Consider the following 72,089-nt stretch of genomic DNA (forward strand, 5'->3'; position numbering starts at 1 on the left):
CTGGGTCCGGGGCAAGGGGTGGTTAGAGGCAACTCATTCTGGTTCTATGCGTGGATTTCTATCTGTTGTCTTCATTTGAACGATTAAAAAAATTTCACCAACCCGCTTTCACTCCATACCTGGTCTCCTCATCCCCCCACCCCCCAAACCTGATACAACAGATTTGGGTGTGGCCATGGGGAATAACATCAATCCTCTACTGAACACTCTTCTTTCAGACCTCCATGTTCAGACAAAGTCCCAAGAACAGGTGAGACCCTTTGTCACAGAGGGAACTTGGACCCAAGAACTTGGAGATCATGCGACCTAGGGCCGAGAGCTCAAAAAAAATGTATGCAATAAATTGGCCGGGAGGAACCATCTATGCAGGCCACAGACCAGTGGTCATATGACAAAGTTTACTCAGGAGACAATGGTTGTATAAGGACAGAAAGGAATGCATTATGTGAGGACCATGAGACAGGAAGAGGAAGTGAACTCTATGGTTACATGGGCTAGATGGGACAGAGTGTCTCATGCAATGGTCTGGATTTGTCCTTTGGGGATGCCGATCCCTCTGGGCATTCCAGATCAGTATACATCCTGCCCACTGCATTGGAAATCTCCTGACAGCTGGGCCTCCTGGAGCTTGGCCCCTATGAGAATGCTGCAGACCCTCAAGAATGTTGACCTTGAACAAGAACTAGGAATGTGACGCAAAAATCAAGAGTATGAGGCTGGAGCAATAGCACAGTGGGGAGGGCTTTTGCCTTGCATATGGCTGATTCGAGTTCAATTCCCAGCATCCCATATGGTCCCCTGAGCTCTGCCAGGAGTAATTCCTGAGTGCAGGGTCAGGAAGAACCCCTGTGCATCACCGGGTGTGACCCAAAAAGGAAGAAAAAAGAAAAGAACAGAAAAAGAAGCAAGAGTATGGGATGGAGAAGTTGAAGAAATGGACTTGGTTTGCCCAGAATCTCAACTATGATTTAGCCCCCACTCCCACCCACTGTCCTGTCCTCCCGTTGTTCATCGATTTCCTCGTGTGGGCCCAGTAACGTCTCCATCGTGAGACTTCTTGTTACTGTGTTTGGCATATTGAATAGCTTGCCAGGCTCTCCGAGAGGGGCAGAGGAATCGAACCCGGCTCGGCCGGGCTGGCTGTGTGCAAGGCAAACGCCCTAGCGCTGTGCTATCACTCCTACCCAACTCCTTTTTAATTGTTTTTGCCGTGCCAGGATAGTACTCACGTCTCTGTGCATGTCTTTTCTTAACCCAAATTTAAAATGCATCCCTCGAAGGCTCGGAGGTCACCTAGTTTGCTCTCCCAATCAGTTCTTCGTAAGCAGCAGCTTCTGCAAAGGACACCACTTTCCCTCTCTTGTGAGTTATCTGCCCTGATTAAAGGCAGTCAGATCCTGGGCTCCCATGGCACTGTTTGATGTCCTTAAAGGAGTGAAGAGAAGGAAATGGGCTTCAGCACCCCATTCCCTCAGAAGGTTCATCCAACAGGGATTTCAAACACATGCAGTTGCCACGCATTTTCTGGGAAACACCAAAGCCCAAGGAGTCCCTTGGGAAAGGGTACAAACACACAAGCGAAGTCCAGTATGGATGCAGAATGAATATATCACAGTAAAAATTGAGTTCGATTCTGGACTGTGGGTCTCCTGGGACATGGCAAAGCGAGCCCGGCAGCCTCTTATCAAGGGTAGAGCAAAGCTTTAAAAGCTGCAGAAAGGCGTCTTTGGCCTAACCCCGGGGTGCAATCTATGACAAGTCACTTAAAAGGGAGCGAGACCAAAGCTAAATTCGGAGCTACAGAAAGTCCAACCTGAGCCTGCAGCAGTAATTCGAAGGCGAGCAATTAGCCGAGGAAATGGAAGGTCTGCCTCTCCCGCACAGACTCACAGCCGTTCGAGCAGGGAGTCTGCTGGCTGGCTGTGAGCAAGAACCACGCCATCTATCTAACTGTGGGCTTCACGGGCCCCTGAAACGCTCACTCCTCCCACTGCTGCTCCCCCCACTCCTGCTCCAGCCCTAAATTCTCACCCAGAGGCAGGGCAACCTGGTCCTCCAAATCCCTTCTAGCATCATACCACTCAGAGGTAGAAGTAAAATGATTTTGATGACAATTCTAACCCCAACTTACTTTCAACAAGTCTTTTTTTTTTTTTTCCTTTTTGGGTCACAACCGGTGATGCTCAGGGGTTACTCCTGGTTCACGCACTCAGGAATCACTCCTGGCGGTGCCCAGGGGACCATATGGGATGCTGGGAATTGAACCCAGGTTGGCCACGTGCAAGGCAAATGCCCTCCCCGTTGTGCTATCGCTCCAGTCCTCAACAAGTCTTTCATCTGCCCCCTCCTTGATATCTTCTCCCATAACCTTCCACTTTTCTGTTGCACTAGCACGCACCACATAATGGCATCTGGGTCTATGAAGAAAGCACGCATGGCAGTGCCCCACCCTCCAATTGTCCTCACCCACGCACGCAGATGTGCAGTGTAAATTGGCAGTGGGGTGGGTGCTGGAGGCCGCCTCAACACTAGCCCCATGGACTTCCTCTTAAGAGCATTGCTTCCCCCAAAGCTTCGTTTAATCTGCATCTGTTTATTGGGGCCCCCAAATGGACACAAGCCACCGTCTTCTGCACTCCCATCATGATGAGATCACCTCAATGACGCATTTCTGGATTTGCAAAACAGACTTCCATCTAGACATGTGATGCCTCTTTAAACAAAATAACATGCTTCCTGAAAAATAGAACAGTCTTCCTCAAAGAAAGATGACTGTTTATTTCCCAGGGGAGGCATGAGCACACCACAGGGACCCCTCTAAGATTGCTCCCAGTGCTGTTCCTGGCAACCTAGGCGGTCCCCTCAAATACCTCCATGCCAGAATAACAGTTTATCAAAACATCACAACGTTCGGCTGAAATTTTCATCATGATGAGTCTTGATAATATAAGGGGGTGGGATTTTATGGAAAACTGTAGACTAAGGGAAGCTATGGCCCTTCTGTCCCACATTTCTCTATGCTCTAAAACTTACATGTCTTTTTTTTTTTTTTTTGGTGTGTATTTTGGGTGGGGGGCGTGGCGGGGGGTAGGTTGAAAGATAAAACCAATGTCTAAAGTGCTTCAGAAAGGAATGACCGTAGATGTATGGGAAGTGGCTGGAGTGTGGAGGCATTGCAGAAAACACAGTTCCCTGGGCTGTGCAGACACACTCCCGCTTCAGAACTGTCCCTTCGAGCCAAGGGTAGAGGTACCCAGAGCAAGGGACACTATAGGCACCCTTCTTGGAACTGTTTTGGAATCTGCAGCAGCACAGAATAAATGATTCCCCACAGGTTCTGTCATTAGACTTTACTCATGATACTGCACACTGAGAGCAGAAGACGACCCCCATGTAATAAGGTCCAGACAACCAACTCCTCGGGAGTTCGGGATGTCTGGGCTGCAAATAGGTTTAAATAATGCCAGGTAAAAATGAGACAGAAACCATACCAACACATACACAGCAAACGCTGACAACCAAGACCTGACATGGAAAGCTTTAATCACCACATGTAAAAACAATATAGTCATATATCAAAAATGGCACCAAATTCATTATCATCCCCTGTAACAATGTCTAGAAATGAAATGCTGCATGAATACAAAAACTTCCTGTTCAGAACCACAAGATTTATGAAATGGTTTCTTATAAACACATCTGTTGTTTTTTTTTAAACCCCTGAGGCTGCTATCACCAAAATGGAAAAGAAAAGTCACTATCAGCTAGATTTGATTCAGTCTGGAATAATTCAAATAATTTATTCACTAATCTGATGTGACTTCTCTTCACTCTCTCTGCCGATGATTCCCTGTGATGACACGTGGTTTTCCAGTGTAATTATGTCCCGATTATGAGTCCCAATTCCGTCTCTTGATCTAAACCCCAAATCAGAATTTTGACATCAATGAATGCTACACAATCACAGTTAAGACATGTTACGAAGATCTGCTTTCTCCTATAAAAGGGGAGTTGGCAGGACGTTGGCCAACAAGAATCATAAATACTGCTCTTCCTGATGACGTGTCCGGCAATGTGCTCCTGTGTATTATGGAAATTCAGAGTTTGCACCAGTTGTCTTCCACATCTCCACCCTGGGCTCTGAGTCACTTCGAGATAGGATCCACACGTGTCCAAGAGAAACGCAATCCTCAAAGGTCACAATGGTGATTCCACTGATGATGGTAGAAGCGATCATGTGAAATTGGAGAGCAAGAGTGATGCTGAAGTGAGGCCTGTCTTTCACCATGTCATGATGGTGGTGGTGGGAGTTGTGTAAATATTAGACAAAAAAAGATTTTTGGGATCTGAAATTCCACCATCTCCAACACTGTGGGGACAGTGCACTTTCTCTCGTAAGAAAACCTGATGGCTTTTCGTCCCATTATTCTTTCTTGACAATCTCCACATTTCTAAAACATTCTCCTTCTAAATTATTTGCAGCACTTGAGTCAGGAAATCTTCGTTGCTGCTTGGCTTGGTTTCAACTATTGTCCGTATACTTGCTTACGGGTTTCTTACTGTTGAATGTATAATTACATGTGGTCTGGACTATAATTTAAAAAAAAAAATCCAGGGGTCCATGTCAGTTAAAGAATCTTCATTCTTAATTTTTGTTATTTCTAGATGCCTTCCCAATTAAAAACGATTAAAATGGACAACCCAAGGCTGGGCACTTAACAGCTTTTCTTTAAAATATTATCCTCCTGACCTCTCACCAGAACTTGAGAGAATAAAGAGAGAATTCGGTATTAGACCCAATTAGAAAAAGAGTTTACTTTTTAAGATAAAAAGTTGGCTGGGAAAGACTCACTCCAAGTGCTTGGTTTGAATCAGTCAAAATCTCAGGAAATTAAGATTGTAAAATCTCTTGACATTCCTACAGTGAAATCGCTCATCTGATTTCCGCACTCCAGTATCTTTGCCAAAGTTAATGCCCAGTTTTTGCTCAACTCACTTTAGGGCACAAAGTTGTTCCAGTATTACTTAGTTCTCAGAACAGAATAGTAGCAAAAACAGATGAAACAGGTAAACAAATTTCATTCAACAGGGCTATAAATCACATCAATTTTCAAGCAGACTGACAATCCGGATTTCAAAGAACAAATCGGACTTACTTCAGACAAGTAGCCCATGCATTTTACAGTGATCCAAAATGGAGAGCAACCACCTAAGAAATGTGAATCCCATCAATCCTGTTTGGATAGTGGTGTGTGTGTGTGTGTGTGTGTGTGTGTGTGTGTGTGTGTGTGTGTCTGAGTGTGGGAGGGGTGGGGGGGCGGTGAGAGAATAGATACAATTTTTGAAGTCATCATTGTGGGAACTGCGAAACACAAGACAAATCCATGCTTACAAAAAATTAAAAAGAGAAATAAAAGAAAAATGTTGACTTTGAAATGCAGTAACTTGTGTGGCCATTCTCGGAGGCCCCGCGGGTGTGCCACAGGCAGATGACAAGCACCAAATCTGTCAGCTTAGACGAGGAGATGAGAGAGGGGCCAGGCCGGTGAGAGGTGGCTGCCCGCTCTGCTCGGGCGGCAGCTGTGCACAGGGTTTTCCACCATGATTTTCTCCTTGTGCTCATTAAGTAACACTGCAAACAATTTTCTTATTTCTGACTTCTCTCTGGGCACTTGGAAAGCTCCAAGGCTCTCAAATGCTCCCACTGAAACTCCCACAACATACTGTTTGACAGACGATAATAACAGAATGAAACTCTCTCTCTCTCTCTCTCTCTCTCTCTCTCTCTCACACACACACACACACACACACACACACACACACGAATTGCTACATTCCTTGAAGGGATACACCTATTTATCTTAGAACATATGTCTAATATCTGCTTGAACCTAAGACATTTATCCTGGCGACAGACACAGCAACTCCATGGATTTGGAAGGACCATGTTCATCAAGACTTAGCTGGCCCACTTTTAAGAGGTACCTCTGAACTTTGGTGTTAAACATAGCAATGATTTTTTTTAACAAATATGACCTGGAGTAATGGACAGAAACCAAACAACAACAGAAAGAAAAAAATCAACCTTAAAGTCACTATGTCTCTTTATATGGAGGCCACTTTTTCCACAGGTTTCAAAAGTGTCAGAGAAATAACATTTAGTGGCTAGATGACAGGAGAGCAAATCCTCTTGTTTAAAAAAAAAAAACCAGAAGAAGAAGAAGAAAATGTCCTTGACTGTTGGGCTTTGGAAGTGAAGTCAGTGGAAGTCTATTAAGTACTCAGGATAGATTTGGTTGGCATCAAACACCACAAAGATCCTGGGATTCCAAGTGTCGTCCACACAGCTGTCATATAAATTCACGTAGCTCCCATCTTTGGAAGGGGGTCGCATGTACTTGGAGTCGCCATTTATGTAATCTCCAATTAACACTCGGGCAAGAAACATGGACTTGTACGCTCTCAGTAGGCGCCGCTGTTGAAAGCTCACACCATGAATTTGGAATGTGTTTCCGTGCTTGATGTCATCTTTGCAGAAGCGACTGGAATAAGCAGCATCTCTGGCAAAATAGGTTCCTTAAAAAAAAAAAGCCAAGGTTACTCTGAAGAATATATCTAATACAACATAAAAGACTCATTGTTTGAGGAATCGGCAGATGGGATACTGTAACAGAAATGGATGTGGAATGTGGAATTTCTTCATCTGAAGATTTTTTTTAAAAATTTGCTTTTTGGGTTACTCTCTGGTGATTCTTAGGGGTTACTCCTGGTTCTGCACTCAGGAGTTATTCCTAGTGGTGCTCGGGTGATGATATGAGATGTTAGGGGTTGTACCCAGGTCAGCTGTGTGCAAGGCAAATGCCCACCCCACTGTACGATTGCTCTGGCACCTGTCCTGTAGAATTTTAGGAGAAAAACAGAATGCCCATCAGGGCTGAACAGCTGCGGTACTGTCTGTCAATAGGGACACATTTGTTGGTACAGACCAGTCCCTACTACCACCATGTTCCTCTGCTCCCACCAAAACCACCAGAACTCTCTCTTCACAAGAAATCTTACAGAGAAATCTACTATGGCAAGACCTGAGTCTTGACTGCTTGGCCCTCCCTCTCTCTTCCCTTCCTTCCCCTCCTTTCTCCACCTCCACCTTTTACTCAGCATCCACAGCCACAGTCTGGAGAGCACCCTGAAAAGAACTGGAACACTGCAGGACCCCAATGCCTCACATAGTCAAGGGGCTCTGGGTTCGGTCCCTGGCACTGCATGCTTCCCCCACAGCACTGTCAACAATCAAACAAATAACCAAACACCTCTACAGAGGTGATTTCTCAAACCCAAGAAACCACATTTCTGTGATATAGGGTCACAACTCAACAATATTTATGGCAATAAGAAAACCTTACAACCCAAAAGATTCTGGTAGAAAGTGCAATGCTATTCATATCTACTCATTCAAAAAGAACAATCTCCCTGGTTCCTTGCTTGACTGTGAAAATATTATCAAGTGGCTGACTATTCTGGAATACTAGGCCTAGCAGATTGACATTTTTAAGGAAAAACTTACTCTCATCTTTTTTTTTTTTTGCAAGTGAACTGAATACTCAATACTGATGGGATTTATGTAATACTTTCCAGTCTCCTTACAGTGAAATAATGGAGTGGATCTTTTCAGCAGTTATTTTAAAAATAAAGTAACTATTTATTTATTTATTTATTTTGCTTTTTGGGTCACACCCAGCGATGCACAGGGGTTACTCCTGGTTCATGCACTCAGGAATTACTCCTGGAGGTGCTCAGGAGACCATATATATGGGATGCTGGGAATAGAATCCGGGTCGGTCACATGCAAGGCAAACGCCTTACCCACTGTGCTATCACTCCAGCCCCCAAAATAAACAAACTTTTAAAAAAAGAAAAGCATGTCCTTATTCTACCTGGCAGCCAGTTGTCTTGCTGAAGGGAAGGTATAAAATAAATTTTTTTTTAAAAATGATTGTCCCCAACCTTTCTCTCTCCTCTTTTCTTAATTTGCTAGAGCAGTAGGAATGAACTGAAGAACCTGGATTTTTATAACATTCAAAAAAAAAAGATGAGGGATTTCCTCATTAATTCTTTCTGCTCATTAATAACCTTATAATATCATTTGCAAAAACTCAAAACTACCAAACAAAAAGCACTAGAACCTAGACCTGTTCATTTTCATGTCCCCCCTAGGGGGTGGGGACATATAATGCAATCTAGAATATAAGCTTATTTATGGAAAGGATTTTTACATAGAAATAAAGATTAAAAAAAAAAACCAGCTAAGAGGGATAGAATACCGCATCTGAATGTGTGGAACTTTGGAATGATTTTAATTTGACAGAGGTAAAAAATGTTCTTATTTTGGTCTAGGACATGCAGGAAGGGGCCTTTGTGGCTCAGACTTTCTGAGAAAGCACTGGAAACCTAGCACACCATTTTGAACTGAGGGACGACTGAACTGCTGAGAGAGAGAGCACAATCAATTATCTCTCAGGAGAGGTCTTATCTAACCGCGCTCCTAGAGCCGCCCCTGAGCCTTGAAACTCTGACAGCTACCTTTCCCAAAGAGGGCACCGTGAATGCCATTGATCCTCCAGTCGAAGTTATGAATGCAGATGGCTTCCACAAATTCACTGCTGGTCCCGTGAAAGAGCATCTGCTCGTTGATCTGAGGCACACCTCTTTTCTTCTTGAGCTGAGCCTTCTTCCTAGAAATGCATCACGGAGACATAAAACACACACAGAGGACGACCATGCCACGTGTGGCATTTACCCACTTTTTTTTTTTTCAAGGAGCAACATGCAACAGAAAGGAAGAAACAGAACAAACAGTTCCTGAACACAAATCCTAAGTGGACAAAGCCATTCTGCAAAAGAAATGATTTCCAGGCTCTGGAACCCTGTGAGATTCCTGACAATTGCTGGCTGACACTGAGACTGAAGGTGGAAAATGATACCCACAAACTACAGCTCTCCCAGACTAGGGACTGTCATTGTAAAGGTCATCAATTGTCTAAGCCAGCCAGGCATTACAGATGCCAAAAAATGGCACTGTCAGCAATTAGATGATAAAGAGTTCACAGAATCTTTACAAAGCAGGTTCCCTGAACAGAATATCTTCATCTTTTCATCCCCAGAGATCACTGACCGAGTGGAAATGAATTTTGAATTTCAGAGACGGAAGGAATATTAAGCCATCCTGCTCAATTCCCTCTCAATGCGCAAAACTCTTCTAATACATTAAAAAATATTCAATGTAGGGCTGACTGTAACAGTAAAAAATGAACTTAAAATCATTTAAAATTCTTTTGTAGGAAAATGAAGAAATAATTACATATCATTTTTGGTAGGTGAAAGTAATGAACTAGGTCTAGATGTATTAACAGAGGCAACTCCAAGAAAATAATGTTAAACAGAAAAACAACGCAAAGGGAGAGAAACAACTCAAAATAATATAGCGTATTGTACATATATGCACACCTACGTGGTAAAAATATGAAAACAGACAAAAGGCATCACAGCCATCTTGCGTACGAAGGAGAAAAGGACAAGAATAAGATCAATTCTTCACTTTTACCTGTAATGTTTTTTTGGGAAAAAATATATAAAGATGACAACATGTGACAAATACTAAATTATCCAAATCTGATTAGTCACATATGATTGCCTAATATTTCATTTTTGAAATATTTCACTAAAAGATGCCAGAGTGGAAAGGAGCCAGAGAAAGGAAGTATGGGGCTGGAGTGAGCACAGAGGATAAGGGGTCTGCCTTGATTGCATCCGAGTGGATCTGATCCACCACACATGGTCCCTCTGAGTTCCAGCAAGAGCGACCCCACAGCACAGAGCCAGGAGTAAGTCCCGTTCACAGGTAGGCGTGGTCCAAAGCAAAACAAGCCCCATTCTGAAGGGGGGGTGGGGGGAGACAAGTCAAGGGCTAGTGCCCGTGCTTCACACATGTCAGTGAGCCGGTCCAATTCCTGGCTCTTCACTACTGACAGCAAGCAACACACCCAAGTAACTCCCGAGGCGTGCCAAGTGTGGCCCCAAAGAATATTAATTTTAAAAAATGAAAGGGTTTGGGGCTGGAGCAATAGCACAGCGGGTAGGGCATTTGCCTTGCACGTGGCTGACTTGGGTTCGATTCCCAGCATCCCATATGGTCCCCCGAGCACTGCCAGGAGTGATTCCTGAGTACAGAGCCAGGAGTAACCCCTGAGCATCGGCTGGGTGTGACCCAAAAAGCAAAAAAAAAAAAAAAAAAAAAAAAAAGAAAGGGTTCAATGATGTAGCTTAGGTGGCCTGTCGCCCCTCCCCAGCGCCCTTCAACCCCCACTCCAGCCCCTGAGCATTGCCTGGGGGTCTGACAGTTGGCTATGACCCTGGTGGTCATCAGAACCCCCAGGGCCTAAAGCACTCCACCACCAGGCCAAGTGCTGATAGGAGTGGAAAAGATTCCCCCTGGATCTGATAGCCAGCTAATAAATGCCTGCTTGAATTCATTCTTCCTCTCAAGTGCTTTCTGTTTTGTGGACAAACACAAAGCCTATTTGTGATCAGCTGTGACTGTGAGAAAGAAAGGCCTCCAGCCTGACGCCAAACTCCCAGTATCCTAGCAGTCGGGCTACATCGTTCTCTTCTGAACACAACAGTTCACCACACTCTTATGCACGCCACCTCCGCATAGCCAAAAGTGACTATGAGCATCAATCTCAACTTCCTCTGCTTAAACACACGTGGTTCCTTCCACAGCAGCCTTCATGCAAAGCTTCCAGGCCTTTGTCTATTTTCAGCTGACCAGAGTCTACTGGACCCCTTCTAGGGTAAAAACCGTGAGAAGGAACAGAGACAGCCCAGAGAACATCAGACACACCGTATGTCCACGAGCAAACTCCTGGCTATGTTCTGTCACCCAGGCATCGGCATCACAGGCCGACTTTGTTTATGGATTTTCTGATCACAGCAGGTGACACTCAGGGGCAACTCCTAGCTCCGTGCTCAGGGGACCCCTCAGTGGAGCCAGTCTGGCGGAGACGAATCAAACTGGAGTCAGCTGCACGGAAGGTGAATCCCTTAATTCCTGTATTATCTCTCCAGCGCTCATTCTGCAAAGAAAGCTCCCAGTGCTAATAAACCATACTTCTCTTGGCTTGCTTTATTTCTTCAACTAATTTATAACCCTGAGGCACTAGATTTAGCTGGATAAAGTAATTTTAAATGTGTGCAGTCTTTCTCCAGAGTCAGCCTGACAGCCTGTATCCAGATGTAAATGCATACGCGCTGATCAATGGGTTCATGCCATCAGGATATTAGGGGGACGGATGCACATTAAACAAATATTCCTTTGGGAACAAGCCAGCATATTTCCACTAAGAACAAATTACGCTGACTTCATCACTTGGAACGTTATGTAATGTCTGATTTTTTTTTAATGACAAGGCTGACATTTACGGTTTCTCTAAGAAAAGTAAGAAAAACGCATTAACAACAGTTTTTGTTTTGACTCAATATTTCAATCTTTCAAGGTCTTTGATTCATTCAAACACAACCAAGTTTCTAGTTTTGCATCTTCTGCAAGTGTGATAAAGAAGAAGCTTTTTTGTTTGTTTGTTTGCATTTTCATCCAGGCTGGAGCAATAGCACAGCAGGTAGGGCGTTTGCCTTGCACACAGCCAACCTGGGTTCGATTCCTCTGCCCCTCTCGGAGAGCCTGGCAAGCTATTGAGAGTACCTCACCCACAGGGCAAAGCCTGGCAAGCTACCTGTGACGTACCTGATATGCCCAAAACAGTAGCAACAAGTCTCACAATTTGCTGTGATACGTTACTGGTGCCCACTCAAGCAAATCAATGAACAACAGGACAGTGCTACAGTGCATTTTCATCCATATTCCTGATTTAAAAATATACTGAAGGGCTCAAGAGAAAAAAAAAAGCATGCAGGCCATTGTTACTCTTGGCATAAGACTAGGTATTTACTTTTTCTCTGTCTACTCTGCACATGCGTCTCTGACGTGGCTTCACTGGAAGGACATTCTCTCCCACTTTGGTGGAATCAGGTGAGAAGAAACAAAAACAGCTCAGAGCACATCCAATGGCACCGAGTGTCCAGGAGCAAGTTACTGGCTATGTTCTGTCACCCAGGAATCATGCGGCCAGCTTTGATTATGGAGTTTTGGATCACACCCGGTGGCGCTCAGGGGCAACTCCTGGCTCAGTGCTCCAACTGTCAGAGGGGCACAATTCCTTTCAGCTAGCTGGACATCGGTCAATCCTTCTTTTTCTCCATGTTTCCTACACATCCTGCCAAAATCCTGGGTTTAACAACCCCCCTCTGGAGTCAGGAGAGTCCGCCATCCCTATTTTTTAGGCACAGGTTAGAATGAAATTTGGTTTGAAAATTCGCTCGAGCCTCTCTTAGATATCCTACATGCACTAGCAGTTCAACAGCCCAGAGAACAGGTCCTGAGAACCTGCTGGAAGGCTGGAGGTAAGGTAGCAAATCCACAGACTGCAGGCGGAGTAGGACGGGCCTGTCAAAGCTTCCCGTCCCCACTGCTTGGCCTAGCCTAGTGCTACCGAAGCTGTGCAAGAGGCCGACCCGTCCACTATGGTTCTGGTCGTCCGAAAACCAACGCTTGCCTTCCGGGGCCTCCTGCATTCCAGGTGAACCTGAAGGGCACGTCCTAAGAGTCTCTTCACAACACTGACCTCTCTTTTCCCAGCTTTGCATTCTTTTCTGCATTTATAGCAGCTCTAAAATCTCCTCTGCCGGAGAGGGCAGCTGGAATAGAGACGGGATCACTAAGAAAATGATGGCTGGAGGAATGGGTTGGGATGGGAGATGTGTGCTGAAAGTAGATAAAGGACCAAACGTGATGGCCTCTCAGTATCTGTATTGTAAACCATAATGCCCAAAAGGAGAGAGAGAGGGTATGGGGGAAATTGTCTGCCATCGAGGCAACAGGAGGGTGGGAAAGGGGGGTATACTGGGGAGATTGGTGGTGGGGAATGTGCACTGGTGGAGAGATGGGTGTTTCATCTTTGTGTGACCGTAACCCAAACATGAAAGCTTGTAACTATCTCACGGTGATTCAATAAAATTAAAATAGTACTTCAGCACTGCACTGTAGTACTGTCCTCCCATTGTTCATCGATTTAAAATAAAAAGTAGATAAATAAAATAAAATCTCCTCTCAGGGATGAGAGTGTTCAGGATGCTAAGTTGTGTGCACTGCATGTTCTGAGCTATAGCAGGAACATGATTGGGATGGAAATCAATTATGCTCTGGATGGAAAGAAATTTGCCAAGGTTTAGGACAGTGGTTCCTCATCCTGGAAGAATATTAAACCCCTCAGGGAACATTTTGGATACGACACCGTCCGGGAGGCAGAGCTCCAGGCTCCAGAGACTGGAGAAGGGTGGTAGACTGACAGGTCTCTGGCTGTCAAAGGGACCTCGGGGTTCTGAGGGAGTCCCCCGGTACACTCCCGAAGATGGAAACTTTCACTGCACTTCCTTGAGTCTTTATCCTTCCCATCCTTGGAATAATCCAACCACAATCCCCAGCTCTTACATGGGGACCGATAAAGTGAATCCTACAATATCCCTCTAGTTTCTACAATATATTCCATTTTTAGTTAATCTCTCCATGTGGATGGAAATCCAGACTCCCAAGTAAGCTTTTTATTCTCCTCCATTTTCAACTATCTTACCCCTCCCTGCCCCAACACACACACACACACACACACACACACACACACACACACACACACACACACTGTTCCCTAATACCTCATTCATAATACTAATACCTCTACTCCCCTATATCTGCCCATATAACCCTTGTATGTCTCCTTTGGAGATCTGTCCTCTGAATATATCCCTTCAGACCTTTTAGGAGTCATGCGAGCACCCCCTTCCTTTCTTCCTCTCGCCCTTCAACCATTCCTTCTTCTAGAGGTTCTTTCCTATTATAATTTAAGAAGGCTCAGGTTTCTCCTACTTTAAAAAGTTTAAAACCAAACCAAAACACCCTGCCCCTACTCCACACCACCCGGCTCACACCCCTCAGCCATTTCAATGCTGAGTTCCTTGGAAGGGTCATCAACATTTGTAGCAGAGACGCTACCATGCCAAAACCATCACTCTCCTCAAGGACACCTTAGTTTGGTTGCAAAACTCAAAAGACTTTTTTTCAGGATTTATCTTCCCGGCACTCTTTTTCATGTTACCCAAAGGATGACAGCTCTTTGTATGAGCCACTTTCCTCCTTCGACTTCTGTGAGATCACAGTTCAATGGGTACTTTCTGGTCTCCTCCTTGCATTTCCTCTCCCTCTGTCCAGCCCTTACAGCCCTCTTTCAACCTATATATACTCCCTGGTCACCCTATCAAATTTGAGAGCCCCCGTTGCTCCCCAGTTTCTAACCATGCCCAAATCAGCATCTTCAGTCCACACTAGTCTCCTGAACTTCCAGCCCATGAATCCAGGACCTCTCCCTTCTCGTCCTCCCTAAAGACACAGACTAGCACCTGCCCCTGCCTGTGAGTCCTCAGTCAAAGAGAACAAACATGCCAGAAATTTCAGAGTGATACTTTCCATCTCCCTTCTCCATCCCACCATCCGCCTTAAGTCAAGCACCAACCAGCATCATTCTGCATCCTTCAAACCTGCATCATTCTGCATCCTTCAAACCTGCATCATTCTGCATCCTTTAAATCTCAAAACTTACCTCTTTGAACACAATGGAAGTTGCTAGGGGTGGGGAAAGGGTGAAATCTAGTCAAAGGTACCAACTCTGGATGACAAAAGATATAGGTCCAAGAGGAGGAATATAGGACATGGAGAGAAGAGTTAATAGTTCTGTACTACATCACAGGAAAAGAGAATGCAATGCTGTATGATAATTTATGTGAACTAGACTTACGGTGGTGAGCATTTCATGGTAAGCACAAAAAAAATCATATTGGACATTTGAAGTTAATGTAGTGTTATTTGTCAATCATTTCCAACTAAAACGATGTATGTTTGAATATATACTTTGGTTCAGGCCAGCCAATGAGTCTTGCTTAGAATCATGAGCCTCTTAACCAAGTTTCTCAGTGCCTGTTTAATTTGGGCTGGGATATGGACGTGTCCAGCCTGCCCCACCCCTTACTATCCTTCTAGCCTCTTCTCTTGCCATTCCTTGTAACTTTCTATACTACTAAAATACGATCTTAATGCCTGTTACTCCCCTTCCTATCCAAATGTGGGCCCGTAGTTTTCTCAGTGCCTAAAATGATTTCTCCTCTCTTGCCTAGGTCGAGCTCAAAGAAAGCCTCTTTGGGGTAAGCTCCCTGAAACGCACAGCCCGCTGTGTCGGAGTAAACAGGTACCTCCCCTTGTTTCCACACTGCTCGATGTCCACTGTGACACTTTCTGGCGTGACCCATTGACTCCTTGTCTAAGCTGTGGTTCTATCCCAAGTTCCAAGAACAATGCCTGTCATCAAGTAGAGACTCAAGTGTGCGTGCATGCGGGGACACCATAAAGTCTGGTTAGCAGGCTCAGGGAGCCTGACAGACTCAGGCAGGTCTCGCCACTGTCAGAGTGAGTCACAGGTTAGATGCAACCAGAGTGACTCAGTTATTTCTGTCCTCTAGGGAGACATGGAAATGACAGGCTTCTTTACAGTGAAACTAAGCACTTTCTCCTGAGAGCAGGTGGCAAGCTCATTTATCCTCACAGATCTCTACAGGATGGTGTTACAAGAGCAAAGCCAGAGTCAAAGCAAACTGTTTCCAGAGAGATTCTATGTACCAGACGTTGGGGTGGAGTTGGGGGTCTGCTGGTATACTCAACTAGTATTTAACAAGCACTAAAATAAAGTAGGCTGGTCTGAACTCCTTTGTAGAGGCATGATTGGGACAAAAGACCCACGTTTTCATCTGAACATTTGGGAGAAATTACATTTCACAGAGAGAATAAAATCAAAGAGGAAACTTCCTCTGCAATGGAATCATCTGATCAAGAACAGAATGAAATCTTCTAAATTCATTTAAACCCAAATTATTGTCATGAATAAAAATTGGCCTGGTCCCCAGTCTCAAGACTGTAAAGAATACAAATCAAAAATCCTTTTGTTGACAAACGGGTATTAGGAGAACGAAACCTTCAATGAACTTAGTCCACACTATCCCGACTTTTAGAAGTACAACAGAATTCCATGAAATGAAACACCAAACAAAATCGGTCTAATTTCCAAATGCACAAGAATGAAATAAATTAAAGCTCTGGTATTTATCTTAAAATATTTCGGTAACAACAATTATGCAAAAAATAAAAATGGAGCTTATGTAGTAAACCTGATAAGTGTTAAATCAGAATGATTCAGAATGTCAATTAGTTTTAATTCAGAATGAAGAATGCATGTGTATTTATCAGACCATATTTCTTTAAAGGTAAAGGTAAAGGTAAAGGCTCTCCCGTTGATCGTTGATTTGCTCGAGCGGGCCCAGTAACGTCTCCATTGGAGACTTTGTTGTTACTGTGTCTGGCATATCGAATACTCTCGGTAGCTTGCCGGGCTCTCCGAGAGGGGCGGAGGAATCGAACTCGGATCGGCCATGTTGGCCGCTTGTAAGGCGAACGCCCTACCTCTGTGCTAAATTTTCCTAAATACTAAGTATCCTTATACTTATATAAAAAAAGAAACAAAATTTCATATACAAATTGAGTGAAAATATTTCACAAATCCTCTCTTCTTGGGGGGACAACCGGTGGTGTCTGAGGAACCATCTGGTACCAGGGATCAAACCTTGAGTTCCCACATGCAAAGCATATGCTTCAGTCCTTTGAGTCATCTCCCTGGATCTGCACTCAGGGATCACTCCTGGTGGGGTGTGGCATATGGGATGCCAGGGACTGAACTCAGGTCGGCCATATGAAAGGCAAGAAACCTACCTGCTATACTATGGCTCTGAGCCAAGAAACCCACGCTTTTTAAGTAACAATTGTTAGCAAAAGAACAGACTGTACAACAAGTTAATGTGGGCAATACATTAACTTTTTGGTAAGGGTCTGATTTTTTTGGTTGAGGTCAAGAGATCTAATGGCTCGTTTCCAAACAAACCTCGTTATGAGTTGAGATTTTAAATCTACAATATAAATTGTGGGCAAAACAGTTCATTTGAGGTTAAGTTTTAAAACAAGTGAATTATGAGAGACACAATTAGTGCGATCTTTTTTTTTGGGGGGGGGGGTGAAATAAATCAGTGATTCCAGAGAGTACTACTTGAATGGAAAAGCTTTGGCCAACAAAATTGGGCATTAGTTACAAAACAGAACAGGTTTTCCAGATTCCCTTGTGACAGAGATTTCCATCAAGATGAAAACTTGGAGTGTAAAAGTGTTGGAGTCTGTCCTCCAACATCACATTATGATGATGCTAGAAGGTCGGCCAGGCACTTCCTTAAAGAGCAGCTCTGTTTACTCTCTGGGATGCTCGAGCTGAGACCAGGCAAAAAATATGGCAAGGATACAGTACCACTTTAACCCGGCTGGGTCCGAGGCCCGGAGGAAGAGTTAACATAATTCAAACATTTGTGCTTGACTCTAAGACTATAAAAGTCTTGGCGGCCCAGGGAGGGTTCAGATTAGAAACTATCTCACCTGCAAAAGAACTCCCACAAGTCTAGGTTTTGAATTCTCTGAATTCTTTTAATTCTGTTGCGATCCATTGTTTTCCCAAAAAGACTAGCCACTTCATTATATTCATGTGTTTGATGGTGCAAAGGAATAAGCTGGAAAAAGAAGTTTGCATGGTTTTATTAGGGTCCTTTCCAACTGCCCTCCACAAAGCTGCTGGTCTCTCGTTTCCTCACCTGGTAGGGCACGTCAGTATTCACATTCTCCCAGTGGGGTGGCATGGGGATCGACTCATTTTCACAGATGTAACTGTCAACAGCAAAAGACAAGGCGTATCATTAGGAGTCACTGAGACTTACTGTTAATACCTTATTCTCTGCATCAATGCTTATCTACCACGTACTGATTGAAACAAGCCAGTGAAGGGAGCCCTTGGCTTCTTGCCTTTGAAATTCTGGCTAAAGGTCTTTTTAGTGCTAAACTTATAACTTTGATAGAAACATCCACCCTGACATAACACTGGAATTTTAAACATTTGCTTTGGCCTTGATTTTCCTGAACTGTCTGGAAAACAACTGGGCTTACATCAAACAAAAAATCCTGTGTACAATAAAAGAAACCACCACAGAATGATAGGTCCCCTACTGACTGGTGTTGGTACATCAGATATCCAACAAAGGGTGTGTGAAGATGTACCCCTGAGAGTCATAGTAATATAAGCAATGGTTCATTAATTTAAAATTTTTTGTTAAAATGTAATATTAAGGTTTTTTTTTTTCTCTTTTCTTTTTTTTTGCATCACACCCGGCAATGCACAGGGGTTACTCCTGGCTCATATACACAGGAATTACTCCTGGTGGTGCTCGGTGGACCATATAAGATGCTGGGAATTGAACTCAGGTCAGCCGCTTGCAAGGTAAATACCCTACCCACTGTGCTATCATTCCAGCCCCAATATTAGGTTTTTAAAAAAAGAATTTTTAAGAATATAATTAAACTGTTGATTTAAATAAATCTCTCCAACTAGGATTCTTTTAAAAGTCTTATTTAAATTAGCAGGTTTCTTTTTTCCTTTTTTTTTTTCTTTTTGGGTCACACCCGGCGATGCTCAGGGGTTACTCCTGGCTCTGCACTCAGGAACTACTCCTGGCGGTGCTCAGAGGACCATATGGGATGCTGGGATTCAAACCCGGGTCAGCCATGTGCAAGGCAAACGCCCTAGTCACTGTGCTATCGCTCCAGTCCCCTGGGTTCTTTTACTTTATAAACAAATTTATGCTTTCTATTAAATCCAATCCAAACCCCTTTTCCATATATTCAGTGTCTTTCAACAACTAAGTCAAACTGAAGTATCTGTCTCTGACTCGCTATCCTAAATGGTTCACATTAGTTCACTTACTATAGTCAGATGGTTAAATGTTTTAAAACTACCATGTTTATAAATCACTGGATGTGAACACAGAAAAAAAAATTCTTTAATGGCAAGAGGTTAGAACACTCTTTCTCTCTGGTGACTGGAGATTACTGTTAGAAAATAAATTTTAAGTCATTTATAGACTTATTTTTAAAAACTCATCTCAATTTTAAAATGATCACCCAATCGCTGTAATTCAAGATCTTAAAGGATAGGTCTAGAGAGCTAGTCCAGAGGTTAAGGCGCTTTCCAACAGATTCTGGCTGGATCTCTGGAACAGCTCGAAGTGATCCCTGATCACTACTGGGTGTGGCCCAACACCCCCACCCCCCAAATAAACAGCAATAACAACAACAAAACAACAACAAAAGGGGCCAGAGACACAGTACAGGGATTAAAGCTCTTGTACTGGACACAGCCTAACTCCAGTTCTGCCCCATACGTGTATGGGATACACCCCGAGTATGACCTGAGCACAGACCCAGGTATGACCCCTCCCCCAATTTAAGTGACTAAAATCTAAAAGTAGGGGCTGGAGTGATAGCACAGCGGGTAGGGTGTTTGCCTTGCATGCAGTTGACCTGGGTTCCCAGCATCCCATATTATCCCCCAAGCACCACCAGGAGTAATTCCTGAGTGCATGAGCTGGGAGTAACCCCTGGGCATCACCGGGTGTGACCCAAAAAGCAAAAAAAAAAAAAAAAAAACCAAAACAAAAAAAAAACCCTTAAAGTATAAATAAGTCAATAGTTCCCTCCCACTTCAGCCCTTGGTCCTGCCTCTTCCCCCAACTCTCATTACACACTGACTTCGGTTTCCTGAGTATTGTTGAACTTCTTCACACTTCCATAAACCAGACCCTGCTGCCCCCAAATGCATGAACGGTGTCTCTTACATGTCTCTTGCAGCTGGACTGTTCCCCCACACCCCACTCAATATGTTTCTAGAGAACTTTCCATATTAGCAGATACAGAGCGTGCTTACATTCAGTACCTACAGTATAATCTGGCACATAGTTGATAATAACTTCTGGTTGAATGAATGGGAGCATTCTAGTTTCTAGATGAAATCTATTTCAGCTGTAGATACTAGGTACCTACAGCTATTTAGCCTATCTTTAACTTCTTGCAGCTTTTCAGGCCCTCCCGTTGATCATCGATTTGCTCGAGCGGGCCCAGTAACGTCTCCATTGGAGACTTTGTTGTTACTGTGTCTGGCATATCGAATACTCTCGGTAGCTTGCCGGGCTCTCCGAGAGGGGTGGAGGAATCGAACTCGGGTCGGCCATGTTGGCTGCGTGCAAGGCAGACGCCCTACCCGCTGTGCTATCGCTCCAGCCCCCTGCAGCAAAAAAACCGAGTCTGTTTAACCGTCATTTTACACACAGGCTGATCTGAAATATAATTTTTCGACCAAAGACAATATGTTTGTGATTCCTAAGGAAAGTTCTCAAATGAAGACCCTCCTGAAGGTTGGGTTCACCGGCATTTCCACCAGAGGTATAAGGAATTCTCATCAAGAAAAAATGTATTAGCAAACTTGTGAATTTTTGTCAATCTGATAAAGGCCCTCCCGTTGATCGTCGATTTGCTCGAGCGGGCCCAGTAACGTCTCCATTGGAGACTTTGTTGTTACTGTGTCTGGCATATCCAATACTCTCGGTAGCTTGCCGGGCTCTCCGAGAGGGGCGGAGGAATCGAACTCGGGTCGGCCATGTTGGCCGCTTGTAAGGCGAACGCTGGAGCGATAGCACAGCGGGTAGGGCGTTCGCCTTACACGCGGCCAACATGGCCGACCCGAGTTTGATTCCTCCGCCCCTCTCGGAGAGCCCGGCAAGCTACCGAGAGTATTCGATATGCCAGACACAGTAACAACAAAGTCTCCAATGGAGACGTTACTGGGCCCGCTCGAGCAAATCGACGATCAACGGGAGGGCCTTTACCTTTGTCAATCTGATAGTTAAAAAAAAAAATAGTCCGGTATAAGCTGCATTCTCTGATTATAAGGGAAGTTGTATTAACCTTTCCAATTCTTTGTTCGTCATTCTAACAAGTTACTGGTTTTCTACTTAGAGATTCTTAGAAGAGCCTCCTGTACTACCTTTGATAATGAGCGCCAAGAGCTTTCCCAGTTTAAAAAATGTTCTTTTAAATTTTTATTAAAATACCGTTATTCACAGTTGAGTTTTAGACATACAATTTACAGCACCTATCCTACACCTGTGTCAGTATTCTGCCACTAAAAAATTAATCTTTTGGTAGCGCATAGCCTTAATTATAAACTTCTTGCCATTAGGAAACTACACTATTCACATTGGATATCTTCAGTTTTGTATATATCTGCAAGAATGACATTTCAACTCCCTTTCATTACTGGCCTATAAGCTACCTAACCGTTCTTCCTCTTTCATTATTTTGCTTATTATCCTTCATTTTGGTCCATTCTCTCCCCCTCTTGTCTTGGTTCTATGGTTTTTAAGAGTCCGTAAAGGAACAAAGCTTTCCTCTCCAAATTAACATACAGTAACAATAACATTTTCCATTATCATGTCTCATTTTTCTTCGAGATTATTAGAGGAAAAGTAGTTCCTTTATTACATCCTTTGGACCAAAGAATGAGGATACAAAGTTTACAAAGAACTTGTAATAATTCCCTGTATTCTCTAGTAGTATTTATATTTTAAAAGTATTTAAATAACTTGTAAATCATGATATTAAAATATACACTAACTGAAGAGATTAAGGCACTTGCCTGGCATGCAGCCAACCCTAGTTCATATCTCTGGTACCACATGAGGTCTACCTACTGCCAGGCATGATCCCTGAGCACAGAACCAGGAGCAAGCCCTGGCACTGCTGAGTATGCCTCCTCCTCATAAAATAACAAAATAAAATATAAGCCAAAAGTCTGAAGAAACAAACTGACAGACCTTAAAGCATTTTCTTCTTTAATCCTGTTCAAATTATCTTTGGAAGGAGCATATGGATACGTCCCATAATTCATGTGCCAATATTTAAAAAATTAATTTCATTTATGAACATGTTTCAAATGGAACAAAATTCAGTCCCTTGCTTGAGAGATTCTTCTGGAATATGGGAAACACATGCAAAGATCTTCACCTTAGAGTCCATTCCCATGAGTAACAGATGTGTAATTCCTCTCTTTTCACATGGTAGGTGATGGCAAGAAAGGAAAACTTACAACCCAGGGCACAGGGAGCTGGGCTTCTGTTCCACAGTACCCCCATCTTCCTAGGTCACCCTTCAAACAACAGATATGAAATGAATTCTAGGTATTATCTGTGGAGTTAAGTGAAGATCTCTATCTTCACTGGCCTTTAAAACTGGACAGTTCTGTGAGAATATCTCAAAGTCAAACTTGTACTCATAGGTTTAGTCAAAAGATTTAGAAAGAGACCAAAAAGGTATTTCACAATTACCATGCTAACAATTATAAAGAAATAGGGAAAAAAATTGCATGGCTAAATAAATGAAGATAACAAATAAGGAAACCCTAGCAGAAAGTAACATGGAAATTGCATCACCAAAGTTTAAAAAAATAATGGGAAGGGAAAAAAAAATCCCGAGGCAATTCACTAACCCACCCAAACCAGAATCTGGATCTGTCTCTGCCAGGTACCTGAAAGCACTGATGGAAAAGGGAGCTCTTTTTATCAGGCGCTGCTTGCCCGTGGTGAGGTTCACTTGCTTCATCTCTGTAGACAAAGACAAAGATATCAGAGAAGTCATTAGTCAGAGAAACACACTGTGCTATAAACTGTCATGAAGATTTGTAGCCGCAATATATGCGGATAAAGGATTGGGGCGCTTTCGGAGTTGCGAGTGAGCACAGTATATTAAGGGTACTTGACCAGAAAGCGATCTATTGAGTCACAGCTGTGCTATCTGGGGAGCACAGTCTCACTGTCCTGCAGATAGAGGCTCATCTCCACTGCGTGGGACGTGGAGTCCAGTCTCTTTTGAATTACACATGGGTTTGACTGGCAGGACATTAGACAAGTTTTAAACTTAGGGAAATGAAGAATACCAGGACCAGAAGGAATCACTGCCCTTCTGGCTGGAGTCTAGAGTGGGAAAAGAATGAATTCTCCCAACTCCAAAAATTTTGCAAATAATTATTTTTTTAAAAAGGTCTCCTGCCCCTGCGCCTGGCTGTCCTCGCCAGGGCCCCTTGGAGGGGGGCGGGTTGAGTTTCCCTCCCTGCCCCGAGCAAAGCTCCGGCAGCTGAAGATCTCCAGAATCAACCACCACCATGCTGAGACCACTCTCCGCACGCATGAAGGTACCGGCAGAGGAACAAAGGCATGCGGATCCCGGGGCTGAGATCTCCAAGCCTGCTCAGATCCGGGGCTGAGCATCCTCCACCCAGATCCTCCACCTTCCACTAGGCAGGAGTCACACCCACCAACTGGGCCCCTGATGCCGTGTAATCCCATCAACGATCAAGATCCAGAGACTATAAAACCCAGCTCCCGGAAGCGCGCGGCTGCATTCGCGGCCGCACAACATCTTATTATCTCATTCTTACTTTGGACAAACTGGCAGGCTACCGAATGTAACCTGTCCACATGGCAGAGTCTGGCAAACTCTCCGTGGCATACCCAATATGCCAAATACCAGTAACAATGATGGGTCTCATCCTCCTAAGCCTGAAAGAGCCTTGAATATGACACTTTTTAAAAAATCTCAGGGCTAGGATGAAGGAGACGTTACTGGGGCCTGCTCGAGGCAATCGACAACAGGATGGTCGTGATCGTTAAAAAGGTACATTACCGTTATAAAAATGAGTACAAGTCACAGAATTTCAAAATTTTACATATTTCTTGCCTTCTTTTGAAGTGGCATATCTAAATTGTTTTTAAAAGTAGAAAACCCATTTAAACTTAATATATATTTTAGCAATTATATAGTAATAAAAAGACTAATTAATACAAAAGGTATTTTTTTCTCATTCCTTCTTTGTGGTGGGCTGGAGCAATAGCACAGTGGGTAGGACGTTTGCCTTGCACGCAGCCAGCCCATGTTCCATTCCTCCGCCCCTCTTGGAGAGCCCGGCAAGCTACTAAGAGTATCTTGCCCACACAGCAAAAGCCTGGCAAGCTTTCCATGATGTATTCGATATGCCAAAAACAGTAACAACAAGTCTCACAATTTGTTGTGAGATGTTACTGGTGCCTGCTTGAGCAAATCGATGAACAATGGGAGGACAGTGCTACACTGCTACCTTCTTTGTGGTAATAGTTACCAGATCATTCCCACAAAGTCTTTTGTTTTGGGGGGGGGGATGGTGGGAGTGCTCCATCATCAGGGGCTATTTCTGGTTCTCTGCTCAGGAGTGACCCCTGACATTGCTTAGGGGATTACAGACAGTGCCAGGATCAAATCTAAATGGGCCACAAGCAAGGTAAGTGCCTTAAGTCCTGTACTATTTCCCTGGCCACCAAGTACTAGGCCCTAATGTGGGAGTCTAGTGAGCTTATCTTGTCGGACTGGCATTCATTCCAAAATAAAGGGGCCCATCGATCTAGGCAAATGTGACCCGTAAGAACATTCAGTCTCTGTTCTCAGAGACTGGCTCCCACTGGCTTCCCTGTGCAGGAAGAAGCAAGACCTTTCAGGACATGAAGGGAAACCCGTGGTACTGTCTTCTTAGCTCATCTCACAGGAGCTACTTTTCACCACTTCTACAGAGTTGGCTGGCAGCAGGTTGGTGCCATTTTTGCCAATGAAATATATGCAATGCATCCTCCACCCAGATCCTCCATATTCCAGTAGGCAGGGGTAACACACCCCAACTGGCCCCCTGGCGCCATGTAATCCCATAAATGGCCAAGACACAGAGACTATAAAATCCAGCTCCTGTAAGCGCGTGGCTGCATTTGTGGCTGCACGACATCTTATTATCTCATTCTTACTTTGGACAAACTGGCAGGCTACTGAATGTAACCTGCCCACATGGCAGAGTCTGGCAAACTCTCCGTGGCGTACCCAATATGCCAAACACATAGCACAGCGGGTAGGGCGTTCGCCTTACAAGCGGCCAACATGGCCGACCCGAGTTTGATTCCTCCGCCCCTCTCGGAGAGCCCGGCAAGCTACCGAGAGTATTCGATATGCCAGACACAGTAACAACAAAGTCTCCAATGGAGACGTTACTGGGCCCGCTCGAGCAAATCGACGATCAACGGGAGGGCCTTTACCTTTACCTTTACCTTTAGATACCAATTATTTGGACTTAGATTATTATTATGTTCTGCGATTCTTATCTTTTGATATTTTCTTCAGGGATGGAGTCTCCCCAGCAATTCTCAGAGGAATTGTAGGGACTACACCTAGTCATATCTGGCCAACTGGAACAGATGGTTCAATGCTGGGTTTGGATGGGTGATGCTGATGCCCTTCAAGTAACAATGATGGGTCTCATTCCCCTAACCCTAAAAGAGCCTTGAATATGGCACTTTTTAAAAAATCTCAGGGCTAGGATGAAGGAGACGTTACTGGGGCCTGCTTGAGGCAATCGATGAACAACAGGATACAATGCTAATACCTTCAATAATAGAAGACTGAGGGACTTAGATTATTATTATGTTCTGCGATTCTTATCTTTTGTTATTTTCTTCAGGGATGGAGTCTCCCCAGCAATTATCAGAGGAATTGTAGGGACCACACCCATCCATATCTGGCCAACTGGAACAGATGGTTCAATGCTGGGTTTGGCTGGGTGATGCTGATGCCCTTCAAGGTCATATCCAGTGGAACTGGGGAAGACCATACAGTGGCAGGAATGGAACTCAAGGCCTTGAGCATGAAAGGCCTGTGTTTGAGCTTTCAGAGCTATCTCTCCAACTCCCTGGCCCCCCAAAAAATCTTCTAAGGTCCGAGATAGTACAGGAATTAAGGTGCCTGCCCTGCATGTAGTCAACCCAGTTTGATGACCAGCACCACAAATGGTTTCTCAAGACCTACCAGGAGTGATCCTGGAGCACAGAGCCAGGAACATGCCCTGAGGATAGCAGGGTGTGATGCAAAAAAAAAACAAACAAAATAAGCAGAGAACAAACCAAAAATATTTTCCAATAAACTACACTGTCTGAAAGAAAATTCCCTACTAATTCAGACACATGTTACTTAATTGTCTACCAAACTTCATCCCCCACAGGAAGACTGATATGTATCATCTTGACCATCTGTGTACATGATGGTATTTGGTAGTGCTTCTTAAAGGGCAAATGAGTATAAGACTAAAATATGTCCCCAGTACTTTCTGCTTAGGGCACTTCAGAAAGCAAGCTGATTCGTCCCTTAAGAAACCATCTAGGAGACAGAGAAAGATTGCATTCATCTGGGGAACAAAAAGTAACAAAATAGGAGACTAACACCCAAGAATGGCCGACATTAGTACCTGGAATTTTACTCCATGGCTTGGAGGCCAGCCACACATGCTAGGGGAAAAGGGAGTTCAGATAGAGAAGGGAGCACCAAATAAAGGGTGTTGGGAGGATCCTCCCAGGATGGGAGAAGCATGCTGGAAGTAGACTATAGACCAAACATGATTGCCACTCATTGCCTCTTTTGCAAACCACAACACCCAATAGGAGAGAGAGAACAAAAGGGAATGCCCTGCCACAGAGGCAGGGGGGATGGGGGGTGGGAGGGATACTGGGATCCGTGGTGGTGGGAAATGGGCACTGGTGGAGGGATGGGTATTTGATCATTGTATAATTGAAACCCAAGCACAAAAACTTTGTAACTCTACAACTGTACCTCATGGTGTCTCACTAATAAAAATTAAAAAAAAAAAAAAAGAAACCTTCTAGAGGTTGGAGCGATAGCACAGCGAATAGGGCATTTGCCTTGCATGCGGCTGACCCAGGTTCAGTTCCCAGCATCACATATGGTCCCCCAAGCACTGCCAGGAGTAATTCCTGAGTGCATGAGCCAGGAGTAACCTCTGTACATCACAAGGTGAGACCCAAAAAGCAATAAATAAATAAATAAATAAAATAAACCATTTAGCTGCCAACATCAGCAAAAGAAGAAATGATGGTTAGTCATAAATGAGGATCTGACGGTTTTAGCTCCTGATGAGATTTTAAAAAAAGAAGAAGAAGAAGCCCCCACTTGGGCACAACAATAATCATTAAACATTTGAGCTCATGAGCCCCTTTCTGTGTAGAACCCTTAACCATTTCTGGGCCATGACTAACATAAGAGAATGGCCTAAGGTTCCCCCAACCCAACTCCAACACACTGACTTCTGCCCTAACGATGCAACTCACATGAACTGGGAAAAAAGAGCTAGAGGACTGAGTTGTGTAATAACTCAAAAGCACCACCCACCCAGTTTTTGTTTGTCTTAAAGCAGCAAACTGCTAAAGTGGACAGCCTGACCTAGGAATGACTGGCTCCAAAGGGTTTTCAAAGAATACCTGGAAACATGCCGAAATATCATAGATAAAATTCAAACAGGGAGTGGGGGTAGGGATTGCTGATTTCAAAATTAGTGGGCTAATCTGTGAAAACAAAAACAATGAAATCAGAAAACGGCAGAAGGAAAATACTTTTCTATCCAAGAATCGAACCATTAAATTTGACTCTGAGTCTTAAACTATCATTGCCTATGGCTTTATCTTTGTCTCTTAACTTATCTAGGCAATTATTAAAATAAAAAGATACCTACTTATCTCAAAAAAAACTGATGGGCTAATCGTAAAATTATAATAACTATCACATATTTCTGAGAAGAGAATTCCAGGAAGTCGAAATATATGGCAATTTCAATGTACATTAATATGGATTCTATAAACATGTAAATCTACTTTTGTATAAAATGTAATATTGCTCAAGAAGATCTTAAATTCTGAACTCTTATACAAGTATTTGTTGTGTTTTTAATAAAAAGGAATGCTTCACTGTTTGTAAAATTATCAACCATGGGCTAGACAACTACTACTACAGGGGTTAAGACCCTTGCCTTGCATGTGGCTGACCCCAGTTCGATCCCTGGAACTATTAAGATCCACCAAGCACTGTTAGGAGGGACCCCTGAGCACAGCTGGCCTTAGTCCCGAACTTCCCACCACCCAAAATATATATGTATCAAATAAATCTGATCTTCAATACTGGAGCTTTTTACCATATCAAAACTAAGTCACAGAACTATTACGGAGAATAAAACATACCTGCAAAGTCTATCTTGTAGCTGAATTTGGAAGTAGTAAAACAAATGGAACCACAAGGATTTGTTTTGAAGCTTTGTTCGATATCTTCGCTGCTAACTGAACACTGAATGTTGGTATCCGGCTTTAAGACAAACCAGAAAGATGCATTTACCAACTGTTCATGTTAATGGCTTACCTGGCCTGAGAGGTGATACTGGGTCATAAAGACAGAATGATGGGCACGAAAAACCGACTCATTGTCTGGTCTAGTTCCAGCACCTGGGGAACATCACCGCTAAGCCAGCAAGATAAAATGGCATAAGGGTTTCCTGCACCCCTCCAAAACAGAAAAAGAAAAAAAGAAAGAAAAAAATACCTCTCAATGCCATGTTATAATCCATTTTCCTGAATTATCACATTTAAAAAAAATCATTACAGTAATTACACATTCTAAGTGGCTCAAATTAAATCTTTTACAGATTCTCATAATTAAAAAAAACACAAGAAAAATAAGTAAATAAAAATAAAAACACACAAGAAAACCCACACCCTTTGGTGCATGAGTTCTAATCACCATTTGCTTTCATTACTTAGCTGTGTGTGTCCAGGACCAACGCTAGGCTGACTTTCCTAAGGTTCACTTTACATGTAAGACAGTGTTGACTGCATCAGAGTGGTTGTAAGGATGAAGGAGAGAGCAGGTAGCACACATAACATAGTGCCTGATACACAGACGGCATCTACCACGTGCTCTGCTCTGTCTCTCTGTCCACCCAGTCAGAGCACGGGAATTAACTCGGGACGAGATACACTTGCCCTCTGCACAGACAATCCACACAAAGGGCTCTGAGAAAGAGACTACTGAGAAAACAGGGGAGAAGGAAAGCCCAGGGTTAGCGGATCCCTCGCTTTCCTTTCCTCTGTGATCTTTCCAGGGACGCTGCGCTGCTCTGGAGAGGTTCTGCATTCACACACCTTCCATGCCATGGCAAGAGGAGGCCAAGCAAAGCTGCTAGAGCGAAGGGGAGGGGTACCTGGAACATGTGCCACTTCCCACACTCTGCCAGGTAGAACCAGCCCCATTGGGTATCCGACGTGTCCATCTCGTCCATGTCGTTATCTGTCCTTTTGGGTAAAAATTCTTCTGCTCTGTGAAACATCTCCTATGTCAAAAGAGTGGGAGAGGAAGACTTTTCTTAATAAACAGTATACTTAAAAAGACATTTTTTTAACTGAACTTTTTTTTTTTCTTAAAGAAGTATGAAGGGGGTGAAAGTGAAGGTGAAGAGAAAGTGCACGCAGGAGGTGGGGATGCAGGTGGATCTCCTAGAGAACTGCACCACTTGGGCTGTCACAGAGCGGGGCTCTTCCCAAACTGCCCTGTCCGGCTCTGCCACTGGGCTGTGTCCAGAGGGAAGAAGGTCTGTAGAAGATCCTCTTTTGGTTCTGGGAGCTTTTTAAATCTTTTAAAATATTTTTATTGATTGAGACTCTATGGTTTAACAATACTATTAATGATGGTTTCTCATGCACACAATTCCAACACCACACTCATCACCAGTGTACCCACCTCTCTCTCCCAAAGATCCCAACACCACTCCCTTCCCAATTCCCCCAACTCAGCTGTGTTGGTCAATTCTCCTATCATGTTGTAACTGGTACTTTGTTCCTATCTTGCATTATGTCTTTAAGTCCTTTAAGTCCTATGTATGAAAGAGATCATTCTGTATCTATTACCTTCTTTCTGACTTCACTCAGCATATAATGTTGCTGCAAACTGCATGGATTTTGTTCTTTTGCAGAGCTGCATAATGTTCTATTGTGTATATATGCCACAACTCCCAATCTATTCACCTGTAGTTGTGCGTTTGGGTTGTTCCCATATCTTGACTATTGTGCTAAGTGTGGTGCTGAAAACCAGAGTGCATATACCATTTCAAATTAATGTTTTTGCATTCGGAGGATAGATGTCAAGAAGTGGTATCACTGGGTTGGAGTTTTATTTTTTATTTTTTGCTTTTTGGGTCACAACCAGTGATGCACAGGGGTTACTCCTGGCTCATGCACTCAGGAATTACACCTGGAGGTGCTTGGGGGACCATATGGGATGTTGGGAATCAAACCTGGGTTGGCTGCATGCAAGGCAAACGCTCTACCCACTGTGCTATTGCTCTAGCCCCCTGGAGTTTTATTTTTTTTCAAAGAAATTTGTCCTTATTTGTGAAGTGTCTCAGTTTTTTAATCTGGGGGTGCCTTCATGTCTTCGAGCTACCTCAGAGCTGATGACTCGTAACTTCTTTCAATTTCATCTTTAACCAGTGTACTTGTTCCATGTCATTTTTCTTACCAACAGCCGTATTTCAGAGCCAGAGAGATAGCACAACATGATTTACATGTTGCCAACCCTGATTTGATCCCAGAGGTGTCACATATGGTTCCCTGAGTACCACCAGGAATGATCCCTAGCACAGAATGGGGAATAGCCCAAGTACTATCAAGTAGGGCAGTACAAGGATAAAAACCTAAAAAACACACAATACTGTCATTATTTAAATCATCTTTCCCAGTATTTATTTTAAGATGGCACTCTGGGGCTGGGGAGAGAGTTCAGTGTGTTAGGAACTTGCCTTGCATGCGGGTGATCTAGGTTTGCTCCCCGGTATTACACATGATATACCAAACACTGCCAGGAGTGATCCCTAAGCACAAGTCTTGGGCACCACTGGGTGTGGCCTTAGAGCACCAACACATCAAAATAAAAATGGCTGGAGTCAGAGAGATAGTACAGCAGGTAAGGTGCTTGCCTTGCATATGGCCAACCCAGGTTTGTCCCAAGCCATCCCATATAGTCTCCTGAACCCACTATGGGGGGATCCCTGAGTGCAAGTACAGAGCCAGGAGTAACCCCTGAGCACCACCAGGTGTGTCCCCAAAGCAAAACAAAGTAAAAGGCCACCTGTACCTATACCCTATGTTCATATCAGCCTTATTCACAACAGCTAAGACATGGCTCACAGGTAGATGGCTTGATAAAGAAAGAATGATATATTAGGTCATTTGAGTACTACGTACCTCTTTTTCTTGTGTGTGTGTGTGTGTGTGTGTGTGTGTGAGAGAGAGAGAGAGAGAGAGAGAGAGAGAGAGAGAGAGAGAGAGAGAGAGAGAATCTGGAAGGAACTTGAGGTGATTATGCTGAGTCAGTAAATAAATGAAACAAAATTCATAAATGGCTTCATTCAAATGGGAAATGAATACACACACGTGCGCGCACATGTACAAGTGAAATGATAGAATGCAATGAAACAACTCTTAGAGTGTGCAAAAAATAGTAGATAGTAGGGGAAAAGAGGAAAGAGGAGGAAGGTAAAAACAGTGAGCAGAAGGTGAACAGAGGTATCATTTGGTGAGGATACTGCTGGGAGTCTGATGGCAGATGGAGTTATTCTTACTCTCATGAAAAGGTATAAAGCTACGTTTATAAAGCTGTGGTTATACAAACTGCTGAACTCTTTGATCTCTGTCCAGGAATTTTCCATAAACATAAGGATTTCATGGTGTTGCAAACCACAGCTGACTAAGTAATACTATTTGACTTTAAAAATAGCATTCTGAGCTGAAGAGATGATTCAGTGGAACAAGGAGGCAAGGGTTTGATCCCAGACACCACCTATGGTTACCCAAGCACCATCACCAGGAGTGACCCCTGAGCACAGAGTCAAGAGTAAGCCCTATGCACCCTCAACTGTGGCCCCCCAAATATAAATAATACAGAATGAAATTAATATAAGCATCTGTAAGTATCTGTGCATGCCACATGAATCCATGTATGGCACCTCGGTATATCTCTATGTTCGTGCAAAACTCCTACACAGGGGCTGGAGCGATAGCACAGCGGAGAGGCATTTGCCTTGCACACAGCCGACCAAGGTTCGATTTCCAGTATACCATAGGGTCCCCAAGCACTGCCAGGAGTAATTCCTGAGTGCAGAGCAAAGAGGGACCCTGTGCATCACGGGGTGTGACCCAAAAAGAAAAAAAAAAGAAAGAAAGAAAACTCCTGGACAGAGATCTAAGAATTTAGCAGTTTTCAAATGAGTGTGAAAATATCAAGTCCCATGCGTCCATGGCTCTCATTCTGTGGTGTGCCCACACCACTCTAAGTGCTTGACAAACAGTAACTCCTTTAGGTCTCACACTGAGCCCATAAGAACAACTCTTACCCGAGACCTGTAAATGAGGGACTAGGGCTCAGAGGCATGCCAGAACGGGCAGCTGTACCCAGAGTCTGTGCCTGCGCCCCTTGCCAACACTATGCTACATCTGAGGAATTCTCCATCGATGGCTTCAGCATTTTTTAAATGTTACTTTTTGGGTCACACCCAATGATGCAAAGGAGTTACTCCTGGCTCTGCACTCAGGAATTACTGCTGGCAGTGTTCGGGGAACCACATGGGATGCTGGGAATCGAACCCGAACACGGGTTGGCCCGCATGCAAGGCAAACACCTTACCCGCTGTGCTATTGCTCCAGCCTCTGGCTTCAGCATTTCAACTGTATTGTAGTTAACTGCACATTAGCTTTGAGACAATTAAACAGTCTGGGGTAGAGAACAAATGTGGTAAGGGCCTTACTAGAGTTTAACTAAGGAAGATTAAGCTTTATCTGGGATGTTGCTTTCTGTTCCCATTCTTGAAGGATTTTTTGACGATTCATTTCAGTGGACACAACTACTCTTCGAAAATCCTCCTTGCCAAAATTCAAACTATTCAGGATGAGGCTGAAATATTTCTTAATCTCTACCATTCCTGATACTTTCTCACCTTCCTCCCTCTACACAGTTAATCAACTGTGTCTTCAGACTTGTGTGTGTATTTATTCATATTAACATGCATAAACATACATGGTTACTGGCAATTGGTTAAAAACTTGTCTTACAAAGAATGTGCACTATTTAGGTAATCTGGAAATACTCATTTTTTACAGTCATGATTTAAAATTTCCACATTGGCAGCCAGGGCCGTGGCTCTGTGGTAGAACACAGGAGCTGTCTGTGTGAGGCCCTGGATACTCTCTGCCTGGTGCCTAACGTGTGCATATGCACCAACACTGCTTTACTTGTTTGGTTGGTCCCAGGCCCACATCTAATGGTGCGCCGGGATTACTCCTGGCTTTGGGCTCAGGGATCACTTCTGGTGGTGCTGCTCGGGGAATCACGTGCAGTGAGGATTGAACTAGGGTTGAACGTATGCAAGGTACATGCCTTAACCCTTATTTTCTCTCTCTCTCTCTCTCTCCCTCTCTCTCTCTCTCCAGCCTCCCACAGGATACAAGGGTGTCTATCCTCCTTTACAAAATCAGACACACAGAATAAAACAGAGATCCAGAAACAATACATATATAGATGGCCTATACGTATGTAAACAACCAATTCCATAATGAGGAAACCAATTCCATATAGTGGGGGGTGGGAGGAGCGGGTCTTCAATAAATGGAGTTAGGAAGACTGATCAATCATGCAAAAGAATGAAACGGGGGCTGGAGAGATAGCACAGTGGGTAGGGCGTTTGCTTTGCACGCGGCCCACCTGGGTTCAATTCCCAGCATCTCATATGGTCCCCTGAGCACCGCCAGGAGTAACTCCTGAGTGTAGAGCTAGGAGTAACCCCTGGGCATCGCCAGGTGTGACCCAAAAAGCAAAAAAATAAATAAATAAATAAATAAATAAATGGTCACTACTTAACACCCTATACAAAATGAACTCAAAATAGATTAAAGTCTTGAAAACAAAACGAAACTCAGGTTATCTACTCCAGGACCTCGACATCAGAGAAGTATTTGGAAATTCAACTCTGTTGGCAAGAGAGACCAAAAGCGTGAGTAAATAAGTAGACTATATCAAGCAAAAAATCTTTTACACAGAAAAGAAACTCTACAAAAACAAACAAACAAACAAAAAAGACAGCCTGGCAATTAGGAGAAGATATCGACACACCATATATCTGAGAAAGTGTTTAATAATAAAAATATATCTCTACAACCAAAACCAAGTAGCCCTGTCAAAAAATGGACAGTGAGATGAGTAGGCATTTCCCTAAAGTCAGATGGATGACCTGGAGACACTTGATAAAAAGGTCCAACATCACTTGTTGGGGAAATAAAGGGCATGGAGCTGGATTAGAGACACATGCTCTGCATGTACAAGCTGGATCCCCAATATCACATGGGGTACCACCCCCAAGCACCACACCACAGTGATCTCTTAAGTATCGCAGAGCGTGGCCTGTCAATTAAAAAAAAAAAACACATCATAAGACACTTAATACCCATCTTCCAAGATTTCTGCACCATATCTGATGGGGTTCAAATATGGTTTGAACCATGGGAACACCTGCAAGGGCGATTAGAGGCTGCCCTAAAAGCCTCTATCTCTCTCGGAGAGCCTGGCAAGCTACTGAGAATATCCCGCTGGCACAGCAGAGCCTGGAAAGCTATCCGTGGCATATTCGATATGCCAAAATCAGTAACAATAAAAAAAATAGGAAAATGGAAATCAAAACTAAATGAGATATCATATCATACCCACGAGGATGGCCAATATCACAGAGACTAGAAACAACAAGTGTTGGCAAGAGTGTAGAGACAACGGAATCCTGGGTACACAACTGGTGGAAATGGAGATTTGGTGGCGCCACTGTGGCAAATAATATGGAGAGTGGTTTAAAAAAAAAAAGAAAAAAGAAGAAAATGGAAATGCTGGATGATACAATGCCACTCCTAGGCGTTTATCCAAAAGGTCAGAAAACACTTATTAAAGGTCCAATGTCCATTATTCACAATAGTCAAAACAGAATCAACCTAAAGACCCACCCTGCTCAAGGAGACTTGCCAAAGATGTGGTGTATTCAACAGAACACTACTTAGCCATTAAAAAGATGAAATTGTGATAAAAAAAAAAAGATGAAAAAAATGGTTGGGACTCGCAGTGATTATGCAAAGGGAAGTAAGGAAATGAAAGACAATTGCTCAGGCAAATGAATTGGTAAGAAGAAGCAATACTGACTCCGAGACCCAGTAAAAGGGATGGAGGTGATATGAGGGAAGTGTGGGAGAAGGAAGGGATGAGATGAGGGGTACCTTTTGGGCAGGAGGGTGGGGGAAATGGCATCTTTGGTGGTAGGAATGGAGACAACTCCACACACAGAGAGGAAAGAAGCAGAATCCCTGAAATTCCAGAATATTGTAAACGGAGAGAAAATGAAATTTTTGAGTTACATAAAATAAAATGCCCAATTCATCTCTAGAAGCTGTCCAACTGGGGAGGTTCCCAAGCCCTGCCTAAGTGAGTTTCCTCGTCCCCAAATGGAGATGAAAAGGTGATGGTTGGGAAGGAGGAGGCAATGCAGGGATGTGCCAAATACAGTACCTGAGATGAGTGCAGGGGCGCGTTATTTTTCACTCATGTTTGGAAACGCTCTCCAAGGGACGCTTTGTGATTATTTTCTGGATTTTTCCTTCATGTTTGAAAGTTGGCTGGCTGCTAGGAAATGAAAAACAGAATACCCTAGGATCAAGAGCTTCTGATTTGGAACCGTGGTTTTTACCTTACACAGTTCAACACACATTAAAGGCAAAGAATTCTAGTTCTACTTCCAATCAATGGTCCAGGGTAGTTGTGCAAAGAGAGAAAGCTTGTAAGCAGAGCTCCATCCTTCTGAAAATGGAGCTTGCAAGTACGAAATGCAAGTGAAGAGTTAAGGAAACACTTGGCCTAGGAGTACTTTCACTTGTGTTAGAAGAGGGAAGGGAAACAGAAATGTACTCTTTAGTGCAGAATGCGCTAAGACTGCCACACAGTTTCTGACATCACACTGCACCTGAGAGCAAGTCTACTTGTGGAAACAGGTTCACAGGAAATGTTCTAACAACTTCCTGTCACAGGTGAGCTTTGGGTTGAAGCCTAGGAAGACTCATCTTCTACGTGGCCCTAGTTTAGATAGGACAGTACCTAGACAGGTCTCCCCATCCAAGCAAACAATCCTAGAGAACTTCAAAAAGAAGGAAATTATTGGTCAACTTACACCTTTTCCACCCTCCACCACCCAATGTGTGAGTGAGACCATTATTCTTGAATTAAAGTTAGGGAACAACCAAAGCCAAGAAAATTCAATTACTCCACCTGGAATCAGAGTTAGCACGTCAAGGAAGATTTGGAAAATACCCCAAGTCCTCCAGCCTCTCCTCTATTGCTGAAGCCTAGTCTAACTATTTCGCTTAACAGACACTATGGCTCTCTTTCCAAAGATCCATTTCCTAAGGCTGAATCTTAAGAGCTTTCTACCAGGAGTTTCTCATCAAAAGAATGCCTACTCTGTACAAATAGGCTCCAAGAGTAAGTGAAGTTTCAATGAGTAACTTTAAAATAGGTAACTGTTAATAACGGCTCTAAGTTAGAATACAGTGACAGGTGATAAAAGGAATGCATGCAAGTTGGTCAGTCAGGGACTAGGTGCTTAAAAAACATTAGCTGAATGAACTAATTCAGCCACAACGGCACTCATTGTTTCTCTCTGAACCAGTAGATGATTCTTCTTGCATACCAGGCTGTGAAGGCAAAAATAAACAAACTGAAAACAAACAAAAAATCTAGTACAAAGCAGCAGTGCGCGTTGCAGTTTTCAAGTGCAGTGAGTATGGCTGGCTAAGCCTATCTATCAGGCTATCAATTCCAAAAAGATCTTTTGGTGGAACCTGGAAATAGTCTGGTTCATCGAATTCAAGAGGCTATATGAAAACAGAGTTTAAAGTCCAAATTCTGATCTATGGTAAGAAAATAATGTCACCTTCTAGATTAGTTGAAAGTTTTTTGACATGTTTATTACAATAAGCAGAATATGATGAACTGCAGGGGCTGGGGTGGGTAAAGGAAACCAGAGGAGAAGAGAGATGGTTCAGTGACTGGGCATGTGTGGTTAGCATGCAAAAGGCCTCCAGTTGAATGCCCAGCACCACAAAGTCCCCTAGCACTGCCAAGGGTCACTGAGCACTAAGCTGGGACTAGCCAATGTACCCCATTGGGTGTGGTCCCCAAACCAAAACAACAATGACCAGAATCCCTTGCAGATATCATCTATGGTAATGAAAATTTTCTTATCTCTTATGTGGAGAAAATCCCAAGTCTAGCATTAAAAGTGTCAAACCAGGAGAAAACCTGAATAAGGAACTCTGTGGTTCCTCTTTCCAAGATGACCACATTTCAATTAGCAGAAGAGTGTTATTTTTAAAATAAAAGTACACTTGAAACTTTGTTAACAGTCTTGTGAATCATGGTGCCTAAAGAAAACCTGAAAACAAGGCTGGAATTTGTTAGTTTGGGGGTCAGGCACTTGCCTTGCGTGCTACTGACCCTGTTTGATCCCTGGCACCCACCAAAGCAATGCAGCCTGTGTGTCTGGAAATTACCCTAAGGATACCACGCAACTACAGAAACACTTTTTTTTTTTTCAAATGGAGTAGATTTCAGTACAGGCGAGCACCTCCAGCATTTGCATCAGGATCTACAGCATGACCAACCCCAACCCCCACTAACTGGCTGGGTCACAGAAGTTCTACCTCTGGCATGTGCAGCCAAGAAGAGAGGGACTCCCCCTCTCTCCAAGCCCAGTCAGCCGTGAGAGAGACTCATCGGCTTCAACACCCACGGGCAGAAGCTCCATTCTGAACAGTAACACTGAAAGCAGTTCCTTTGCTTCCTCCCATCCACGGGATTCCTTCCAGGAGTAGGTCCAGAAGACCCAGGGCTGTCTCCACCATTCCCACCCACGCCTGCCCAACAAGCAGGATGTCATCTGGCAAAGATGTCCTGGAACTCCAGGATCAATACTACAGGGGTCTTCCCCCAAGGGGAAAGGCAGCCCACATGGATACAGAACCACACATTCTTGGGGAGGGGAACTGCTTTCTTTGGAAGAAGGAGCAGACAATCCTTATGCTACAGCGTGTTACAGAAACCATAGAAATCGTTCTGAAAGATAATGAAGGGAAGGCCCGAAGCTCTGAAACTAGTGAAATGGCTGAGCAGGAGGGAGGCGAATAGAGAGAACCAGAGAGAGCAAGAAAAGCTCTCCGGGATGCGAACCCACCTGGGAGGTATCTGACAAGGAACAATGAGGATGGGTGGTAGGGTAGACTTGAGACCAGGGTAGAAAGCTCCATGGCCCTAGGGGCCAAACACCAGGCCAGCATCCAGCGTGAGACGGTACGGGCATCCATGGTAGTCTAGAAGAATGCATGCAGGCCGAGATCGCATCAGCTTAGGGATTACCCGGGAGCAACCTCCCAAGTACTAATTAGTGCCTGGTGGAATGGACAAAAAAAAAAAAATGTGAGGACAGCTTCCAAGCCATGTGCAACCATAAAAGGTGGGTATCTACCAGCTCAGGCAACTTCCGCTCAACCACTGAGTAAATAGTTCCACTCCAAAGCGTAAATCATGCCTATACTTAGAGGGGCTAGCAGAGGAAAGAAATGGGGAGGGGGCAGGAATATCTGAACAAGGGCATTAGAGGTACACATGATTAGAAAGGGAGTGTGTACACTGAGTTCAATCAAGCCAATGCAGATCATCAAATGACTCAACAACAGTAATGCTCAAACAAATTCCATATTCAACAATGAGAGGGCGTGGGGGTCCAGAAATGTAGCTCATAGATTCAGGGCCTGCCTGGCTGACCCAAGACTTGAGTCTGATCCCTGGCACCCTCTGAGTGCAGGAGTGATGTGTCTGTGGTGCAAAATAGCCAAAAGTATGAACCCTCCCCCACCTCCCCGACCATAAGCACCATAATCAAGTGGTCTTGGTGGCCTTCAGGCACCATCAAATCTCTGGGTCCCTCACTCTACGACCCTTTTATAAAAAAAAATAGCAAATTTGAAAAATAAAGACACAAACTGTCACCCCAGAAAATACCCAAAATATATATTTTGTGTGATTGGGTCTACAAAGGGCTGGAACAATAGCGCAGCGGGTAGGGTGTTTGCCTTGCATGTAGCCAACATGGCCGACCCAAGTTCTATTCCTCCACCCCTCTTAGAGAGCCCAGCAAGCTACCTAGAGTATCTCGCCCACACGGCAAAGCCTGGCAAGCTCCCCATGACGTATTCAATATGCCAAACACAGTAATAACAAGTCTCAAAATGGAGACATTACTAGGCCCACTCGAGCAAATCGATGAACAATGGGAGGACAGGTCTACAAAACCCAAGTACACAAAATAAGGCAATAAAGGAATAAAACAATAAGGAGATGAGAAATAATAGCATAAGTAAATGATGACATTACAAATGAATGGACTAAACAATAAAATGAAAAGGAAGTCAAGTGAACTATACAGGCATGTGTTTTGGTTCTTGGGCCAAATTTGGCACTCGGGATATTCCTGTCTCTGTGCTCAAGGGCTACTCCTAGCCATACTGGGGGACCATATGTGGTGGCAGAGATTGAAGTATAACATCAGTATGCAAGGTAGGCAATCACATATGTAGTTTGAACAAGGGGAGGGGGGAGTAGAATGGGGCAGGGTGAAGAAAAGACAGACAATGGGAGAGGGAAGTGAACTCTGGGCAGGAACTGGTGATGGACTGAGTTATGCATGAAAGCCTATCACTAACAGTATTCTGTATCATGGTGCCTAAATAAAATTTTAAAACAAAATGTCAACAAAGCAAGAAAAAAATTAAGTGTGTTGAAATGAATAAAAATTAAAACCCACAGTGGGACTAGAGATGAAGCTCAGTGATAGAGTACATGTTTTACATGTGTGAGGCTGTGGGTTTGAGCCCCCACCACAGCAAAAACAAACTACAGGAAGGAGAAGAAAACAACTAAATTTACAGTAACACCAAAAGTAAGAGAATACTGAGGTGTAAGTTTAACAAAAGATGTGCAATATTTGCAAGACTGAAAATTTCAAAACACTATTGAAACTAAAAATTTTTTTAAATGAACTTTTAAAATCCCATGTTCGTGCACAGACTGAAAACTATCTGCGGGGGCGGGGAGGGGGGGTGTGTTAATCTGTGGCTGTGCCTAGGGCATCATATGTAGTGTGGGAGATGGAACCCATGTCAGCCACAAGCAAGGCAAGTGCCTTACCTGTTTTCCTGTATCTGTGACCCCTAGACTTAATTTTTTAAGATGGCAATACCTCCCAAATTGATCAAATTCAACAAAACCCCTACCAAAAATCCATGTTGGAGAACCCAGAATTGTCAAGCAATTCTGAGAAAAAAATAAAGTTGGAGAATTTACCTTCCCTGACGTCAAAACATAGTACAAAATCCAGTAAAGAAGAAAGGGTTGAACCACCATTGAGGATAAACATTTTATAGGTCAATGAAGTAAAACTCAGAGTGCAGAAATTAACCCAGGAATTTCATTTACAGTCCAGAAATTCTATTTACAGTCAACTGATTTCCAACAAATATGACAAGACAATTTAAAGAAGAAAGAACGGTCTTTTGAATAAATAGTATGGGGACAATGTAGAAGAATGCAGTTGAATCCCCTCCATTATAGTATACACAAAAATAAACAAAACTGGATTATAGTTCTAAATAGAAGAGCCCCAGCTATAAACGATATAAAAGTCTTAGAAGAAAACAAAGGCCTAACCCTTTGAGACCTTGGATGAAATAGCAGTTTCTTATATCTGACACTGAAAGTACAAGCAACAAAGGAGAAAACAGATGAAGTGCAATAAAATCAACTTCTGTGCTAAAGATCCTTTAAAAAAGTGACCAAGACAATCTACAAAACCGGAGAGGACAACTCCAAATCATATCCAGAGTACATAAAGATCTCCAAACACTCCATTTAACATAGGAAAATGGGCAAAAGATTTGAATAACTTCAAATCCGATTGAAACACTACTCCAGAGAAAATACGTAATGGCCAATAAGCACATGAGAAGATAGTATCATTAATCATCAGGGAATATAAATCAATGAGCTACCACTTTGTACTTACTTGGATGTTCATAATTTTTAAAAAAGACAGACAATAGTCACATTTTGGAAGATGTAGAGAAACTAGAGACTTATCAATTTTTAATACATTCAAATACTACTCTTCCTGGTTCTGTGCGCAACAATGACCCATGGCAGTGCTCAGGGGATCATATATCTTGCCAGGGGTTGGTAGGATCAAAACACCTTTACCCCTGTACTATCTCCCTAACTCCCAGAGGCCAAAATGACAGGATTCCACTAACATCTCCAGAACAGGCTAGTCTGGAGGGGCACAGACCATATGAATGACTGCTCAGGGATGGCAGGAGCAGGAGGGAGGCGAATGACTGCTACTGGAAAGGAGTTTCTGTTTGGATTTTCCGATAAAAAAATGTTTTAGAATTAACAGGCAGAGCCCAAGAGATGGGTCCATAGTAGAAGCACCCGTCTTACTAGCAGGTCAGGGGATCAGCTCTGGGTACCACCTACAGGCCCAGAGTCTGGCTCTGGTGTCTCTCCTGCCCTGGGTCCCCTGCACCAACAGGGTACTACAGCCAGGTGCACAAGTACCAGAAATAGGGCAGATAACCCTGGCAAGCACCACAACTTTGGTGCTTGCCACATCCTTTGGGATGCAACTCCCCACAGGCATAGGTTCAAGCATCACAAAGTGTGTGGCTGCACCGTGGACAAGTGTGTGGACAGCAGAACCAGGTGTCAACATCCAGTGAGCACCACACCACCAGGCGTGCAAGCACCACAGGTATGTGACCAACCCCAAGTACTGCCACAGCAGGGAAAGGCAGGCAATCCTGCCTCCAAATGAGAAAGGACAGCTGTGTGGGAAAGACGCTTCAGAAGCAAAGGATTCTCAAGAAAACAGTCCAAGATTCATGCCTGAACAGTGAACAAAAAGAAAACGTGTGTTTTTAAATTAAGAATAAATTACTTGAAAGAAACAAACATATATTGTGCACACACACAAAATCAGGATAGATAAAGTCGAACATCTAGTCCTTCTCGACCAGGAGTGTGCTTCCATTTGAAAGCACAGTCATGATTTTACTCAGCACCAAACAGCATGAAGATCTTACAATTTTTCACTTTCTAGACTTTGTATGAAATAACTCCTGTAACACTCCTGTAACACGTTACTGGTGCCCACTCGAGCAAATCAATTAACAGGAGGGTAGTGCTACAGTGCTAACAATAAGCATTATTTAAAACTTTATAAAAGAACCCAAGCACAAAAATTTGTAAGAACACAACCGTACCTCATGGTGTTTCACTAATAATAATTAAAAAAAAAGTAAAAAAAAACTTTATAAAAGAGGGGCTGGAGCAATAGCACAGCGGGTAGGGCCATTTGCCTTGCACGCAGGCAACCTGGGTTTGATTCCTAGCATTCCATATGGTTCCCCGAGCACCGTCAGGAGTAATTCCTGAGTGCAGAGCCAGAAGGAACCCTGAGTGCTGGGTGTGACCCAAAAAGCAAAAAAATAAATACATAAATAAAGAGTAAATCTTTAAAAAAAATTAAAAAAATAAAACTTTATAAAAGGTGAAATTGACAATCGATTGTATGTATTTAAGGCGTATAATGTGGGAAGTTCTGACAAGTAAATATCTATGATTATGCATGAAACTGCTAGAATCAAATTGATAGTGTATCACCCTCATATTCTGATGCTTCTCTCCTGCCTTCAGGAAAACACTATTCTTTCTTTCCCTACAAATTCATTGTCTTTGTAAACAATTTTTTTTTTTCAGCTTTTCTGGGCCACAGCAGCAGTGCTGAGGACTCATTCCTGATTCTATGCTTAGGGACCAATCCTGGTGGTACTGGAGGGACCACGTGTGCAGCTGGGGATTGAGTCAGGGTCAGCCTCATGTAAGACAAACACCTTAACCGGGTACTATACTATCTCTCCAGTCCTATCCTTTCTTAAACATAGGTTTTCATGGAGTCTTTCAGAAGGCATTCTCTGCTGTCTGGCTTCTTTCGATCAGCAGGACTAGCTGAAATCCATTCTACGTGTTAAGTTCATTTCTTTTGACAGCTCTGCATATTCTATTGTATCAAAATATCCAATCAATCACTTACAGACGGAAAACCTGGGTTGTTTTTCATTTTCGCTATTACAAAGAAGGTCACTCTAGGGGCTGGAGTGATAGCACAGCGGGTAGGGCTTTGCCTTGCATGCAGCCAACATGGCCGACACAGGTTCGATTCCCAGCATCCCATAAGGTCCCCCGAGCACCGCCAGGAGCAATTCCTGAGTGCATGAGCCAGTAGTAACCCCAGAGCATCGCTGGGTGTGACCCAAAAAGCAAAAAAAAAAAAACCAAAAAAAACAAAAAAAAAAAAACAAAGAAGGTCACTCTAGCTTTTATATACACATCTTTGTAGAAATGTATTTTACAAAAAATTTTTTCTCCAGTCTTGGTTTAATTTATCATCAATCCAACAACATGTTTTGCATATCAAACATTTTTTAATTTTGACAAAGTCCAGCTGATTAATTTATGGATTATGGTTCTGGAATTTTATCAAAGAAACCTTTGTCTAATCAACACTGAGAAGGTATTTCTCCCAATTTTTCTTCTTGGAGTTTCTAATACTGGTAAATGCATTTAGGTCTTTTTAAAAAAAATGATACATGTAATTTATTAAAATTCCAGTATGATTTATTGATAAAATTGCATTTTCTCTGCTGAATCCTATATTTATGTTTTAAGAATCAGCTGTCTATGTCTATAGTTCTATTTCTAGACTTTCTCTTCTGTTCTAATGATCACGGCCATGCCGCCAGGATTATGCTGCTTGGCTTGTCATTTCATACTTAATCACTAATCAGATAGTATCAGCTCTCCAAATCTGTTATTTTTCAGAATTGCATGGTTGTCTTGGTCTTTTCAATTTTGGGTTGAATTATATAGAAATTTATCTGGGGAGAAAGGGTATCTTTAATAATATTACATGTACTAACCAATGGATGAGGTATGTTTTGAGTTATGTAGGTCTTATTTTGGGCTGGCGTGATAGCGCAGCAGGTAAGGGCGTTTGCCTTGCAAGCGTCCAACATGGCCAACCTGAGTTCGATTCCTCCGCCCCTCTCGGAGAGCCTGGCAAGCTACTGAGAGTATCTTCGCCTGCGTGGCAAAGCCTGGCAAGCTACCCATGGTGTATTCAATATGCCAAACACAGTAACAATTGTCACAATGGAGATGTTTCTGGGCCCACTCGAGCAAATCGATGAACAAAGGGAGGACAGTGACAGGTCTTATTTAAAAAATTCAGTTATATTTTTATAGTTCTCAGGTATATATCTTGTACATAATTTAGTAAAAGATCTGTAGCACTGTAGCACTGTCCTCCCGTTGTTCGATTTGCTCGAGTGGGTACCAGTAACATCTCACAACAAATTGTGAGACTTGCTGTTACTATTTTTGGCATATTGAATACATCACGGGGAACTTGTCAGGCTTTGCTGTGTGGGCGAGATACTTGCAGTAGCTTGCCAGGCTCTCCAAGAGGGGCAGGGGAATTGAACTCAGGTTGGCCATGTCGGCCGGGTGCAAGGCAAACCCTTACTCACTTTGTTATCGCTCCACCCCATAAAAGATCTATTAAAGTATATTTTGTATTTTTAACACTTTTTACGTTGGAGTAGCATTTTCAACTTCCAATTCTGACTAAAAGTTGCTAGCATGTAAAGACATCTTGACTTTGGTAGATGAATCCTGCATCTAACAACCTTACTAAATTCATTTATCAGTTTAGATTTTTGGACATTCCATCAAATTTCCTATGGTGGCCCATAAACAAGTCACTATATTATCTATAAAATATCCTATCAAGCCATCATACTTTCCAAAAAGACATCATAACAAGAAATTTGCACTTGTCTAGCAAATATATATATATATATATATATATATTCTTGCTTTATTGCAGTTATATTCTTCATTACAATGCTGAACAAATAATATGATTCTTATTGAATAATAAGATAATAATAATAATTCACTCTGCTCTGAGGGAGACAGTATTTTGTCTTCCACTATTTCATTATTAAGTGGGATGTTAGATGATTGGTGTTGATGTAGAAGTCCTTCATGGCAGGGGTCCCTAAGATCACCCGCAGGCACACAGGACTCCAAAGTTGTTCTGCTCATAGTTATAACTTGCACTGTAGCACTGTCATCCCATTATTCATTGATTTGCTCGAGCAGGCACCTGTAACATCTCCATTGTGAGACTTGTTTTTACTGTTTTGGGCATACTGAATACACCACGGGGAGCTTGCCAGGCTCTGCCGTGTGGGCGGGAGGCTCTCGGTAGATTGCCAGGCTCTCCAAGAGTGATGGCGGAATCAAACCTGGATCGGCCGCATGCAAGGCAAACGCCCTACCCGCTGTGATATCGCTCCAGCCCATATAACATACAAAAATAAATATTTACAGACTGAAATACGCAAAGGGAATAAATACATGGGGTGAAGTCCAGAGGAAGCCCAAATGTCTCCTTCCAAGTTGTTCTGCTCATAGTTATAATTCACAAAAATAAAAATTTACAGATTGAAATAAACAAAGGAGATAAGCAGTTGGGGTGAAGTCCAGAGAAAGCCCACATGTCTCCTTCCAAGTGAAGGGGCAGGGAACATACCTCATTACTGAAGCAACCATATGTAACGCCAAACACACTGTTGCATCTACGGGATTCACGTGAGCCTGTGTCCAGTGTTTATTTGGGGAGTCATGCATGTAGGTATACAGCACTTGTGTAACTGACCGTTTCCAAAATTCCAGACCTTCAAAGGAAAAGTGGGTGATCACTGCTAAACGCTAAGGACAAACTGCTGTGGAGTGGCTCAACATGAAAATAACTGCATTGGATGAACCATTCCAATAACTCCAGTCCCACGGAGCTGGGCAAATACAGTCATGCAAACACTATTCCTTTCTTGGGAACATACAAGGTTTTAGAAACCCAGGTTACTACAATGACCCATTTCTACACACTCCTCATGAAAATGAGCAAGTTGTCTTCTGTTCATAGATTGCTGAGAACTTTTTATAAAAATCAGAAATAAACACTAGATTCCTTGTCAAATACTTTTCCCATGTATACTTAAGTGATCACAGTTTTTCTTTCCATTTTTATATAGTGACTATATTGATAGCTATAAAAATATAAAACCAACTTTGCACTTACTGATAAGTCAGTTACAATACATTAATCGTCTATCTATATTATTCAATTCAATTTGCTAAAATTTTATTTAGAATTTTTACATCTGTGCTCATTAAAGATATTGGTCAGTGAATTTTCTTGAACTGGAATGATTTTGGCACCAACATATGGGCATCTCATAAAATGAGTTACTGAATAGCTTCCCTTCAACTGTCTGCAAGTTTACACAGAATTGCTAGCATTCATTCCTTAAATGTATAGTATATAATTTACCAAGGGAACCAACCATCTTTGTGATTTTGATAAAAGAAAATAGTTTTCCTTATGGGTAGATATCCTTACACATCTGGAGTTCTTTAATAGATTTGGACTATTTGTTTTATTTTTTCTTGAGGAAGAAGAAGTTTGTATCTTAAAAAAATATGAATATCTTAAAAAAAACTTTATTAGTTTGTATCTTAAAAAATATGAATCCATTTAATCTAAGCTATCATACTGGTTGACATTTTACTATTTACAACTTTTCCTTTTTTAATTTCTATAGAATCTATGATATACCCCTCTTGTTCTCAGCAATGAAAATTTATATTTTTTTTTCTCTTCACATGCCTTACAAGAGGTTATTGATTGCATGGATGCTCCCAAAACACCAATTTTTGGTTTAGCTGTTTTTCATTTTCAGTGATTTCCACTCTCCCATGTTCTTGCTCCTGATTAAACCTAATTTGTTGTTTTTCTAGCTTTTTAAGTAGGAAACAGTGGTTATTGATTTGTGACATTTCATTTCTAACACAAGACACTGGCATATCAATTTATATAAATTTAGCTAAAAAGTTACAAATTTCTCTCAGTACCGTTTTAGCAGCATACCAGAAAGTGTTTTCATACTTTGTATTTTTCTTAACTTGTTACCAATATTTTATTTTGAAGTATCATTTATAACATACTTAAGAACTCTACAGATCTTTCTGTTACTGATTTATAATTTATATCCATTTTGATCATACAGCAGTCTTTGTATTACTTGGATTCTTTTCAGCTGGTGGTTTCTTAAATAGCCCAAAAGGATGAACTCTCATTAACCATTCTCTGCGTAGTTAGAAAAAAAAATATTTTTTTGGTGTTTCATGAAATTTTTGCCACATAGCTAACTGGCCAAAAATTAATAAGAAATAAAGGAAGAAAGGAAGAAAGGAAGAAAGGGGGAAAGAAAGAAAGAAAGAAAGAAAGAAAGAAAGAAAGAAAGAAAGAAAGAAAGAGGGAGGGAGAGAAAGAAAAAAAGAAAGAAAGAAAGAAAGAAAGAAAGAAAGAAAGAAGGAGGGAGGGAGGGAGGGAGGGAGGGAGGGAAAGAAAGAAAGAAAGAAAGAAAGAAAGAAAGAAAGAAAGAAAGAGAGAGAGGTATATTTAAAGACGACACAAAAACATGAAAAAATAATAAAATTAAAGATATTTCTCACTTTATGGTAATAACACACAAACTTGTTTTACTGATTGTAACTATCATTTACCTGTGAAAGCTCTTGTTAATTCATTTATTATACACTGTAGTGTGTTGAGCTGGAGCGACAGTACAGCAGGTAAGCTTGCACGGGGCCAACCGGGGCGACCCAGGTTCGATTCCTCTGCCCCTCTTGGAGAGCCCTGCAAACTACCAAGTACCTCGCCCACACGGCAAAGCCTGGAAAGCTCCCCGTGATGTATTCGATATGCCAAACACAGTAACAACAAGTCTCACAATTTGTGGTGAGATGTTACTAGACCCGCTTGAACAAATCGATGAACAACGGGAGGACAGTGCTACAGTGCTACAGTGTGTTGATGACCTTCCTAGAAGTGTGAAATCAGAATACAACATATACAAGATTACATTTATCAGTTGCACAAAGTTGGTTTCTTCTTTCATAGATTAGGAAATGAAACCAAACAAACCTAAATATAGTAAAAGTTTTCTTACAGTCAAACAATTATTTTCTTTTACAGCTAAACTGCCCTATGACCATAATCCCTAAGGATTATGTGGTAAAAATGTTTGCAGTGAGGACACTTGTGGTTGAACTACTGGACTGGGAATGAATGAGGTTGGGAAAGTGTACTTTGCCATTGGGTGCAATGGGATATAAATGTCAGCTAGGACAAAGCGGTCAATCCGGTCAACAGGGTTGACCAAGTCTTCTCTATTGTTGTTTATTTAACCTAGTCTATTAGTTACTGATGTATTAAAATACCCACATATATAAAAAACATCATGAGACAAGAACAGTAGAAACGAGGGCCTGGAGGACTGGTTCACAGAAGCTTGCCACAAGTGGGCAGGAAGAGGGCAGTTAGGATAGAGAAGGGACCATTACGACAATGATCGTTGAAATAATCACTCTGGACAAGAACTGAGTGCTGAAAGTAGGTATAGGGATATACATGATAACCTTTCAATAGTTGTACAGCAAACCAAAATGCCTAAAAGGGAGGGGTGGGGAAGGGAGGGAAGGAAACTGGGGACATTGAAGGTGGGAAACAAAAACTGGTGAAGGGACAGGTGTTGGAACATTTTATGATTGAAACCCAATCATGAACAACTTTGTAACTATGTATCTCACAGTTTATTTTTTTAAAGTGAAAATAATTCAGTGTAATAAGATTGATCTATTTCTCCTTGAAGCTATTAGTTCTGCCTCATGTATGATGAACTTATTAGGCTCATCAGTGTTACTTATTAGCTGATTTATTATTAGGCAATGTCATTCTTTATCCCTGATATTATGAAGATCTATCTTAATATGAATTACCCCCAATCTTCTCTTCATTTTGCCTTCATACACAAAGTGTGTTTGCTATAAAGGATTTATTCTAAGACTTGTTCTAAGGTCTTGCTCTTTAATCCAGCTGATAATGCCTTTTAATTGAGATGTTTAGAGTATTTACCATTGATTATTACTGGCTGAGGTTTAACATCTTGCTATAAATGGGGTTTTTATTTTGCCCTACCTGTCCTTTTTCCTCTTTTCACCTTTTTCCATCTTATTTTGGATTGAGTACTTTTCCATTTCATGTACTCTGGTGCCTTACTAAGTCATGGTCTACACATGGTCTACTGGGATACTTAAGACACACTGTGTTTTGTTCCAGACTAGGACATTAAAGCAAAAGTCACCATCAAGTGAGGCACACATCATTTTTATATAAAATTTATGTTTATATAAAACATAAATTATATAAAAGTTATGTTTATAATAAACATAACTTTTATATAAACAAGTTATATAAAAGTTATGTTTAAAAAACATTATTAATGTTTTAAACATTAGCATTTAATAGCATTGTCTAAAAACACAGAGGGCATGTCTTAGTAGAAAGTGGAAAAAGCTGCTAAAAAAGTGATGAGACATGACATGAGCATATTCTATTGGAAAAACCTAACAGACAAACTTACTCCAAACAGTAGCAACAAGCCTTCAATTTATTAAAAACAAAACACTGTATCACTGTCGTCCCTTGTTCATCGATTTGCTCAAGCGGGCACCAGTAATGTCTCCATTCATCCCAGCCCTGAGATTTTAGCAGCCTCTCCTTACTCATCCTTCCCAATGCTGCTCTATTGGAGGCTCTTTCAGGATCAGGGGAATGAGGCCCTGCAAGCTACCGAGGGTATCCCGCCCGCACGGGAGAGCCTGGCAAGCTACCCATAACATATTCAATATGTCAAAAACTGTTAAAGCAAAACAAAACAAACAAAATAAAAAACAAACAAACACCGTAGTATATGTATACTAGAATGTGAGGTACAACTATATGTATCTTTACTTCCCATGTACTCTAAAAATGACTTCAAGTTACTAGCTTTTCTAGCCTCTGGCACAATGCTTCCACCATCATCACTAATTAGCAAAACCAACTAAACAAACAAGTAAATAACACCTGGTAGGACTGCCACTGAGCTTCATGTTACTATATGTATTTGTGACAATCCTCATCTTACTTGACCTACCAGTAATACTCTGGGCTGCAGCGACAGCACAGCAGGTAGGGCATTTGCCTTGCATGTGGCCAACGTGGCCAACCCGAGTTCAATTCCTCCGCCCCTCTCGGAGAGCCTGGCAAGCTACAGAGAGTATCTCGCCCGTGCAGCAAAGCCTGGCAAGCTACCCATGACGAATTCAATATGCCAAATACAGTAACAAGTCTCACAATGTTACTGGGCCCGCTCGAGCAAATCGATGAACAATGGGAGGACTGTGACCGTGATCAGTAATATTCTACCCATTTTACTCTATCCTAAATTATTCTTTTCTCAATCTCCTTGAAATCATACTCTGAAGCTTGCTGTCTAGATTTGGCCACAAATTCTCAATCTTTATTCATTGTCTTCAGCCTGTCATGTTTTAGGGTTCCTCAGGAGATAGTTCTGGACTCTTCCTACTTTCTCAACATTCTCCAAACAGTCCTCAAGAATTAGGAAGTGAGGCTGGAGAGATTGCACAGTGGGTAGGGTGTTTGCCTTGCACGCAGTCGACCCAGGTTCGATCCCCAGCATTCCATAGGGTCTCCTCAGCACTGCCAGGAGTAATTCCTGAGTGAAGAGCCAGGTATAACCCCTGTGCATTGCCAGGTGTGACCCAAAAAGCTAAAGAAAAAAAAAGGATTAGGAAGCAATCCACAGGATTATTTTCTCCCTCCATGGAAATATAAAGGTAAAGGCCCTCCCGTTGATCGTCGATTTGCTCGAGCGGGCCCAGTAACGTCTCCATTGGAGACTTTGTTGTTACTGTGTTTGGCATATCAAATACTCTCGGTAGCTTGCCGGGCTCTCCGAGAGGGGCGGAGGAATCGAACTCGGGTCGGCCATGTTGGCCGCTTGTAAGGCGAACACCCTACCACTGTGCTATAAAATTTTCACATACACTGTGCAAAGCTTAAAGAGAAAATGGTTTTCACAAAAAAATCCCAATTGTCTTCCAAGTTAACAAATGTTCAGAGACTGAAGTAATCAAAGAATAATTAAGAATTCATTTACCCCTATCCTCCAAACATCCAAGCTAATTGGAAACACCCAGGACTATAGTTATTTAGTATTATAAGTATATCAACTATGTTTATAGTGAGCAAACTCACCACAAAACCTCATTAAGCTTGGTCAGTGTTGAGTATTCCCTATCAGCTCTTGCTCGGCAAATAGGGTGGTATTGAAGTGAAAACTAAACTTTCACTGCTGAAAGCCTTTATGCCAACCTCCATATTAACTTTCTCTGTTGACAAAAACAGAAAAGAGACCAAGAATAAAGAGGCATTCCTCAACTCATGCAGGTAAAAGTTTTCGACCCAGCCTGGAACTCCAGCAAGGTTTTCCTCTCTGATACAGAAAACATTCAGACTCTTCCCAGTATTACGTTGCTCTCGCTGCCAGGCCAGTCCTGTGAGGGTCCTGCCATCTCTCTCCCCCTACTCAGGTGATGTGATGCTGGGGAAACAACTCTAAAACCATGTGATATGGGAGGGCGGAGCACATAAAGATCAGGCTTCCTTCCTGCAGCTTAGGAAACCCTTCCTCACTGGTCCTTTTAAACTCTAAATCCCAGATCTTCAATTAAACTGTAACTGCTCAGGAGTCAGACAGTTCTACATTGAAAAACCTGGTGTTTTGAGAACTGTATTTGAAGAAAAATTCTGAGTGACTTTATTAGTGTTATTATTAAGGAAAAAGAAAAAATAAATAATAAAACCTAGTTTTGTTCTCAGAGAGTTCACCATCTTTGCACTTTATTATCATTCCTTTAAAAAAACAAAATGGGTACAGAGACATAGTACAGCAGATAAGGTACTTTCCTTGCAAGAAGCTGATCCAAGTTCAATCTCTGGCACCCCATATGGTCCCCCAAACTCTGCCAGCAGTGATCCCTGAGCACAGACCCAGGATTAAGCCCTCAGTACCACTGGGTTTGGCTCCTAGAACAACAATGAGGATACTGATTCATTCCTATCTCACAGTTCTTTCAGTTAACTTACGTTTGGGCAGACTTTAGCCACCACTTGATCTTTTGTTGTTGTTGTTTGTTCTGGGTCACACCCAGGGCCCTTGGAGTTACTTCTGACTCTGTGCTCTGAGGGCCACTAGGTGCCAAGGAACGAACCACTGCACTGAAAGCATGTGCTCAAGCCCTTCTGCTGTCTCTCCAGCTCCTGTCCCAACACTAAGCTCAGCCTAATGCCTTATTAGAACAATCAGAAAGAATGGCGCAAAGACAGCAAAATAGGCACTGACTGTTGTCGATCTTAGGAGCATCTGTGTTTAAGACACTATTTCTCAGCCATACTCTCAGTTTTAGAAACATGTTCCACCTCTTCCTACTCTAGGGCCTTAGGTTACGCACATAAAGATCACTGCTTAAGCAGAGATGCTGCAAGATATTAGCCACTGCCAACTGTAACTCCTCCACTCTTCTCTAAAGATGCTCTCACACTGAGATTTTCCTCATGTGGTGATTTCTACTCCACTCCAGCCAAACCGCATGCGCTGTTCTCATTCACATCCATGGTGTCTGGTCTTTTCGTTTCCTTGGACTTTCTCCTAAAAATACTTCTACAGCTTGAACATGTGGCTCAAATGTAGATTACTGCAAGAAGCCTTCCTTGTCCTCCAGATGCCCTTGAATGCCACTCCCCCCAAGCCCCCCCACTCAAATGGTATTTCAAGGCACCCATAGTGCAGACTGACTGGATCCATGATTATAACCTCCCTTCCCAGTGTCTAGAATGGTTTTTTTAGGCAGAATAGCCATTAATTCAATAAGTGTTTATGATTTCAGTGAAATCATGAGTCAGTGATCGAATGGGCTTGATTTAGACGTACCACCTTTGACTTGTCTGAAGGATAATCATTATAACTATCTACAACCTACCTCGGGAAAGAAACCAAAACCAAACACTTGGCAGCAATATTCACGAGGGTAGTAATATCTCAAACTCAGGATTCCGGCAAAGAGGGATGTGGTGAGAGAAGAAAAATGAAAAAAAATAATGTTGAGGTAGAAAAATACAACACTCTATTAAGCCAAGATTATGACTCTAGACAAATAACAGAAAGAAGCCCAAATCATCACAGTTCCAGGAAAACGCACAAGAGGCTTGAGGGGCACTGGTTACCACTGCATGTGGTGATTCATGTTCTTAGTGAAAGTGGTATAGTAAGAGGTGTGAAAGTGGGACTGGAGTTGCAGAGAAGTGAGGACAAACGACAAAAAGTATGTGGACTATTCCATGAAGATGCCTGACAGGCCCGCTGAAGGAATTTAAAGTAACTTTGGAATTTAAAGTAACCTTTATATATATATATACATACATATACATGTATATATATAAAGGTCAAAATAGGGCTTAGCAGGTAACATCACACCCATGCACAGACGTTAGCACGACTCCCACCAAACAGTAGAATGGGGACATAAGAATCACCATCACCCTGTTGCCTGCTCACCTGTCTGTCCTGCAGAAATCCTTCTACCTTCCTAAAAACTCTTATCACATGATTTTAATAGCCTGAGTATGTCAGTGGAACTGGGGAGTGGGAGGGCATTGACACTGCAAGTAAGGTCTTATCACTGGAGTCTCAGATATTTGTCACTTGGTTTAGTTTCTCTCACTGGTGTGACAGAGACGCTGAAACTCCATTATATATGTAATACAGTCAGAGTTACTCCCATGGCAGCTACAAGAATGACAACAAAGAGAAAGAGACAGAGAAAGGCGGTCTGCAGGCCCAAGGAATACCTTCTTGCTACAGACTCTGCTACTTTCCTAAACTTGAGGCCATTGATAGTCAAGGGTTTTCTCCCCACATTGTGGGAGAGCTGCCAAGCACACACCTCAGAACACAATGTGCTGCAGCCTCTGGACATCTGGTCTACCTTTGCAGCGGCCTTCCACAGACCTCTGCTTACACTTTATCATGAAAGGCTTAAGCAGAATCCTAACTGGGCTCATGACTATCATGAAAAACAGAGTAAAATTGTGTATGTGGAGATGTTACTTATAGATCTGTAGTTATCTTGTTGGGGATTCCCACCTCGCCCCCGCAAAGGAAACTACCGCAAGGGTTTTTTTCCATACTCAGATCATGGCATGGAAACTTTTCATCTGAAAGAGGACTGGAGAATTATCAAGGACTTGGTCAGTGCTTCCAAACACATTATCACATAGAAGGTACGTGTAATAAGAGGCTTATCTACAGATTAGAGGCAGTATAAGAAGGTCAAGAAAGCCTCCAAAAATACACAGGGAGAAATTAGGGAGAAGGTTTTAATCAAAGCAGTTCACAATGGCCATCCTTCACTGAGAAGAAGTTATTGTCTCATCCAATGGAAATAAATGGTAAAGTGAGATTTTTTTAAAGGTGGTCAATACAAATATTATATGCATTTATCTTCAGGATGCACTGTGTATAGTTCTAAAAAGTCTTCTCAATGGTATTTGCCATAGTGTAACACATTAAACTTAACTTCCGTTCCATAAGCTCAGCTGTAGAGACTATCCAGTTGTCTCTTCTATTAAACTGATAGATAACTAGAGAAACTCTCACACACAACACTGATGCAATTTTTAAAGACCAAATAGGTCTATAGATAGCATTCATGTTCATAGGAAGAAACGCGCTATCAATAAGAAAATACTGCAGCTCTAGTATTTTAGGGTGGAGAATGCAGGATCAGAAGAATATAGACTTAGAGGTGGAATCCCTGTCACTATTATTTTTGTGTTCCCCTATGTATTATTAAGTTGGTTGGCTCTACTGAAATCAGACAAAATTACCAGGGTGGATTTAGAGAAAACTGAAAGTTACTTACAAAAAGAAAAAATTAGGACAATGATGTCACCAACCAAATATCAGGCACTCAGTAATGCCCTTAAAATCCTCACCAATATACAGGTGCTTGGGTTGCAAATTCTAAGTAATGGAGGAGGAAGAATGAATGGTTTCTTTATTGATACAATCACTGTTGCTAATTTAATACATGATTACTGAGTGCCCACTATGTGTCAGGCTATGTTCTCTAGTCTGAGGATAGTGAAAAAGCAAGTATGGATCTAGAACACACACATGACTTCAGAACAAGATTTCTGACTGGCACCAAGACTTTGTCTTTTTTTCTGCCTGAGAGTGGCTGAAGGGCTTGCCAGGCAGAAATAGAATATAATTCAATATTTTATAAATTTAATTTATAATTAAAATGGAGCAATAGCACAGCGGTAAGGCATTTGCCTTGCAAGCTGCCTGCCCCGACAAGCCAGGTTCGATGTCTCCGCCCCTCTGGGAGAGCCCGGCAAGTATTGAGAGTATTTCACCCACACTGCAAAGCCTGGCAAAATACCCATGACATATTCTATATGCATTCAGGCTGGAGCGATAGCACAGCGGGTAGGGTGTTTGCCTTACACGCGGCCAACATGGCCGACCCGAGTTCGATTCCTCTGCCCCTCTCGGAGAGCCCGGCAAGCTACCGAGAGTATTCGATATGCCAGACACAGTAACAACAAAGTCTCCAATGAAGACGTTACTGGGCCCGCTCGAGCAAATTGACGATCAACGGGAGGGCCTTTACCTTTACCTTTATTCTATATGCCAAAGACAGTAAACAAGAAGTCTCACAATGGAGCCGTTACTGGGCCCACTTGAGCAAATCAATGAACAATGGGAGGACAGTGCTACAAATTATAATCAAATTTATAATTTAATAAAACTGAATACATTGATAAAAGACTGTTGACAGAATATGTGAAACTATATGTGAAACTACATGAGAGCACATTTTCATAATTCTAAATTATTTATTTTATGAAAGCAAACTGATTTCCTCTGATATGGCCTAATACTAAAAAAAAAAAAATGACAGGACTTTATCTTTTAAAATTGTACTAGTGCTGGAGAGCAAGTACTGGGATATGGCACTTGCCCCACATGCAGCAGACCCTCCCTGGATCCTTAGCAGAGCATTTGGTCCCACCACCACCACCACGAGGAGTAACCCCTGAATACAAAGCCAGGAAAAAGTCCTGAGCACAGCCTGGTGTGACCCCAAAACCCAACAAAAGAAAAAGAAAAATCGTATTACTTGACCACTGTTACATGATGGACTGAGGTTGGATGTCAAAGGACAACCAACAAATCAGGTCAACAGCCTAGTTTCCGCGGGGCAAATAAGTACGTAAAAGAATACACGGTTTGAGTGAAAAGCTGTCTGACATTTCTGGAACTAAATTCCAGGGTCGGAGAGGGGGGGCAGGGGATGGGTATCAATTATCGCAAAGGAATGAAAAAGTGTGAACCCCGGGTGGTGTCAGTAAGTGTGCGCAGTTATGCCAGCGCACGGAGGGAGCTCCACACGGCCCAACACCGTCCTAGGCCACGCTGCTGCCTTCGTCCCCAGGCGACTCGGGGCCTGGCAACCCAGTGTCCACGTTGCCATGGGGCCCCGAGGTGCAGCTCAGCCCCAACCGGTGGAGCTCCACGGGGTGAGAGAGCCCGCTGGGGGCGGGGCCGCGGACTCCCCGAGAGAGGGGAGAGGTCTGCAGGCGTGGCAGAAGAGAGTGGGCGACAGAACGCCACCAAGGGCGACCTCGCTTGCAGGGGGCCAGCCTGTGGGGGGGAGGGGAGAGGAGGGGGCGGGGATGGGGGCGGGGCGGTGCTAAGAACTTCACAGGGAGCTTAGAACAGACCCTCCCGCCCTTCCAGGGGGCTGAGGACCAGAGGGGCAAGGAAAGGGGGTGTTCCCCGCCCCCTCCACACCACACGGACACAGACAGACACATTCCCTCTCCCTCGCTCTTTCCTCTCTCTCCCCCCCCCCCCCACCAAGGGGCGAAGGAAAGGGGGTGGTTCCCCGCATAGAGACAGACACACACAAAACACACAGTCCTGGGGTCAAGGGGGGGGGTGTAGGAAATGGGGTGGTTCCCCCTATACATGAACAGATACACACACACACACACACGCGGGACCAAGTGGAGGGGTAGGAATGGGGATGGTTCTCCTCCCCAACACACACAGACACGGACAGAGACAGACACACACAGACACCCATACACGCACAGACATAGACACACACAGAGATACACACAGACATACACACATCCCACCCTCCCCACACATAGAGACACACATACACAGACACACAGACAGATACACAAAGACACACAGATACATACACACAGAGACAGACGCACACAGACTCACACACACAGAGACACACACAGACACACCAAAGACACACAGAGACACACAGACACACACAGAGACACACAGAGACACACAGACACAGACTCATACAAGCACACACACAGAGACACAGACACACACAGAAAGACACACAGGCACACCAAAGACAGACTCACACACAGACACACAGACACACAGAGACACACAGACACACACACAGACACACAGACACACACAGACACACAGAGACACACACAGAGACACACAAACACACTGACACACACAAACACAGACTCACACAAACACACAAAGACACACAGACACCAGAGACACAGAGACACACAGAGACAGAGACACACAGACACAGACTCACACAAACACACACAGAGACACACAGACACAGACTCACACACAGGCACACCAAAGACACACAGACTCACACAAACACACACACAGACACACTAAAGATACACAGAGACACACACAGAGACACACAAACACACTGACAGACACACACACAGACACAGACTCACACAAACGCACAGAGACACACACACAGAGACACACACAGACACCAGAGACACAGAGACACACAGAGAGACAGAGACACACAGACACAGACTCACACAAACACACAGACACACAGACAGACTCAAACACACACACAGACACACACAGACACACACACAGACACACTGAAGACACACAGACACACTGACAGACACACACAGACAAGACTCACACAAACACACACACAGACACACACAGAGACACACACAGACACAGAGACACACAGACACAGACTCACACAAACACACAGAGACACACACAGACACCAGAGACACAGAGACACAAACACAGAGACAGAGACACACAGACACAGACTCACACAAACACACAGACACACAGATAGACTCAAACACACACACAGACACACTGAAGACACAGAGACACACAGACACACTGACAGACACACACAGACACAGACTCACACAAACACACACACAGAGACACACACAGGCACACCAAAGACACAGACTCACACAAACACACACAGGCACACAGACACACTAAAGACACACAGAGACACACACAGAGACACACAAACACACTGACAGACACACACAGACACAGACTCACACAAACACACAGAGACACACACAGACACCAGAGACACAGAGACACACACACAGAGACAGAGACACACAGACAGACTCACACAAACACACAGAGACACACAGAGACGCACAGACACCAGAGACACAGAGACACACACAGAGACACACACAGAGAGACAGAGACACACAGACACAGACTCACACAAACACACACAGGCACACAGACACACTAAAGACACACAGAGACACACACAGAGACACACAAACACACTGACAGACACACACAGACACAGACTCACACAAACACACAGAGACACACACAGACACCAGAGACACAGAAACACACACACAGAGACAGACTCACACAAACACACAGAGACAGAGACACAGAGACACACACAGAGAGACACAGACACACAGACACAGACTCACACAAACACACAGACACACAGACACACAGACAGACTCAAACACACACACAGACACACACACAGACATACACACAGACACACTAACAGACACACACAGACACAGACTCACACAAACACACACAGAGACACACACAGACACAGAGACACACAGACTCACACAAACACACACACAGACACACTGAAGGCACAGAGACACACAGACACACTGACAGAGACACACAGACACACAGACAGACTCAAACATACACACAGACACACTGACAGACACACACAGACACAGACTCACACACACACACACACACACACACACACACACACACACACACACAGACACCGGGCCCAGCCGGGCCGTCCCGGGCCGCCGTGGGCCGCCGGGCAGTCCGAGCGGGGGCGGCGGCGGCGCGCTGAGGGGCCGCGCCGGCCGTAACAACAGCCCCGAGGCCGGAGGAGCCGCGGCGGGGGCGCGGGCGGGGGTCGGGGGTCGGGGGCGGCGGCCGGACCCTCCGCCCGGCCCGACCCCGCCCCTCGGCCCGCCCCGCCCCGCCCGGCCACTCACCGGATTCGCTTCCCACATAACGGTGGCGAAATCGGGCGGAGAGAGCCTGAGGGAAGGGGCCGGCCTGGCGGGGGGCTGTTCCCGAAGGTTCTGAGCGCCGGAGCCGGGCGGGCCACCTCAGTGCAGGCCGGCCGCGGCCCCCTCCCAGTCGCAAGCCAGCGATCCCGACCACCGACCACACGACCCTCCAACTTCCGCCCGCCGCCAGCCAACCAGCGCCCGCCCCGCCCGCCCGGAAGTCCGCCCCGCCCCCCCGACGCCCCCTTCCGGGCCCCGCCGGCCAATCGCAGCCGCGGGGGAGCCTGTCGCCGGCAGGTCGAGGAGTTTAAAGGGCTTGGAGCCCCGCTAACTGTCTGTGGCTCGGGCTGGGGCCCCGCTCGTCCAGTTCTGCCACCGGTCAGGGCCATGCCTGGAAGCTCCAAGGGCCGCCTCCGGGAGTCGATCTCAGAGTAGGGACATTGGGGACCGGTTTCGTGTCTGGAAGCTCCAAGGGCCGCCTCTGGGAGTCGATCCCAGAATATAGGGACAGGTTTCACTGGCTCTCAGAAGGGAAGTGATAATAGCATCTTCCTAAGGAAGTGATGAGAGCAGAGAAAGCACCCGGTGCCTTATGTGTCCTGCAATAAGAAGAGCTCAAGAAGTGACTTTTTCATGAAATTTGGTGATAAGCGGATGGACGTGGGGAGTGATCATGCTAAGTGAAATGAGCCAGAAAGAGAGGGCTAGACATAGAAGGACTGCGCCCATTTGTGGAATCCGAAATAACATGATATGAGACTGACACCCAAGGACAGTAGACACAAGGACCAGGGGGAATCACTCCAAGGTTTGGAAGCCTGCCTCATGAGCCGGGGGAGAAGGCAGCTGGAATAGAGAAGCGACCACTAAGTCAATGATGGTTGGAGAGATCCTTCGGGATGGGAGATGTGTGCTGAAAGTAGATTAAGGACCAAATGTGATGGCCTCTCAGTATCTGTGTAGCAAACCATAATGCCCCAAAGTGGAGAGAGGCAGGGGGGCGGGATACTGGGGACATTGGTGGTGAAAAATGCATACTGGTGGAGGGATGGGTGTTTGATCATTGTATGACTGAAACTCAATCAGGAAAGCTTTGTAACTGTATCTCAATGATGATTTAATAAAAACATTTTTTTTCTAAAGTGACTTTTTTTTTTTTAAATCCCCAACCACTGCACTGGATTCAGGTGAATCACTTGCAGTCCCTGCCTTCCACCCTCCATGAAACTTAGAGTCAGGATGGGGAAGCAAAAAAAAAGAATGAATAATTTGAATTAACATAAAGTAACAAAACAGGAGACTAATGCCCAAGAATAACTGAGATAAGTACCAGGAGGTTTACTCCATGGCTTGGAGGCCAGCCATACATGCTAGGGGGAAAGGCAGCTCAGATACAGAAGGGAGCACCAAATAAAGGGTGTTGGCAGGATCCTCCCAGGAAGGGAAGAGCATGCTGAAAGTAGACCATAGACCAAACATGATTGCCACTCAATACCTCTTTTGCAAACCACAGCACCCCAAAGGAGAGAGAGAACAAAAGGGAATGCCCTGCCACAGAGGCAGGGTGGAATGGGGGGATGGGAGGTGGGGGGGATACTGGGTTCCGTGGTGGTGGAGAATGGGCACTGGTGGAGGGATGGGTACTTGATCATTGTACAATTGAAACCCAAGCACAAAAATTTGTAAGTCTACAACTGTACCTCATGGTGTTTCACTAATAACTTTTTTTAAAAGGCATGTATAAGGTAAGTTCAGAGTTCTCTGTAAATATATGCTCACTATGTGAGGGTCTGTGCCTACTTTTTTTTTGAGAAGTTAAATCTAAGACCTCAAGGCCATAATCCTAATGGATAATGAGATCTAAAAGAAAGAAAATCTTGGTCAAAGAAGTACAATCAATTCATCGGGAATAAAAGAGAAAATGGTTAATGTCCTTCTGGACTTTTCTGTGCCTCCACAAGTTAAATTTTTTCTTTAATCAAAAAAAATAGAGGTATGGAATCTGATTTTTCCAACCTAATAGGATATTGATGGAAATTCTTCACTGCAATGCTTATCAAGCTTGTTGATGATTTAAAAGTAGGCTAGCGGCACTCCTTACTCTACATGTATGTTGCACACATAGACCTTTGGGGAAAAGGGCTTGGGCCACCACTGGAGGGGCCTCCTACAGGGGAATGTGCAATGCACAGGGCTGAACCAGGAGCTTTTGCATGCAAGGCAAGCATGTACCCCTGTCCCCTCTCTTCAGCCCTACCTATTTTAAATAAATTATTGTGATAGATATGTAAGTGGTTTTCTTTTTTTGTTACTCAAGAAAGTGTAGCCATCAGCATTAGCATGCAGACTTTTCTGCATATTTGTTTGTTTTCTCTAAATGAGTTCCTATAAATTAGTTCAGTAAGAAACTTCAAGTTTTTGTACTCATAAGTTGTGTGTAAATTGGTGTCTAGTTTATTATTATACATGGATTCAGATAAGGATTGTCACCTTTTATTTCCCTACATTTTTGCCACTTGCCCAAATATTATTTAATAATTCTTTATTTTCTGTTACTTTGAAGTGCTACTGTTAATCAGATAAATTTGTATATTTGCATATTATTGTTAATGAGTGAATACATATATCAGTTTCTGAACATTTTCGTCATTATCTGTTCATTTCTGTACTGTTCTGTATTCATTCCACACTGTTATAAATAACATAGCTTTGTAATTTATTTGCTCTTTGATAAAGAAAGTTTTCTCCTAGTTCTCTTCTTTTTAGAAATTTTGTAGTTGTGAATTCTACCATTCAGAGCCCATTCTTATCTTTATATCATTCATATTTTAGAATATGAATACATTGGTTCATAAGGATATGCACTTTTAAAATTATTTGTAGCACTGTCCTCCCATTATTCATCGATTTGCTCAAGTGACCCAGTAACGTCTCTATTGTAAGACTTGTTGTTACTGTGTTTAGCATATCGAATACGTCACGGGGAGCTTGCCAGGCTTTACTGTGCGGGCGAGATACTCTCGGTAGCTTGCCGGGCTCTCCGAGAGGGGTGGAGGAATCGAACTCAGGTCGGCCGGGTCAGCCGCTTGTAAGGCAAACGCCCTACCCACTTAAAATTATTTATTCTCAAATATTAAGGTTTTTAATAAGTGATAAGTTACAAAAACTATTGATTTTTTGTATTTATCTCATATTCTACAATATTATAAGACCATATTATAAATTTTAATAGATTGTTGGAATATAGCTCTAAACACTTTACTCTCAACATTGGTTTATTCTTTCTTCCTGGCTGCAGGGAGCTTCGGTTTATTGGGTTACACCCATTACAATGCTCCCTACACACTCCCATTCCTCTGTGTTTATTGTAACATTTTAGGTTTAACATTGGTATGTCCTTTCTCCCTTGCCACAGGGAGCTTAGGTTTATTGGGTTTCACCCATCACAGTGCTCCTGAGGCACTTCCATTCCTCTGTTTATCTGTAACTTCTTCTCTGTTCTCTGCTTTCCAAACCAATCAATCACCTTTCTCCCCAAATCAAACTCTATTGACTTGTAAGGTCAGATCCTTCTAAGACACTGGATTTGTATTTGTTAGTGTAATATTGCTTTTCTCTTTTCCTTGTGTCCTTTGCATAGTTATATCAGAGCAATGTCCATTTTGTATAGACACTGGAAGACAGTTAATGCTATGCTTTTGTAACTTGGGAGTTAATTGACTCCGAATAATATTCACTCCTGGGTATCACTTTTTCTCAACTTAAACCTCAATTGCCCTTAGTTCCTAGCACCCCCAAAGCAGGGTCCTGACAAGAGACTGGATGGACACAGGGCAAGCTGTGAGCTACCCTGGCATCAAAATGGGCCAAGCCTAGCACCATTATAATTAACTATAAGTTAAGAGCACAGTCATGGGCAAATTCTGTCATGATCCAAAGAGTAACAACTGAATTAGGACCCTACTAAGGTTAGGAAAGACTAATCTGGCCTGAGCACTGTAGTCTGAGATCTATAGTGAGATGTCTCCAGGAAAGCCACCCTATAAGCTTAGTGTATCTCTTACTGTGTCCATACAAAATGACTAATATTTTTCCATATATAAACTTTATTCCATTTGATATCATACAAAAATTAAAACTTAAAGAAGAAAATGAAAATATGCACCTTTTACAAGTCAAAGAAAAGTGAAAGTCTTAGCCACTTGAATTGGTCTGCATAAGAACCGTATACATTAGAGGTACAAACTGTGATACAGCAGGTTTAAAAGAATTTTTACATAGTCCTTTTGAAAAAATTAAACTGTCTTCAAGGTTACTTTTAACATTTAAATTTACAAGCATTGATCAATTTACAAACATTTACATAAATCAAAAAATAATCTTAATAAACACTGTAGCTTGGGAGCAGAAAATGACAATTTTTTTTTTTTTTTTTTGCTTTTTGGGTCACACCCGGCGATGCACAGGGGTTACTCCTGGCTCTGCACTCAGGAGTTACTCCTGGCGGTGCTCAGGGAACCATATGGGACGCTGGGAATCGAATCTAGCTATCTCTCCAGCCCAAAATGACGAATATTTTTAAGAAGTAGAATTAAGATGAATGTTTAAATGGTTGTTGGACTGAGGAAAGGAGAAACATAACCTTGGTACTTCACCCTTCGGCGGGTCATCTTGGTAAATGAGAATTTCTCCTAGAAAAAGATTCCCCTGAAGGAAGGACAATACATTACAAGTCAATACAATCTGTTGATTATGTATGACCACACCTATGTGTAATTGCTACCCAAATCCCTCATGATTTGGGATATAACTAAAGCTGTAAGAGCGGGCTGGAGAATCAAGGAGAATCGGGAAGAGTAGAATCAAGGAGGACAGATAATAACAGGACAATCTAGACAAGATTGGAATGAACTGCAACTGATCACCAACCAGCCTTGGCCCTTGTTTCGCCCTTCATCTGCCCATTGCCATCGGCTCTCCAGGGTGGGGGAAGTGGACCAAGACCACCAAACAGAACTCTTGCTGCAGGCGGCGAGAGAGAGCTGTAGTTTCGTATTCATTTTTTGAATACACAATAGATTTTCAGCTGATCTTTGAATGTTTTTCAGCAGTCATATAGACGACATATAATGCTATATGCTCTCATTCTGTTGCACTTGCCCAAACTTCAGAAAAAAATTGAAGACTACAAGACAAGAAAAAGGACATAACATCTTCAAAGCAATAAGTGTTCAGATCCTTCTTGTTATCATATTCTTTTGTATTTTTTTTATTTTTGTGAATATAAATTTTATTTCTTACAGAATTTTTCACAAGTTTACAATATTAGAGACTCTCAAGATCTTCAGTATTATAGAATCACACTTCTTTGTGTATAGGATTCATGGAACCCATCAACAAAGTCCCAGCACCTTTATCTGAGTGAGCTACTCTCCGAAGTACTCCCTCCTTTCTCCTCTGAGGACCACCCTTGTTTGTACAAAGTCTCAGAATTGCTTTTCTTGTTCTTCCAGTTTATTTACCTGGGTTACTTATATCCTGCATATGTGCACGAGCCCAGCTGATCATTGCCTTTCACATTCTTGTGTTTATTTTGTTGTTTAGGGCTGGAGCGATAGCACAGCAGCAGGGCGTTTGCCTTGCACGCAGCCAACATGGCTGACCCGAGTTCGATTCCTCCGCCCCTCTCGGAGAGCCCGGCAAGCTACCGAGAGTATCTCACCCGCACAGCAGAGCTTGGCAAGCTCCCCGTGACGTGTTCGATATGCCAAACACAGTAACAACAAAGTCTCCAATGGAGACGTTACTGGGCCCGCTCGAGCAAATTGATGATCAACGGGAGGGCCTTTACCTTTTTACCTATTTTGTTGTTTGTTTCAGGGCCATACCTGGCAGTGCTAGGGGATTTCTCCTGGATCTATGCTCAGGGATCATTCCTGGCCATGCTTGAGGGACCATATCGGGTGTTGGAGATCAAATCCAGGTCTGCTATGTGCAAAGGAAGCATTCTCCCATCCTTGTATTCAAAGACATTTCTTTCTGTCCCTTATTTACATCATTCATTTAATTGGAAAAACCTATGACATTTTATCAACTCTTTCTTACTCTATTCCTTTTTCACTCTGACTTAGAATGAACTATACCAAGCGATTTCCTCATAGTCGAATCATCCTTGTCCATTTAAAATAAACTTTGCATCAACTGAATTTATTGTTCTTTGACTGCACTGCTGGGCTCAATTTATTAATCTTTTAATTAAGGTTAAAATAATTTACGATTAATCAAATTGGTTGATTGGAGGGAGCATTGGGGGTCACACCAGTGATGCTGAAGGGGTGCTACTACCAGCTTGGCCCTTGTGGCTCAAAGTCATTTATGACTAAGCTTAGGGAACCATGCGATGCCAGTGATCAAACCTGGACCTCCTGAATGCCAAGGATGCACGCTAGTTCACTGAGTTTTCTTTTATGCATCAAATTAGGTGGTTCTTCAGAGCCAATTTTTTTAAAATGAGTAAAAACTGTTCTAAGTAATTTGGAAATTTATCTTCCTTCAAGGTGGTGGAGTGAACATTTACAAAGTATATTTACTGGAGAGTGGAACCTTATTTGTGAAGGCGGAATGATACTGGGCTCATTGGAACTGGTGTCCAGAGAATAGGATGGAGAGAACATTTGGTTTGGGTACCAGGTGGACAAGTTTTCAAAGTATACGGCTATGTCCTGAAGTAATATGAAGGAAATATGCTTTATAAACTAAAACGACTTTTGCAAATCTTAGTAATTTTTTTCTTTTAGGAAGGTTTTATTTTGTGTTGTCATTTAGCAAAATGAATACAATAGTGTTAATGTTTGTGGTTTTGATGTACAAAGTTACTGCACCACCACCAAAGTGCCCAGACTCTCCACCAATGTCTGTATCACCATTTTCCCCATCAACCTCCCTTTCCCCAGTGCTTGATAGTCTCAGTTTTATAGTTGAAGGCTGAGTTTGTTCCCATTAGATTTTATTATTTTATTATTCTATTTCTCTACGGTTATTTGGGCTGGAGCGATAGCACAGGGCGTTTGCCTTGCACATGGATGACCTGGGTTCCATTCCTCCATCCCTCTTGGAGAGCCCAGCAAGCTACTGAGAGTATCCTGCCCACATGGCAGAGCCTCGCAAGCTATCATGGCATATTTGATATCCTGAGAATATATCCCAGAGATTCAAAAAAGTATAACCGAAGTGACATCTGCACTGTTTGTTCATTGCAGCACTGTTTACAATAGCCAGAATCTGGAAAAAAAAACCCTGAGTGCCCAAGAACAGATGACTGGTTAAAGAAACTTTGCTACATCTACACAATGGAATACTATGCAGCTGTTAGAAAAGATAAAGTCATGAAATTTACATACAAGTGGTTCTACATGGAAAGTGTCATGCTAAGTTAAATGAGTCAGAAAGAGAGGGACAGACATAGAAAGATTGCATTCATCTGTGGAATATAAAGTAACAAAATAGGAGACTAATGCCCAAGAATAGTTGAGATAAGTAGCAGGCGTTTCGCTCCATGATTTGGAGGCTAGCCTCACATGCTGGGGGAAAAGGCAGCTCAGATAGAGAAGGAAACACTAAGTAAAGGGTATTGGGAGGATCCTCCCAGGATGGGAGAAGCATGCTGAAAGTAAACTATAAACCAAACATGATTGCCACTCAATACTTCTATTGCAAACCACAGCACCCAAAAGGAGGGAACAAAAGGGAATGCCCTGCTACAGAGGCAGGGTGGGATGGGGTGGGGGTGGGGGTGGGAGGGATACTGGGATCATTGGTGGTGTAGAATGGGCACTGGTGGAGGGATGAGTATTCAATCATTGTATAACTGAAACTCAAGCACAAAAATTTGTAAGTCTACAACTGTACCTCATGGTATTTCACTTGTAAAAATTAAAAAAAAAACAGTAACAAGTCTCATAATGGAGACGTTACTGGTGCCCGCTCGAGCAAATCGATGAACAAGGGAGGACAGTGCTACACACAGTGCAGTGCATTTTTATCTATGATCACTGAGCTAGAGAGTAAGTACTGAAAAGGGTCTTAAAGACCATGTTGTCATGGTCTTAGTTCACAACTTAGTTCACAGCTAAGCTTAAGCACAGAGTATTTAAAACATTTTGTTAAGTAGCTATTGAGATCTCCAAGCCTACTCGGATCGGGGCTGAGCATCCTCTACCCAGATCCTCCAAATTCCAGTAGGCGGGGGTCACACCCACCAACTGGCCCCCTGGTGCCGTGTAATCCCATCAATGGCCAAGACCCAGAGACTATAAAACCCAGCTCCCGGAAGAGAACAGCGCAGAGTCTCCTGCCCCCGTGCCTGGCTGTCCTCGCCAGGGCCCCTTGGAGAGGAGTGGGTTGAGTTTTCCTCCCCGCCCCAACCAGGGATCCTGCAGCTGAAGACCTCTAGAACCAACCACCACCATGCTGAGACCACTCTCCGCACACATGAAGGTACCGGCAGAGGAACAAAGGCACGCGGGTTCCAGGGCTGAGATCTCCAAGCCTACTCGGATCGGGGCTGAGCATCCTCCACTCAGATCCTCCAAATTCCAGTAGGCGGGGGTCACACCCACCAACTGGCCCCCTGGCGCCGTGTAATCCCATCAATGGCCAAGACTCAGAGACTATAAAACCCAGCTCCCGGAAGCGCGTGGCCGCATTTGCGGCTGTGTGACACCTTATCATCTCATTTCTACTTTGAACAAACTGGCAGGCTACCGAATGTAACCTGCCCACACAGCAGAGTCTGGCAAACTCCCCATGGCGTACCCAATATGCCAAATACCAGTAACAATGAAGGGTCTCATTCTCCTAATTCTGAAAGAGCCTTGAATATGGCACTTTTTTCAAAAGTCTCAGGGCTAGGACGAAGGAGACATTACTGGGGCCTGCTCGAGGCAATTGACGAATAACAGGATGGTTGTGATTGTGATTGTGATTGTGGTTGTTTGTTTGGGGGCCACACCCAGCCATGTTCAGGGCTCCCTCCTGATTTTGGACTCAGGTTTCACTCCTGGCAGTGCTGCAGTACTACATGTGGTACTAGGGATCAAACCTGGGTCGCCTCTTCAGCCATTTGAATGTAGCTGATAAAAATCCTGTACACACGCACAAACCCAGCTGATAATTGCCTTTCACATTCTTGGATGTATTTATTTTGTTGTTTGTTTTAGGGGCATACCTAGCAATACTCGGGACTTTCTCCTGGCTCTGTGCTCTTACATTGCTGAAGAAACGTTATGACTCATTCTCATTGAAAACAACATTACTGCACTCTACCCTAACTTTCAAGATTGGGTTCAACTATTAAGGATCAACCACTGACAAACTTTTCATAAAGTAATCTATAATGCTTGAAATTGTCCGTATTACAGAATTTTGCACTAAGACAATTCTCTCTTCCTCTTCCACACACCTCTCTTAGCTGGTTGAGTTTACACACACACACACACACACACACACACACACACACACACACACACAGAGCCCAGGGAGACCTGGAATAAGGACGAAACAAGAGCCCCTGAAGAGCATATAACAAAGCCAAGGGAGAAAGCAGGTGAAGGAATGAAGAAAGTATTTGTAAGATTAAGATATAGAAAACAAAATCAGTCCTCTCCTAAGACAAGAGGAGAAACAAGAACCAAACAATGAGATCTGAACTCTGGTTTCTGCCATTCCTTTAATTTTATTATCACAACTGGAGCGATAGCACAGCGGGTAAGGCATTTGCCTTGCACGTGGCCGACCCTTGCACGAGTCCTCCGCCCCTCTCAGAGAGCCCGGCAAGCTACCAAGAGTATCTCGCCCGCATGGCAAAGCCTGGCAAACTCCCTGTGACGTATTCGATATGCCAAAAACAGTAACAGCAAGTCTCACAATTTGTTGTGAGACGTTACTGGTGCCCGCTCGAGCAGATCGATGAACAACAGGAGGACAGTGCTACGGTGCTGTTATTGTTAGAGCAAGTAATGAGGCAGCAGGAGCCATGTGCTTGGGAGACCGGCTGGACTCCACAGAAAGAAGCAGGAGACCAGAAGTAGGCGCAAAGGAGAGCAGAGGGGCCATGTGAGAGGGTAGGAGCTCATGGGAGAAAAAGGCTGCGTTTGTGCCCATGGGCCTGGAATATAAAGACCCAGCCTGTGTCTGAAAAAGCGCCAACAATGAGGCAAGGCAGCTCCTGGTTGAAGTCTGACATGGTAACAACTCCTGGCAGGAATTAAGAAGTGAATATAAGCAGATGAAACGTTTGCTGAAGCTGAGATCCAGGAATGTCTTCAAAATTATATATAATATGTATATATTATATAATATATATCCAAATGCATCCTGTAAATCTTCCATTAAGAAACATGACAAGGAATGAAATTCAACTGGAAGAGAGAGAGAGAGAGAGAGAGAGAGAGAGAGAGAGAGAGAGAGAGAGAGATGAAGCCCTAAATAACTCACCCACCCCTAAATGGAAAGGCTCTATTGAAAACCCCAGCGATTATTAGTTTTAGCTGCTCAGGGAAATTATCTTGGCACAATGATGGACATCAACATTCAGCTCACAGTGGCAGTCAAAAGCAGCAACTGAGATGTGAGGCTATCCTAATTAGAGGATGGAGAATTTTCAAAAGGCGCCGGAGCGGTGACATTCCTGGGGGACTTTCCTTCCAGGAATGCCACATTAGGGTTTTGGTCATCACATTCTAAAAAGAAAAATGGTGTGTATATGTGTGTCTCTACGCATGTATGTGTGTTGTGGGGGTGGGGGGTGGCTTAATAGGAATGATCTCGAAAGGAACAACAGACGTGACTTAGTGAAAGCGTGTGAGAAGCTCAGAGGATCAAAACAGAAAGCAAGAAATCACTTCCAAGAGAAATCATTTTAACACGGAGGGGCTAGAGAGGCGAGGCCAGGGGCTGGTGAGAGAGGAAAGGACAGCTGGAAGGGTGGACTGTTGCTCTGAGGTCACTCCGGAAATTGGTTGGGGAGAGGGGAGGGATAACTTTGCACCCACTCCTACGGAGCACCCCGAGGGAGGTCAAGCTCTGACTACAGATGATCTCATCTGAATTGCTCTTCGATTGTTGGTTCAGCATGTTTAGTAAGCAGCCTCCTGATGCAGACCCTGTCTCAAGCTTCCCAGGATGTATCAGGGAAGGGAATAACCCTTCCCTGCTCCTAGTGTAGGTCAAACGTCAGGGATGAGTGGGGCGGGTGTGGTAAGTTGGAAGGGACTACGAATGATGGGGAGCAAGAGACAAGAGACGAGAGTATGGAAGGGCAGGAGGAGTGGAGGAAGTTCTTGCTTGAGAAGGGAACATTTCTTTTCTTTTCTTTTCTTTTTTATTACTGAAACACCATGAGGTACAGTTGTAGATTTACAATTTTTTGTGCTTGGGTTTCGATTATACAATGATCAGATACCCATCCCTCCACCAGTGCCCATTTTCCACCACCATGGATAATATCCCCCCTCCACCCCCATCCCCCCATCCCCCCTGCCTCTGTGGCAGGGCAATCCCCTGTATTCTCTCTCTCCTTTTGGGTGTTGTGGTCTGCAAAAGAGGCATTGAGTGGCAACCATGTTTGGTCTATAGTCTACTTTCGACATGCATCTCCCCTCCTGGGAGGATCCTCCAAACACCCTTTATTTGGTGTTCCCTTCTCTGTCTGAGCTGCTCTTTCCCCTAGAATGCCTGGCTGGCCTCTAAGCCATGGAGTAATCCTCCTGGTGCTGATCTCAGCTATTCTTGGGTATTAATCTCCTATTTTGCTACTTTATGTCCCCCGGATGAATGCGATCTTTCTATGTCTATCCCCCTCTGTCTGACTCATTTCGCTTAGCATGATACTTTCCATGTTGTACCACTTGTATGTAAATTTCATGACTTCATCTTGAGAAGGGAACATTTCAGGGATAGTCTGCAGGGGGTTAAGGGGCAAGATTCATGGACATCTGGACAGAGAATACGCCGGCAATTGTCAGTATAAAGTCCCTAAGAAGAAAGACAGACAGACAGTCAGAGAGGGTGGGGTAGGGCGGAAAGAGCACAAGTGTGTGTGTGTGTGTGTATGTGTGTGTGTGTGTGTGTGTGTGTGTGTGTGTGTGTGTGTGTGTGGTACAGCATATCAATTAACGAATACATTTGTCCCTGGAATGACCTGGGGAGGGAGGGTTAGTCAGCAGGGGTTAGGGGTGATGACTTAAAGTCTCTGTCCTCTATCACACCCAGAGGCTACACACCCAAGTTGTCAACCCACCAATATCTATG

The 72,089-nt window shown here is 43.3% G+C and overlaps 1 protein-coding gene across 5 annotated transcripts; it reads right to left on the reverse strand.

Moving 5' to 3' along the window:
- Positions 1-6,024: 6,024 nt before the first annotated feature.
- PARP11 (poly(ADP-ribose) polymerase family member 11) lies at positions 6,025-59,925 on the reverse strand. 5 transcript variants are annotated; one of them, XM_056117857.1, is made up of 9 exons: positions 59,763-59,922; positions 35,678-35,791; positions 29,289-29,417; positions 28,276-28,396; positions 22,713-22,788; positions 17,896-17,968; positions 17,684-17,814; positions 8,581-8,732; positions 6,025-6,576 (listed from the first exon to the last, which is right to left on the reverse strand). In XM_056117857.1, exons 3-9 carry the CDS (start codon positions 29,412-29,414, stop codon positions 6,260-6,262), a joined length of 996 nt encoding a protein of 331 aa, XP_055973832.1. In that variant the 5' UTR covers positions 29,415-29,417; positions 35,678-35,791; positions 59,763-59,922; the 3' UTR covers positions 6,025-6,259. The 5 variants fall into 5 exon arrangements, with proteins under 5 accessions (XP_055973832.1, XP_055973833.1, XP_055973831.1 ...); XM_056117858.1 differs by having other exon boundaries at positions 35,678-35,788; positions 59,763-59,914; XM_056117856.1 differs by lacking the exon at positions 35,678-35,791 and having other exon boundaries at positions 29,289-29,414; positions 59,763-59,925.
- Positions 59,926-72,089: the final 12,164 nt, after the last annotated feature.

This window comes from Sorex fumeus, unplaced genomic scaffold (genome assembly GCF_029834395.1).
Source record: "Sorex fumeus unplaced genomic scaffold, SorFum_2.1 ptg000036l, whole genome shotgun sequence".
NCBI lineage: Eukaryota > Metazoa > Chordata > Mammalia > Eulipotyphla > Soricidae > Sorex > Sorex fumeus.

What these genes read in the sequence shown, in the direction of transcription:
- PARP11 (XM_056117854.1), bottom strand. An exon ending in TTTTCCATCAGTGCTTTCAG is followed by an intron (nt 17,969 to 22,712) that starts GTACCTGGCAGA and finishes TGCTGTTGACAG; the next exon opens with TTACATCTGTGAAAATGAGT. An exon ending in ATACTGACGTGCCCTACCAG is followed by an intron (nt 17,815 to 17,895) that starts GTGAGGAAACGA and finishes TTCTTTTTCCAG; the next exon opens with CTTATTCCTTTGCACCATCA.